We start from the raw sequence: 72,089 nt of genomic DNA on the forward strand, positions 1-72,089 counted from the left end.
GATCGGGTTGAAGACCGTAGAAACCAATCCTATGTGCGCATGGCAGCGTATAAGCAGCGGATTGCCTCTTATCATGACAAAAATGTCAAGCTTGTGGATTTGAAGATGGGGGATCTGGTGCTTCGTAAAGCTGATAAAATCCAATCTCGAGAAGGCAAAGGCAAGTTAGGGATCAATTGGGTAGGTCCATACCAGATAGTGGAGAAGGTTGGACCAGCCACATTCAAAATACAAGATACGGAGGGCAATACGCTACCACGCACATGGAATCTCCAAAATCTCCGCAAATACTTCGTCAGAAAATGAAGCACGCTCACGGTCTTGAGTACTCTTTTTTCCTTTAGCAAGCTTTTTTTTTCCCATGTGGGTTTTCTTGTTAAACGGTTATCAAATGAAGCTCCTTTATAAAAGACCTATTCGCTGTAATAAGGTGTCTTTTCCATCAATAAACATGGTTGATCAACTTTATATCCTTTACTGTTGCAATTTCAGTATGTTACAAAGAGAACATCCCGAGTTCTCTACATTCACAATAGATCCGCCACTAGGCGGATCATGGTCACCGATAGAGTTAAAACGATCCTTGGACGCAAGGTCTCTACACTCTCATATCCTTCCCAGAGAAGGATTTATAAGTCCTGCAGGCGGATCATTTCACCTCAAAGATAGGTAACAAATTGAACCCTTGGGCAGCTTTACTTCCTCCAAGAAGGAATAGAACAACTTCAAAACCTTCACAAAGGTTCATATAATGGAGTATGGCTGGCCACCTACTCCAATCTTTAAGTAGAAACGGAAAAATAGGGTTATCCCCTTTCTTCTTCGCCCTCACTACTTGAGGATCCTCCTCCGCATTCATAGATTCGCCACCAGTAAAGATACCACCTAAGGGACAAAATCTAACGAACAGACAAAATCAAATCATTCGTCACAACTATGATGTCACTATACGTGTCGGCCATAAAAGAGTATCGAACAAAATGCTCACCGAAGCATAGAACGGCGCGCAGAAGTCCAAAAGCCCTGAAGGACTTTAAAAGCCTTTTGAGGGGGCTTCTGATAACATCGGGATATTATCGCAAGGACCAAAAGAGATAATCGCCTCAAGTATGCCACGTGGCATAGGAAGCCGCCCGGTGGATCCCCCTGGGTTAGCTCTAAGAGATCCGCTGGCGGATCTCTATGGCGAATCTCTCCATTTACCTAAGTAACGGCTAACCGTCAACTCGGCCATAATGATCATTAAATGAATCATTAATAGTCTTAACCCGCCAGGTTAAGAGTAACTTGTAACCGCCATTAAATGAGCATTAATGGAGACTCTCTAGTTACCTAGAAGTTACAAATCCATCAAACTATAAATAGCCTACGTCTAGGCTATCGAGGTATATATATTCTTACTCTTCGCTAAGCTTTGTCCATACAGTTTATTCTCCATATTTGTTACTGACTTTAGCATCGGAGTGTCCCCGGCCGATCCCAACGGCGCCTCACAGGGACGTGATCCGATCAGAAATTTCTCCAGTGTTATCAATCCTCCTCAAGTGCTTTTCTGCTCAAGCTTGTCTCGTCCATAGTCAACATCAGTGTATCCAACGAGTGTGAAATCGTTCGTGTTGGGATACCATAAACCTGCATTCACTGAGCTTTGGAAATATCTAAGGATCCTTTTTACAGCTATGTAATGAGATTCCTTAGGGTCAGCTTGATATCTTGTGCAGTAACATACTGAGTACTGTATATCTGGCCTACTTGCCGTTAGATAGAGTAGAGAGCCTATCATACCTTGATATAACTTGCTGTCTACTGACTTACCTTTTTCATCAGCACAAAGTACAGTGTCAGTACCCATTGGGGTAGATATTGGCTTACAATTTTCCATATCAAATTTCTTCAATATCTCATTGGCATACTTAGTCTGACTAATGAAGATGCCATTCTTGCCTTGTTTGATTTGAAGTCCAAGGAAGAAGTTGAGTTCTCCCATCATTGACATTTCAAACTCAGTTTGCATTTGTTTGCTAAATTCCTTACACATAGACTCATTAGTAGCACCAAAAATAATATCATCTACATATATTTGTGCCAACGGGGTATCTTTACCCTTTTTCTTAATAATAAGGTTGTGTCAGCTTTTCCTCTAACATAGTTTCTGGTCAGCAGAAAGCTGGTCAGCCTTTCGTACCAAGCACGTGGTGCTTGCTTCAGGCCGTACAGAGCCTTTTTGAGTTTATAAACATGGTTTGGAAATTTTGGATCCTCAAACCCTGGAGGCTGACTAACATAAACCTCTTCGTTTATAACTCCATTAAAAAATGCACTTTTAACATCCATTTGGAACAATTTAAAGTTCATAAAGCTAGCATACGCACACAATATTCTTATAGCCTCTAATCTAGCTACGGGTGCAAAAGTCTCACCATAGTCAATACCTTCCTGCTGACTGTAACCTTGAGCTACAAGTCTGCAGGATAGGTGTTTCAACATTTTCTGCAGGATTGTATTGGTCAGCAAAGATAATTTCAGGTTCGTTCTTACCTTTGGTCAGCCCTTGAGGTTGTGACTCAATGGCTCCATTTTGGTCAGCGGAAGCTGAGCATGTGTCATCTTCGGTGGGCTGACTTGTTTTCCCTGCAGGGTCAGTTTCATTGAACTCAACATGTACAGACTCTTCTAAAACCTGAGTTCGTTTATTAAACACCCTATATGCTTTGCTGTTTGTTGAGTACCCTAAGAAGATAGCTTCATCAGCTTTAGAATCAAACTTTAGCAAGGTTGCCTTTAGTATTTAAAATAAAACACTTGCAACCAAAGGCACGAAAATATCCAATATTTGGTTTTCGTCCTTTCCAAAGTTCATAGGGGGTTTTCTTAAGTATAGGTCTGACTAGAGCCCTATTGAGTATATAGCAAGCTGTGTTGACAGCTTCACCCAGAAATACTTTGGAAGCCTATTCTCACTCAGCATTGTCCTAGCTATTTTAACTAAGGTTCTGTTCTTCCTTTCAACTACCCCATTTTGTTGAGGAGTTCTAGGAGCAGAAAAATTATGGTCAATGCCGCTGACTTCATAGAATTCATCAAATTGTTGATTTTTGAATTCTCCGCCATTATCACTTCGGATGTGAGCTAATTTTAGGTCTTTGTCATTTTCAAGTTTTCTAATCAGTGTTGAGAACATCTCAAAGGCTTCATCCTTGCTACTCAGCAGGATGACCCAAATATACCGAGATAAGTCATCTACAATGACCAAGGAAAATCTCTTACCACCCAAGCTCAGCGGCTGGACTGGTCCGAAAAGATCCAAGTGTAGTAACTCTAATGAGCGCTTGGTTGAGACTAAATTTTTACTTTGAAAAGACTTTTTGGTTTGTTTACCTTGCTGACAAGCATTACACAGTTGATCCTTCTCAAACATGAGTTTGGGTAATCCCTCAACTAATTGCTTTCTTGCTAGTTTGGCTAGGAGGTCCATGCTTACATGACCAAGTCACCTATGCCATAGCCAGGAATTATTTTCCTTTGACACTAAACATATAATTTTTGAAAACTTCTTTTCTAGGTTTAGCATGAAAACGTTTTCAACATGAGGGGCGGTTAAAATTAATTCATTTGTTTTTCCCTCGAGTATCCTACACTCAGTGGCATCAAATAGAACCTTTCTACCGCTGTCACACCCAAGCTACGCTCAATAGGTTATATTTAAGACCCCTGACTAAGGCGACTGACTCAATAGTAGGATTACCACCAATGGTACCTGAGCCTACTATCTTACCCTTTTTGTTGTCTCCAAAACTTACACTCCTCCTCATTTATGCATAAGTGTGATGAACTGAGTTTCATCACCAGCCATATGCCTTGAGCATGCGCTGTCAATGTACCATAGCTTTGACTTCTCAACACATCTCAGGCTCACCTGCAATGTAACTAGTTATTTTTAAGTACCCAATTCTTTTTGGGTCCTCGTTTGTTAGAGTCAACAGGTGATGCATCATATTTAATTTTGTGACGGCATACATTTATAGTGTGGCCATCTTTCCCACAAAAGTCACAATAAACTACCCTTTGGGGGTATTTCCACTTTTGGTTAGAACGATTGTGCTAAGCATACCAGCATACCTTTGTGGTATGTCCTTTCTTTCCGCAGAAGTCACATTGGACATTCTGCTGAGTATTCCACCTTCACTGACTGGTACCCGAGTACTCAGCTTTTGGATGGAACCTCTTCTTAGCCGATGTATTCAGCTGGTTCTGTATTGATGTGATATCCTTCCTCAGTTTCTTAGAATCTGATTGGACTTCAGAGACAAATCTATGCATGATTTTTAGATTTTCATCTTGCCTAGTGTTGTCCTAAAGGAGATGTCGAAGGTCACTGAGTTTGACCTCCTCAATCTCATCACATCGCCTGCTGAGTGCTCTTACTTTTTTATTACACTTTTTTTTATCAGTGTATAGAGATCACTCAGGGCATTAATCATTTCATTTCCGAGCAAGGGTAGAGATATTACCTCAGCTGTATGTTCCTCATGATCAGATTCATTAGAGAGGTCAGCTTGCTTAGAGAGACAGTGGTCAGCAGATTCGTCAGCCATGAAACAGATGTTAGTTGACTCAGTGGCATCAGCTTCTGACGAGGTTGACTCATCACTATCACTCCACATGTGGCCACCATTGCCTTTCTGCTTCCTTTCTTGTCCCTCTTTAAGGTAGGACAACTTGATTTGATGTGCCCGACTTGATGGCATTCAAAGCAAGTAACCTGCTTTGAGCTGTCCTTCTTGTGTCTGCTATCGCTAGACTCAGCTTTGTATTTATCGCTTCTTTTGAATGGACTTTTGCTGTTCTTATCATTTTTCCTGAACAGCTTCTTCATATTCCTAGTAAACGTGGCCATCTCCTCATCATCTGATGAGTCAGCTTCAGTTGAGTCGGCTTTCATGACAAGAGATTTTTGATTCTTGTCCTCGGTTTTTTCTTTAGCCTCAAAGTTTTTCATGGAAATCTCATGGGTCAATAGAGATCCGATGAGCTCATCATATTTGTATGTGGTCAGGTCCTGAGCTTCTTCAACAACTGTCTTCTTAGCTTGCCAGCTTTTGGGGAGACTTCTCAAGATTTTCTTCACCTGTTCTTCTTTTGTGAAGTTCTTGCCGAGTATCTTAAGCTCATTTATGATGTTAGTGAATCTTGCATTCATCTCGGAGATGTCTTCATTATCATTCATCTCGAACAGCTCGTATAGCCGCATATGCTGATTCACTTTGGACTCATTGACCTTGCTAGTTCCTTCATAGGTCACTTCTAGCTTCTTCCAGATTTCTTGTGCTGACTCACAACCTGAAATCTTATTGTACTCTGCAGGATCTAACGCACAGTGAAGCATATTGATAGCCGAAGCATTATTTTGTAATTTCTTAAGGTCATCTTCTGACCACTTAGCCTCACTTTTGATAGTTTTTACACCATCAATGGTTTCATAGGGAACAAAGGGCCTTGGACTATAGCTAGCCATGCACTCATATTTGTTGCCTGAATGAAGTTTTTCATTCTGTTCTTCTAAAATGTATAATTAAATCCAAAGAACAGAGGAGGCCGACTAATAGATAATCCCTCAGGGAGTATCTGGGTTCTCTGATTTCCTGGAAGGAAACGAGTGCTGTTCTCAGCCATTACAGGGATCAGCTCAAGATAGTTTTATCTTGAATAGTGAGCTACTGAGCTCTGATACCACTTGTTGGTCCCGTGTAACGTAGTAGGATTAGTTCCAATGGGGGGGGGGGGTTAGGAACTAATATAACTTTTTGCTTAATAATGCTGACTTAATTAAATGTTAGATATTTTAACTCAGCTTTAGGTCAGCAAGGCTGAGTGAGATGTAAGACAGCTTTAATCAGATACTGACTAGAGCTGTTTTAATATTGAGTTGGGAAATAACACTTTAAGTTAGTTTCCAACTCAGCACTCTGGTTACTCAGCGTTGACTTTTACAGATTATTTACTAAGAAATTTTAAGCAAGCAACACATGCATATATATATATATATATATATATATATATATATATATATATATATATATATATATATCAAGAGAAAGGGTTAGAGATTACTCAGCAGACTTATCCTGGTTCGGCCTCACCGCCTACGTCCAGTCCCCAGAATTCTTTCGAGCTTTTTCAATCCTCTACTGAGCTCTTTAAAGGTAGAGCACAAACCTTTTACAATAGCAACTGAGTATGCAAGAGTACCGTCCTCTATTTGTCTACTCAATCCTATCTACCACTGAACACTATAACCGAGTATTCAGATTTTCTCTACCACTGAGTACTATAACCGAGTACTCAGCTTCACTCTTCTAACCTTTTACAAATGATAAGAAATTGTTCTTAATACAACAAAGAATACTTTAGATGATAGAGTCAATCTAGACTTCTACACAATCATTGGAATTGGGTGTAAGAGCTTGCTTTTTTTTCCAGACGGCTTCTATTTTGGATTATCACTTAGTAAAGATTTCGTTTGTCTGTATATCTCTTGTATTTTTTTCGTGTAAGATCCAAGTGATGATTTGGCCTATTTATAACAATCTTTGTGTCTTCAATCATTTGAATTCTGATATAGCCATTGTATGATAAACGGTCTTCTTCGTCATCACGTGGTCAGCTTCAGAGCTGCAAGCCAATCCTGTCTTCTGTTTTTACCAGACGCCAGGTTCGCCAGTTTCATCTTCTTGCGCCAGGTTTGTCTTCTTGCGCCAGGTTTGTCTTTTTGCCAAAAGTCAGACGGTCCATGCATCTCGAAAAGGTCTTTAAAACGGATTTCCAAGACTTCTAATTTGTGTCAGACCTTGTCTGTCAAGTTGACGGATCATTGACACTGACTTGATTGTTACTCAGCTTGACTCAACGGCTTCGCCTTCAAGCTTTTCTGAAGAAGCCATTTCTTTCGTAAAACTGAGTTGCATTCCACTCAGCTTCCGCTGTGTGACTTCTTATGCTGACTTTGTTCTGTCTTTCTTTTATGGACTTTCAGTTCCTGTTCTCGTTAGTTAACTTACTCAACATTGAACAAACACATTAGTATAATTAAATCAAAGCACTTAAATTTAATTGTTTTAATCATGGGAATAATTTTGTCAAATCAAAATCATGTGGAAAGGTGTTTCAACATGCCATAAATAGATCACTAATGGGTCAGGCCCGTTTACTCCATTTATTCCTACATCTCCCACTCACATGTAACAGAAACATATTCTATCACTAAATCTCATTCATACTCACAAATAGTTCGTTGATAGGGGTAAAAACCCCTATATTTAGGTACGGTTTAGTTTAAGTTTTTCTTCAATAAGCGAGCAATTCTCACATTTATATGTATGTGTGTGTGTTAATTAGATTTTGTATATGCTTTATTTACTTTTGTGGTTTAAGTTCGTTTTCTGATTGTTTTTGGGCAAATATTGCCAAACTAACACGTATGTTAGCTTTCAATTATTTATTATGGCTAAATGATCCACCAAAAGTCGCACCAAACAGAGTTTTTACTCAAATCAAGCGATTGGTGGGCCAATTTAGCCTCGAAACTAATGTCATTTGGAGTTTACATGCGTGTGCAGGTCAAAACAGGAACAAGTTTGGGCGAAAATCGCGTCTCAAGGACACCTAGTAGTCACGCGGAGCGTTTGGGCACATGTTGGTCGCCAAACTGGCCATTTTAGGCCAACTCGGCGAGCTGGCACTGCTAGTGCGGTGATCTGACACTTCGGCGAGCTGGCTCACCCAGCTCGGTGAGCTGGCGCTCAGGAATTAGTCTTTTGACTGATTCCTGGCCCCACGACACCACGACCGCGTCCCCATTTTCCCACCTGCAAAAGGAAATGAATTCAATCAGATTTGGGACTCAAAACCGCAACTATAAATAGAACCTTTTCAATGTAAATTAGATATCTTTCTCTTTTGTAAAAATCCTAGCTTCCCCCTTGAAGAATCCTCTTCATCCTCTCCATCTCCTCCATCATCCATTGAAGAACATTTGAAGCTCCACTCCCCGAGGATTATTCAAGGTTCGCTCCTTAAGTCCTAGGAAGACGCCTGCAGTGGTAGACAGGTTCCCTGAAAGGGATTTTCTTACTCTTTTACATATTGTTTATCTATTGATCCAGTCTATGAATCCTAGGCTTATTGTATCTCCGTGACAATTTTCTCCATCTTTAATGTTAATACAATTCTTGTTTTGTTCAATTGATTCATCTATGTTAATCTTTGTCTTACGCTTTGTTTGATTGGTTTAACTCATTCATAAATCCAAATATTTTGTTGGCACATATTGCGAGCTGAATCTGACCTAGTCAGAGCCTATAAAATTGATGACTTTATAGAAGATTAAGCCCAAATTTATGAGCCTTAGAGCTAGTTTTGGCCTTACAAGGGAATCACGAACTAGGAACCATAGAAGGATAAGTAGGGTTAATCGCCTCAAACATAAGTGACTTAGATTATGTTATTAATTGGTTGTCTAAACAGATTATATTCATCATTATCGTATCATTCCATATCCCTTCGGGTAATTACATTATTGAAAGATCACTTAGGAGTAGAATAACTTAGATAGGAGTAGTTTAACTTAATCAAAACCAAGCTTAAACCCCCCAAAGCCTAGATAACACTAGAAACCGAGTAGCTCGATACTTGCAGGAGTAAATCCTATGGATTCGATACTTGGACTTGTCCAGATTATTACTTGATAACGACGGGGTACACTTATCCCATAGTGAGTCTACTGGACCAACATCTGTAGGCGCATCAAGTTTTTGGCGCCGTTGCTGGGGATTTATTTTCTCTGCAATATCGAACCAAAGGTCGAAGTTGTTAGTTTAGGCATTCATTCTGTTCATAATTTTTGCTTTTATACCTTTTATACTTGTTCATATACAATTCTTTTATACATTATAAAAGTTGTAATATTGTGAATTCTGTACCTCTTACATTAGTAAATTTTATTTTTCATCACTATCATGGATAACAGAATTCTAGAACCATCCATGACTGACTTTAACAAGAAAATGGATTTCCTTGTGGATTCTCTTAGCCGTAAAAACCCAACAAGGATGCCATTTTGTACACGATGTGGCCAGAATCACCACGGTGAGGTATGCCATGTTAACCAATTTATGCCTAGAGGTGAGAATGTAAGTTATTTGGGTAATCGTCAAAGGTATAATTTTGAACCCACAACTTACAACCATTACGATTGCGAAAACACTCAGTATCCGTTAGGGCCATGCATGTCACCCACGGATAATCTCTCTTACTTCCAGCCTAACTTTGATTTTCATGGCAGGCAAACAGGGTATTCAGAGGAAATAATGGTTCTCTTAGAGGACATATCTACCCGACTTGCAGCCAATGAGGCGGTCTGCAGGGCCCAGAGTGAGCAAATTGCCATAATTAGACATGAAGAAAGGGAGTACCAGGAGGCGATCACCTCACAGGAGGAAATGGTTCAAGCCATCGCCTTGAGAAGTGGTAAGGAAGTTGACACACCCGTGCCACCCCAGTCACAAGTACAATTGTCACCTCAGGTAAGTAAGGAACCAGAAGTGGTAAGCAACCCCAGTCCTGTGTCTGAAAACTCAGCTCCTAAAGTAGCTGTACAAAAATTGGTTAGACCTTACATTCCAAAACTGCCATTCCCACAGAAACAGAAAAAGACTAACCTAGATAAGAAATTTGCTAGATTTTTAGAAATCTTCAGTAGGCTAGAAATTAACATTCATTAATAGAAGCATTGGAGGAAATGCCGAATTATGTAAAATTTCTTAAAGACATGTTGTCCAAGAAAAAGAAGTTCGGGAAAAATGAAATAGTGGCATTGACAGAGCAATGCTCGGCCATAATCACTCACAAGTTACCCTCCAAACTGAACCCCAACAACAACAACCGATAAAGGGAGAAAGAACAAACTGCTACAAATAAAGAAGAAACTACCAAATCTACCATAATAGATTAATAAAAAAATGTATTCAATAAAGAAAAAGTAAAACAAAGCAAATAAGGGTTTTATGTTCCGGCTAAAAGCTAGAAGAAAACATCAAAACCTAGAAGAAGAGAGTTTCTTAACTAGTAAAATCGAATTAGTTAGTAAAATACAAGTCATTATGTACAGTAAAATCTCTATATAGGAATATACTTGGGACCGAGCTATTTGTATAACAATTGAGATGTTATTACTAAATAGAGTTTGGTAATAGAGGTTATTACCAAGTTGGGACCGAGTTTTTTTTATAACAAAATAAATGTTATTCCTATATAGATTATTCCTATACAGAGGTTTTACTGTACTAAGTTTTTTAAAAAGGTGTTGATATTCAACGAATATAACTCGCCACATGGCACTTAAGAGACCTGAATCAATTCGGGGGAAAAAAGATGTGATGCCTTCTCAGTAAAGTAGAGCAGTACAACTACATATTAGGAACTTTGATTCAGAAAGTCTCACTAGACCTATCCAATTGTTACTATGATCACGCCCGATCATGAGAATCATATACGATGCACTTCATCCTATCAACAGTAGACACATGGCCCACCTCACTCATAAACTCATGATGTTTTTTATAGCCCGACATTAGTATAATAGAGTAAGCTCAACTCAAGGTACACAAGTTCATTGATTCTATTAAATTTACGTTACAACTTACATCATCCTTCAATCTTTTTATAAACTGACTTTGGAACAATGGTCCCTTTTACAATTTTGTTATGGTAATCACATGTTTATAGATGTACTATCAAGATTGAAACACATGAATGTTTTAAAGTTTAGGGTTGTCCCTCCCCCTCCAACCAAACGCTCCGATTTACCATAAACCCACGTAATTTTCTTCTGAACTCCGAAAACCCTCTGTATTTCTCTAGACTCCTCTTTGTCACTGTATGTAGGGTTCCCATTTCTTATTCTCAAGATCCTGCCTTTCATATTCTCTTTTTCCTTTCACTCCTACAAACTTCTAAATCCCTCATTTGGGTTAGGGTTTCTTCTCCAACTCTGCACTTATCAATGGCGGCGCTGGCAGTCCCCCAACCTAGATCCTCTAAAACGGAGTCCTACGTTGACAACAAACGGAAGGAGGACATACGCCACGCCAACATCGTCGCTGCCCGTGCAGTGGCCGACGCTGTTCGTACCAGCCTTGGCCCAAAAGGTATGGACAAGATGATTTCAACGGCTAGTGGCGAGGTTATCATCACTAATGATGGCGCTACCATTCTTAATAAAATGGAGGTTCTTCAGCCCGCCGCAAAGATGCTCGTCGAACTCTCCAAGTCTCAGGACGCCGCCGCAGGTGACGGTACTACCACCGTCGTGGTCATTGCTGGGGCGCTTTTGAAACAATGTCTTTCCCTCCTGTCCAGTGGAATCCACCCTACGGTAATCTCTGATTCTCTTCATAAGACATCTATTAAGGCTGTCGATGTGTTAACTGCCATGGCTGTACCTGTTGAGCTATCGGACCGTGAATCCCTAATTAAATCTGCGAGTACTTCGTTGAACAGCAAAGTGGTAAGTCAGTATTCTACGTTGCTCGCTCCATTGGCTGTTGATGCGGTTCTCTCTGTAGTTGATCCTGCTAAGCCAGATTTAGTGGATCTTAGGGATATTAAAATAGTGAAGAAGCTAGGCGGAACTGTTGATGATACTGAGATGGTTAAAGGGTTGGTTTTTGATAAGAAAGTTAGTCATGCCGCAGGCGGTCCAACAAGAGTGGAGAATGCCAAGATTGCAGTGATTCAGTTCCAGATTTCACCTCCAAAGACTGATATAGAGCAGAGCATAGTGGTTTCTGATTACACTCAAATGGACAGGATTTTGAAGGAGGAAAGGAACTACATTTTGAGTATGATTAAGAAGATCAAAGCAACTGGGTGCAATGTATTGTTGATTCAGAAGAGCATCCTGAGAGATGCAGTGACTGACTTGTCCCTGCATTATTTGGCAAAAGCCAAGATTTTGGTGGTTAAGGATGTGGAGAGAGATGAGATTGAGTTCATTACCAAGACTTTGAATTGCTTGCCTATTTCAAATATTGAACATTTCAGAGAGGAGAAGCTGGGTCATGCTGATCTAGTGGAGGAGGTTTCTCTTGGAGATGGCAAGATTGTTAAGATAACTGGGATTAAGAATATGGGGAGGACTACTACTGTGCTTGTGCGTGGGTCGAATCAGTTGGTCCTTGATGAAGCGGATCGAAGCTTGCACGATGCGTTGTGTGTAGTTAGATGCTTAGTGAATAAAAGATTTTTGATTGCTGGAGGTGGGGCTCCAGAGATTGAACTTTCAAGGCAGCTTGGGGCATGGGCAAAGGTGCTACATGGGATGGAAGCGTACTGTGTGAAGTCCTTTGCTGAAGCGCTAGAGGTGATACCGTATACGTTGGCAGAGAATGCAGGTTTGAATCCGATTGGAATTGTGACTGAGCTGAGGAAGATGCATGGCGAAGGGGAAATCAACGCTGGCATCAATGTGAGGAAGGGACAGATTACAAATATCTTGGAGGAGAATGTGGTGCAGCCATTGCTTGTGAGTACAAGTGCAATAACACTTGCAACTGAGTGCGTGCGGATGATATTGAAGATTGATGACATTGTCACTGTCAGGTAGTTTCAAATAGGAGAAGACATTTTTTTTTGTCTAAATGTGCTCTATGTCTGATAATCAGAACTGATATTTTATTTTCTTAGTAGTGGCTTATTGTTGAAGAATTTTTGCTGTGTCTTTGTTGCCCAATGTTTGTTTTGTGTGTGTAAACTTTGCCATTTATGGGAGATTTTCTTGCTTCCTCTTCTGTATTTTTTACAGATGATGACTATGTTTCAAGGCTAATGGAGTTTCATTTGCTAGTTTCATTTGGTATGATGCAGAAAGGAACTGAAATACTCAATTTATATTGAAATGATCATAATCTCAAGAGTAGTTCTGTTGAAATTATGCTGAAATTAGAATAAGTTTTATCTAGTATTCCAACAATAAGGAGAAGTCTGGATTGACACCTTTAGCAGGATGATTAGTTTGACATGAATAGGCTAACGTCTTTCAATTCAATTATCAGACTGGTTGATTTTCTCATTGAATGGTGATAATTCTGCTCATTAGGGTTAATTAGAGCTTGTTACTGATTATCAGGAGTTCATTAAAACGTTGTGATACCTACAACAGCAATTGTCTAGCATCCTTTGTCAACCTTATTGAAATACGTTTTTGTTAACTTGCACCATTAATCTGATATCAATCTATATATGATTTACTAAACTTTGCATTACCTTCTGCTGTATATGACATTTTGAAGCTTTTAAGAGTGTAAATTTGTTGTCGTGTGGCGCAACGGTAAAACGTTGTTGTCGTGTGACCAGAGGTCACGGGTTCGAGTCTTAGGAGCGGTCTCTTGCCAATTAAATTGGCAAGGGAAGGCTTGCCCCCAATACACCCTTGTGGTGGGACCCCTCCCCGGACCCTTGCTCAGCGGGGACGCGTAATGCGACCGGGCCGCCCTTTAAGAGTGTAAATTTGTATCGAAATTTGATGATTTTATGTGAGATACTATTAGCATCTTGATGACTACTCTAAGGGCATCTCCATGTCTTGACTGTGGTCTAATATACTTCTGCTGAGTTCATTATTTTCCTGTTAATTGTCCGTAGTTCTATCTTTGATGTATACATTTATATATGTGAAAATTTCATATGTTGTCCCAGACACACTTGATAACTGTTAGAGAAAATTTCTTCGATGTATATATTTATAAATTATATGTGTGCATTTAGTGTGCAGAGTCAAATGTATTGGAAATTGCTTTTGCTTCTCTAGGCCCTTGATGAATGAGGACTCTTTGTTTTGTGTAGATTGTGAAATCCCTAGTTTTGATTCTAACCTTTTGGGCCAGGCACTTTTATTAGTTGAAATGCAAATGCAGCTACTTTGGTTACTTCTTAGCTAAAAGTGGCTTGGAATCTTGACTTGTGGAGAATGGGATCGTTTCTGTGTCTCAGTATGTCACATTCTGCGCGTTTGATTTTTGTTTCTCTTGAGCTTTTCATGAAGCCAATATACTAATATCCTATCTGGGACTTGGTCTCCCAATAAATTATTTTATTGATTATCCTTACTTTTTAATTGAAGGTTAATTGTTCTGTTCTGTTCTGGGGGATTCCTTTGTGTCTGGAGATCCTGCATTTCTAAGTAGGGAGTGGTACTCTGTAGAATTCGTAAGGATATAGTATAGTGTGCATCAATTTTGTAATTTAAAAAAGATGTTATGTAGAGATAGATAATATTCTCTCTGAATTATAATTGGTTGGAGACTCAAGTCTTAAAATCAATCAGAGGAGGAAGGTTTTGAATAAATGAGTTTCTACTTTAAGCATTGTATGATATTATTGTAATTGTGGAATTAGTTGTCTAGTGTTTTCTTTAGAAGAAATGGTTGTCTCCAGTATTTAATTAGTTGTCCTATTGTCTAAAATCGGATTTTGGAAATTACTATGCCCTATTGTCAGTCATTGTTAGCCTTCAAAGATGTTGGAGATATATAATTGGCATGAATGAATTACTTCATTACCATAACAGCAACTACAGGAGGACCTCCTTTCTGTTTGGAGCCACACCAAGCTAAGGTGCTTAGTCCTTTCTATCTAACCTATGATTTAATTTTGACTTATCCCTAACCAACTGAAGCCTTTTCCTTTCTGAAAATATTAAATAGACTTGTACAATCATATATTATTGATCTGCACCTCCTAAAAATTCATTTATAGAATCACCATTGCATTATTTATTTAGCAATTTAATTTGCAAAAATTAATATTGAAACGACAATGTTTTAACTATCCCTCTCTCTCTCAGTGACAACAGTTAATGTAACCTAACCTCCAATTAATAGAGTAAGTCACACCCATCATCCATCAACTATAGAAAATGATGATCTCAATAAATTTTACTACATTGATTTTTGTTTTTTTGTTTTTTTTTAATCCATGTCACTATAAACTATGGACACATACATAATTTCTTCACACATCATTTCGTTATTTTAATGGAAGTATAATATACAATTCAAGTATTTTGATGTCATGAAATGAAGTTTAATTAAGAAACATGATGTTAGTAGCGTAATAATTCAGGACAATGATATAAGATCAAATTATTATTTCCTTTTGTTCTTTCTTTAACCATAGGAGAGCAAAGCATAACAATATAATGTGTTACTTACTTATTACCCAACACATTACGTTTATTTTATCTCTTTTCTTTTATATTTTCTTTCAATTACTTGAAGGCCAACTATTATTCTTATAATTCTTCGTAACTTAGTTAATTGTGTATAGTATCTCGTGTGCATTTATCTCATTTAATCATAAAAATTGTTTTGTTTGTAATCACCAAAATCCTTAGATTATCAGAACCGACATCAAAGGACAAAAGAGAGTTTTCTTCTCTAAATTCCTCTTGGAATCCTACCGGAAGAAGTGTAAAATGGAGTGGAAATAAAAGCCACATTTTATAACAAAAGTAAAGGAAAGACGGAACATCCAAATATATAGCCTCTTCAATATTTTCTATGCTTTGTATTATCTCCTAAAGATGCTCTTTCCCATTTGTTTATCTTCAGAATTGACTTCACACTTTCTGCTATTGTTTTTGTGTTTTCAATATGTATCTTTGCATCTCCTTCCGACTCTATAAACAAAATAAACATAAAAGGTCTTTATAGTTTTTGTATTTTTTAGTTTCAAAATACAAACCTTGAATTCAGAGTGAACAACTTCTGTAACCCTCATCCCGGTCACACTAAAAAAACACACAAATTCAAGTATTTATCATTATTAATCACAAACATCTAAGTAACTGATAAAGTCCCTTCATTTATTTTTGTCTATCAACAGTCATAATCAATGAACCAAGCCAACACTATTTAATCAATAACATTGAATTCAATCTAACCAATTCGTCCAACCACTAGTAAAATAAAATCCTAAATATGTTTATGAAAACGTGAATGGGAATGATATGCGGTGCTGACCAATCTGAATGCAGGATAAAACTAGAAATCTAGCAAGTAGGAGAACCTCTGAACCTAGCCTGAAAAATGTGGCAAAGCGTGAGTTGCCTACTCAATAAACATAATTACATGTATATATATATATATATATATATATATATATATATATATATATATATATATATATATAATTATAGTCTCCTACCCAGTAAACGTAATTTAATCAATCAATCATTAATAAATATAACCACAATAACTCAAACATGACACAATTTATTACCGATGATAACTCTAAGACTTATTACAGAGTTCTTTTTTTAGGGCCCAGTTGAACTTAAGTTAAATATGTCCAATGGTCTCATGGTTAAACAATTCATCAAAATAGCTATGCGTTATCGTCTACTCTTACAAGACATAGTACCAAGCTCGTCCCAAAATTAAATACCACCCTATCGTCTCATCTTTCAAGACAGGTGCTCGTGATCACAGTATTAATAAACCTTCAGACCATTGTACATATTCACTCAAGCTAGCAATTTACATTTTATGCTAACGGAATATCGTTTTCTCACCGTCTACCCAAAACACAGGCATAAGACAAAGTACTCCTTGAAGGAAAATAGACTAACGTTTGGCAGCAGAAATATAAATTTTTTAACCTTTTTCCATTAAACCAAGATCCATTAATCGTTATTTCATATAAAGAGGGGTAGAAGGAAATACCTTTTGATGAACTATCTACCGTTGCAAACGAAGTGCCCTCAACTCTTACTCCGAGTTCACGAGCACAAAACAAAACACAAGATAAAATCAAGTTAGAACTCAACCGTATAAAAGCAATCAAGAATAGATTGCCTCTAATTAATCAACACAAGATCAAGGAATAAGAGAAAAAGATGAAAATCAATTGAACGGAAGAAAGCGGTGGATGATCTCGTCCTCAACAAGGGGTGTCGAAATTCTCTCTCCAGGAATACTAGGGTTGGCTGAAATTTGCTAATAGGAGGGGTATAAATAACCTCTTGTATCTAAACCCTAGTTAGATAGAATTAGGTTACTTAATAAGAGTTATATTCTGAATAATACTCTTGTTATTATTATCTATAACTATATCTAAATATAAAGATAATATTAACTTATTTTAATAGGATAACAATTAGAAGTAATTTAATCATAATAAACCTTCTAATTGAATTATCCTATAATTAATTTAATCCACAATTATAATCTAATTAAAATTGTTAAAATCAAATTAATTATTTATGTATTTTATATACATAAAATCGCCTCCTATATACTGGGCCTTAGTGGACTCAATTGGGATTCCATCAATTAATTAACATCTGTTTCTCTTTTGGGCTCCAAGTCTTATGTGTGACCCATTATGTTCTTATTGCTTCTAGCCGTATACAACTATTAAATTAATTTTCTCAGAATTATATTTAATCTTTGTATAACGAAATGAGTACGCGAACTGTGATTGGCAGATCCGAAACATTCCCCCAGAGCTATAAGAAGACATGTTGATTCCGTCGTTGACCTTTCCGTATTAGTTACAGTATAATTCGATCCTTCATCAACTACAACCTTGAACAGAATCTTATGACTATGGATAATGTCAAGTCACATATAGCGAGACGTTCGTTTTACTTGTACAGACCGAGTTAACTCCAATTAGATAGGTTAAGTGAAATCTGCATTTCAATTCTTAAGCTATCACCTTGCAAGGATTTAGAGTTAAGTCTTCCACAAGCGATCCTTGGACGTATCTCCCATTTATCAGGAGTGACAAATGCTCAATCCTATGTATAACTATCATGTAATTACTTCATGTGACACCCAACGTCTGCCGTTCACGCCCCAGAGTCATCTCTGTTATGGATCGTGTTACAACAGGATCAAAGCATCACATTCCATAATCCAGAATCACTAATTAACATTCCTTTGAGTCTTAGGATTACTTATACCTATTAATACCAATGAGATGAACAAGTGACAAGGATAAATCTACCCATCCTGTTATCTCAAGTCGGGTCCCCAATCCTATGTATAACTATCTGCATTTCAATTCTTAAGCTATCACCTTGCAAGGATTTAGAGTTAAGTCTTCCACAAGCGATCCTTGGACGTATCTCCCATTTATCAGGAGTGACAAATGCTCAATCCTATGTATAACTATCATGTAATTACTTCATGTGACACCCAACGTCTGCCGTTCACGCCCCAGAGTCATCTCTGTTATGGATCGTGTTACAACAGGATCAAAGCATCACATTCCATAATCCAAAATCACTAATTAACATTCCTTTGAGTCTTAGGATTACTTATACCTATTAATACCAATGAGATGAACAAGTGACAAGGATAAATCTACCCATCCTGTTATCTCAAGTCGGGTCCCCAATCCTAATGAACCCCTTTCATTGGATCCATGTAACTGTCCAGATATCTGCATATCTGAAGCTTGTGAGATCAGCTCTCTATCTTGACAGAAGACATTGTTACATGCAAGTCTCAATAGTGATATGTCAATCCCTATTCAAAACATATTACTTGACTTGGGGTGATTTTAAGTTTATTAGTTTATTATAATGTTTCATCTGACTTCATGCTTGTATGAACACTTTATAATCACTTTAAATAAACTTAGGGATTTCCTTTTATTAGACTTATTTAGTTCTTTAAAAGAGGTTGCCTTTATATATAGTTATAAAACCATATCTTATTAAAACAAATGACATAAAGAACAATTCATTTATATTAGGTTTATATCCTGGAACAATTGTCTATAGGACACTAAACCCCAACATACTCCCACTTGGACTAAAGCCAATTGTTTCTACAACTTATCCCAATAGAACTTAAATGACGATCATATACTTTCTGGGCTAAGGGCTTTGTCAACGGATCTGCAACGTTGTCCTCTGTAGGTACTCTTTCTATTCTCACATCTCCTCTTACAATAATCTCTCTTACAAGGTGGTATCGCTTTAGGTAATGCTTGGATGCATTATGAGACCGTGGTTCCTTTTCTTGTGCAATGGCTCCATTGTTATCACAGTATAGAGTAATGGGATTCACAATGTCAGGCACCACACCAAGTTTGGTAATGAACTTCTTAATCCAAACTGCTTCCTTTGCTGCCTCCGCAGTAGCGATGTACTCAGACTCGGTTGTAGAGAAAGCCACGCTTCCCTGCTTGGAACTCTTCCAACTGACTGCGCCCCCATTCAAGATAAACAGGTATCCTGATTGGGATCTAAAATCGTTCTCATTTGTGAGATGACTGGCATCTGAAAATCCTTCTATTTTCAGATCCCCTTCTCCGTACACTAGGAACATATCCTTAGTCCTTCTCAAGTACTTAAGAATGTTCTTGACGTCATTCCAATGCTCGTCACCCGGATTACCTTGATAAAGACTCGTTATGCTTAACGTGAACGCTACGTCAGGTCTAGTGCAAAGCATAGTATACATAATCGAACCGATTGCGCTGGCATACAGAATTACAGCCATGCGTTTCTTATCATCTTCGGTTTTAGGACACTGATGATTGCTTAACTTTACCCCATGTACCATGGGTAAGTTACCTCATTTCGATTCAAGCATGCTAAACCGCTTTAGCACCTTTTCAATGTATGTAGCCTGTGAAAGACCAAGCATTCTTCTTAATCTATCTCTGTAGATCTTTATACCAAGTATATAAGCTGCTTCACCAAGGTATTTCATGGAGAAGTTACCTGATAACCATACTTTCACCGACTGTAGTAGAGCTATGTCATTTCCCATTAGTATTACATCGTCCACATATAATATGAGAAATGCAACTGAGCTCCCACTTGCTTTCTTGTAAATACAAGCTTCTTCGCAATTTTGTTCGAAACCAAACTGTTTTATGGTTTTGTCAAAATGCTTGTTCCAGCTTCTAGATGATTGCTTGAGTCCATAAATGGATCTCTAAAGTTTGCAAACCTTGGTTGCATCCTTCGATGTGAAACCTTCAGGTTGCATCATATATACATCCTCAAGCAGGTTTCCGTTTAGGAAAGCTGTTTTCACATCCATTTGCTAAATCTCGTAATCGTAGTGAGCGATAATAGCGAGCATTATTCTGATTGATTTGGACATGGCTACATGAGAGAAAGTTTCGTCATAATCAATTCATTGCTTCTGACGATATCCTTTCGCTACTAACCTAGCTTTGTAGGTGCTAACCTTTCCATCCATGTCGGTCTTATTCTTGAAGATCCACCTGCACCCAATGGGTTTTATCCCTTCGGGTGGATCAACCAAAGTCCACACTTGGTTAGTGTACATGGAATCCATTTCAGAATTCATGGCCTCAAGCCATGCTTTAGAATCTAGACTGGTGAGAGCCTCTTCGTAGTTTTCAGGTTCGTCGTCTAACACGGGAACCTCATCATCATCTCCCACTAGAAAACCGTATCTAACTGGGAGTTCACGAACTCTTTATGATCTACGAGTAGGTGGTGGCACTTCAGTCTAATCTAATGGGACTGCTTCGGGTTCCTCAACCGCCTCTTTGTTTCAGCTGGTGTTTCTTCTTCTTGAACTTCATCAAGTTCAATCATGCTTCCCTTTTCTGTTTCTTCGAGAAACTCTTTCTCCAAGAAGGTTGCGTGCTTGGATACTATTACTTTCTGATCATCTGGATGATAGAAGTAATATCCCATAGTTTCCTTAGGGTATCCAATGAAGAAACATTTATCAGATTTAGAATCTAGTTTATCTGACGCTACGCATTTGACAAATGCTGAACAACCCCATATTCTCATGAATGAGAAAGTAGGTTTCCTACCAATGAACAATTCATATGGTGTGGAACTGGCGGATTTAGTTGGTACTCGATTTAGGGTAAAGAGGGCAGTTTCTAAGGCATAGCCCCAGAATGCCTTTGGAAGTAATGCTATGCTCATCATAGATCGCACCATATCTAGTAAGGTACGGTTCCTCCTTTCGGATACACCATTGTGTTGTGGTGTATAAGGAGGTGTCCATTTTAAGCATATCCCACATTCAGTTAGATAATTCAGAAAATCATCTGAAAGATATTCACCACCTCGATCGGATCGAAGTATATTTATTTTCTTTCCTGTTTGATTTTCTACTTCATTATTGAAGCATTTGAATTTCTCAAAAGCTTCAGACTTGTGCTTCATCATATCTGGTATGGTCGTCTATGAAGCTTATGAAGTATCTGAATCCTCCTCTTGCTTGGACTGATATAGGACCACATACATCTGAATGTATTAATCCTAGAGTGTCTGATACACGCTCACCTTTATTGCTAAAGGGTGTCTTTGTCATTTTACCTTTTAAACAGGCTTCACATGTTTCCAATGATTCACAATCAATTGAATCTATAAGCCCATCTTGATGTAGCTTAAGCATGCGTATTTTGTTTATATGGCCTAAACGACAATGCCACAAGTAAGTTGAATTATCTAGCTTATGTCTTTTGGTATCAATTGCGAATACAGAAATTTTATCGTCTAACACATAAATCCCATTTAATGATATTCCTGAAAAATAGAAAATCCCATCTCTATAAAACTCGCAATGTTTGTTCTTTATTGAAATATGAAAGCCATCATCAACAAGACAGCTAATAGAAATAATGTTTCTAGACATCTCTGGAACATACCCAGAGGGAAAACTCAAAGCATAATCTCCAATCGCGAGGGCGACAACTCTTGCTCCATTTCCTACTCGCAAGTTTGTGCTTCCCTTCTTCAAATCCTTAGTCCGTCTGAGTCCCTGAATATTCATACAAATATGAGATCCACATCCGGTATCTAATACCCAAGATTCAGACTGTGAAATTGTATTTATTTCAATATAGAACATACTAGATGTTGAAGTCTTGGATTTTCCCGTCTTCACCACAAAAGTGACACTCTCCTTTGGACTTCTTCACTTCCATCCCCTTTGTTTCGGTGGGCGTGGCCCCCTTGCCCCTCTTGAGATAGATAGGATTGGGAGGGTTCCCTTTCCTCTTCTTTGATCCCTCAATAGCAAGGGCCAGTATTCCCTCGTTTTCCTTTATATTGGGCTCAACTATCTCGAGCATATTTGCAAGCTCTTCAAGAGAGGTTTGCAAGCCATTCACTTGGTAGTTCATGATGAACTGTGAATAACTCTTGGGGAGGGATTGAAGAAGTAAGTCTACACTTAGTTCATGATCCATCGCATCTCCAATACTAGAAATCTTGGTAATAAGGCCAATCATCTTGACACAATGTGTCATTACAGATGTGCCCTCCTGCATCCTGCATCGATATAATTGCTTCGATATCTCGTAGCGTTCGCACCGAGTTTGATTCCCAAACAACTCTTTCAGGTGCACGACCATGGAATAGACATCCATCTCCTCATGTTGCCTTTTCAATTCTGGTGTCATCGATGCAAGTATGATGCATCCCACGTGATCATCATCAGCCTTATGCTTCCAGTAAGCATTGATCTTTTCGATGGGTGCATCACCAGCCGGGGTAGGGGGTATCGATGTATCAAGTACATATCCTATCTTATCGAACTTCAAAACGATTTTGAGGTTGCGATACCAGTCGGTGAAGTTTGAACCGTTCAACTTGTTATCGGTAAGTATATTTTGCAGATTGGTTTTAGTCATGATTTTAAGAGTGTTTTAATTTAACCTGAGAGTGAGAAAGAGTAAACATATGTTATTCATTTACCTTAACGTGTATCAATCTAAAATTATAGGTCTTTAATTTATTTTAAATTGCTCCCACTATTTTGCCAAATTAATAGCCCTCCATATTAATTCGAAGAATTTCACAAATCCTTTAGTGAGCTAGGATCCTAACTCCTGGAATTTCACCTTGAGTTTACTCAACAAGCTAGTCTCATTTGTTAGGTAGATTCATACAATCAATCACATCAACAATGTGATTCCTAGGTTATTGGGTTACTAACCACATTAATAACTAATATGCTATTCATATTAATCTCAACCATATTGCCCATTAGTTTATGACAACATGAGTTTACCCATCCAATTATCATAATCTAATTTAAGTATTACCCCATATTCATGAAAATGATTTTCGATAATTCAGGTGTTACCATAAGACCCCGAACTTGAGTTTACTCAACAACCCAAAGGCCCCCAGTACTTCCGGCTGAATTATAATATTAGGGAGGGGCAACCGATTTTAATAACTTGCTTATTTACTTAACTTTTAATTAGTGAGGGATTTTTATTTTAAGTCTCATAATCTAACATAGTCTTGATTTGCTTTAGCATACATCAGACACATACATTAGCGTTATGGACATATTATCTAAATTATTCCGTTGAGCCAGAAACGGAATAAAAGGCCAAACCTAGGGAAATACTAACTATTACATATTTCTCTTTAGGTCATCCGTCTTCTCCATGGCGCCTCGAAATTACATCAATATTAATTTCTATACTACTAAAGAAATTTTCAATTGACTTGAAGGGAATTAGATGAGATGAGAAATTACAATAGATAGTAGATGGGCAGGACACGCATGCCATATTTCAAAAATACCAAAAGACTAAATAGAGGGTCAAAATATGTCCATAACTCCAAACATACATAGACTCAATTAAATAAATTTAATTGGTTGATTACATAAAATATTTATGTAATATTTAGGTTAATCACATTAACTTTCATCCAATTTTAATTCTATCAATTTCGTATCTTCTATATTTAATCTAATTAAAATGTAACAATTACATATTAGATTAATACAACTATACAAAAGCCTTTTGTTATACATATCCTTGTTATTTTGTTTTAATTCATTTAACATCTTTGATTTACAAATAAGTAAAACAAATTTCCAAATAAATTCTTTTTTTCGATAATCAAAACAGAAAACTATTTATTTCTGAAACCTATATATATATATATATATAAATATATTTAAAACTGATTTTATTTTAAAAACAATTTTTAAAACAAATAGACACAACCTAGGCCGGACCCGTGAGGCCCGACCTAAATTGCTGCTGCCGTTTGGCAGCAGTTGCTGTCGCGAGGCATCAACCACGGACAATAGTTCGGGTTGCTGCCTCGCGGCGCAACCCGGACTGCTGTTCGGTATATTTTTTTTAAATATAAATATAAATATATATATATATATATATGTTTTAAACGGTTTTAAAACGATTTTCAGAAAATAAGAAAACCTTTTAAAGATTTTCTGTTTTATCTTTAGAATTAATAAAACTAACTTTTATCAATCTAATTATAAAACTAATAGATTTTGTTATAATGATTATCAACCAAAATAGTTAGGAATATATGAATAATTAATTTTAATTAATAATTAATTAAAACTTATTTATCTTTAGAATTAATTAATTACTACCCTTCCTGTTTCCCCTAGTTTCATCTCTCATCTTCTCTTAGAAGATAGGATTGGGGTTAGCTTCCCTAGGCTAATTCCTGGGTAGTTTGTTGTTTTTCGTTTTTCTTTTCCTTTTCTACCAAAAAAATTAATCAAAACAGTTTTGTTAATTAACCTAACAATAAATATTTATTCAATCTGATTGAAAAACCTTTTAATTTTCATATATGAAATAACGGATTTAACGCAGGCTCTGATACCACTGAAGGAAAATAGGCTAACGTTTGGCAGCGGAAATATAAAAATTTTAATCTTTTTCCATTAAACCAAGATCCGTTAATCGTTATTTCATATAAAGAGGGATAGAAGGAAACACCTTTTGATGAACTATCTGCCGTTGCAAGCGAAGTGCCCTCAACTCTTACTCCGAGTTCACGAGCACAAAACAAAACATAAGATCAAATCAAGTTAGAACTCAACCGTATAAAAGCAATCAAGAATAGATTGCCTTTAATTAATCAACACAAGATCAAGGAATAAGAGAAAGAGATGAAAATCAATTGAACGGAAGGAAGCGGTGGATGATCTCGTCCTCAATAAGAGGTGTCGAAATTCTCTCTCCAGGAATACTAGGGCTGGCTGAAATTTGCTAATAGGAGGGGTATAAATAACCTCTTGTATCTAAACCCTAGTTAGATAAAATTAGGTTACTTAATAAGAGTTATATTCTGAATAATACTCTTGTTATTATTATCTATAACTATATCTAAATATAAAGATAATATTAACTTATTTTAATAGGATAACAATTAGAAGTAATTTAATCATAATAAACCTTCTAATTGAATTATCCTATAATTAATTTAATCCACAATTATAATCTAATTAAAATTGTTAAAATCAAATTAATTATTTATGTATTTTATATACATAAAATCCCCCTATATACTGGGCCTTAGTGGACTCAGTTGGACTTCCATAAATTAATTAACATCTGTTTCTCTTTTGGGCTCCAAGTCTTATGTGTGACCCATTAGGTTCTTATTGCTTCTAGCCGTATACAACTATTAAATTAATTTTCTCAGAATTATATTTAATCTTTGTATAACGGAATGAGTACACGAACTGTGATTGGCAGATCCGAAACATTCCCCCAGAGCTATAAGAAGACAGGTTGATTCCGTCGTTGACCTTTCCGTATTAGTTACAGTATAATTCGATCATTCATCAACTACATCTTTGAACAGAATCTTATGACTACGGATAATGTCAAGTCACATATAGCGAGACGTTCGCTTTACTTGTACAGGCCGAGTTAACTCCAATTAGATAGGTTAAGTGAAATCTGCATTTCAAGTCTTAAGCTATCACCTTGCAAGGATTTAGAGTTAAGTCTTCCACAAGCGATCCTTGGACGTATCTCCCATTTATCAGGAGTGACAAATGCTCAATCCTATGTATAACTATCCTGCAATTACTTCCTGTGACACCTAACGTCTGCCGTTCACACCCTAGAGTCATCTCTGTTATGGATCGTGTTACAACAGGATCAAAGCATCACATTCCATAATCCAAAATCACTAATTAACATTCCTTTGAGTCTTAGGATTACTTATACCTATTAATACCAATGAGATGAACAGGTGACAAGGATAAATCTACCCATCCTGTTATCTCAAGTCGGGTCCCCAATCCTAATGAACCCCTTTCATTGGATCCATATAACTGTCCAGATATCTGCATATCTGAAGCTTGTGAGATCAGCTCTCTGTCTTGACAGAAGACATTATTACATGCAAGTCTCAACAGTGATATGTCAATCCCTATTCAAAACATATTACTTGACTTGGGGTGGTTTTAAGTTTATTAGTTTATTATAATGTTTCGTCTCACTTCATGCTTGTATGAACACTTTATAATCACTTTAAATAAACTTAGGGATTTCCTTTTATTAGACTTATTTAGTTCTTTAAAAGAGGTTGCCTTTATATATAGTTATAAAACCATATCTTATTAAAACAAATGATATAAAGAACAATTCATTTATATTAGGTTTATATCATGGAACAATTGTCTATAGGACACTAAACCCCAACACTCCTAATTTATAAAAAGGACCCATCTGCTTAATTCCCTTTTCACTCCAAGCAAGTCACTTTTAAAGTCAAAACTTGAATCAAACATAGTATACAAGTATTTCAATTAAAGCTAATAATACCAATAGACTCATGGTGAAATATTTGGAAAATAAACATACAATGCAGCACATGCCAACACAGTATTACACCAATTGCAATATATAACTAATTAGGTTGAATAGATATATAAATACAAATAATCACGTTTAGCTTTCGTCCAAGGAGCTAATTAAATTATTCGGGTTCTAATTGAACATTCGCTGGCTCCCTAGAGTTTCACCGGAGCACGGTGGTCGACCGTCGGAAGTTCACCGGAGATGCCGGAATCGTGAACCGAGACTATCACGAGATAGCCAATGATTAGGGGAGTCCAAAAGTACACCCATTTCACAACTAAAACTGCCTAAAATATCGAGATCTAACACTTTTCTGGTGAAAAATACATACTCCGGCCACCACGCTTTTTGGTCAGAAAAATATCAATAGTGGTTTTAAAATCTTTCTCCCGAAACAAATAATTTAATGGTATGATTTTCGTTTCAAGACGTGGTCGAAGTAAGAAGTTACGAAAGAAATTGGATTAAAAGAGTAAAAGAAATCAAAACTGCAGACTCTCGAAAACGTTTGCTGCATAACTATATTTAAAAAAAAAAGAATGACTCCTCCGATATCAAAACTTATAATAATAATAATAATAATAAATATAAAATATAAAATAATGAAATAGGTTTAACTTAATAAAACAATTGAATAAATTTAATTTGTTTTAATATTATAACTAAAATTTTATTTTACAAAATAAACTTTATAAAACTACGAATGTTACAACTTCAATTTTGTGGGCACATTCCCTTGATAGGTTTCCAATTTTCAAAATTTTCTTTCCATGGATGGAACAACTTGATTGATCCGAAATTGATACCAAAGAGAAGGTTAATATGAAAATCATAAGCAAAAACTAACATTTTAAATGGGTCCTGAACAAAAACCAACATTTTAGATTGATGAAAAAGCCAATGATATATAAAGCAATCTTATATTTGTTTCATAAATGATAGAATCCTTAATTGAATTTATTGTGATGTTATTGTAATTCCATCGTTTAAAGTCTTGGATCTTTAAGAATCAACTAGAAGATACCCTCGCTCCGCTTTGGGGTTTTAAGAATTTCTCGAGATTAAGAGTTTATAGTAATAACTAAACAATACAAAATATTAGGACTGAATAAATTACAAAGTGCGAGGATTATTAGTTAATAATAATACAATACAAAAACATTAGGAACGAATAAACTACAAAGTGCAAATGTGCAATGATAGCATAGGTTAAGAGGGATAATAATGTTTGAGTTGTAAATATGACATTACATAAATATGAGTAGTAATACTATCAGCATAGGAAAAGCAAATGATTGCAAGAAGTTTAAAGGAATGCCAAGATGTTATTTCGACGATGAAGAAGTGCTCCTGTATACAAACCAAAGTTGGAAAATATAGTTAATTTAGTAAGCTAAAATTTGCAATAACATTTTTTTACGATAAATGAACAATACTTACTCAGTGCGATGTTTCTTAGTTGTTCTTTCTCCAGATTTGTTTTCCATCACTGGAGGGTGCACTTCGAAATCCAGAACTTGTTTAGCAGACGGGGTAACGATATGGCGACTAATAGGTGACGTTAAATGAGTTGATTGCTTCGAAACAGTGCTTGGTATTTCTTTTTTGGGAGTGAGTAAGGTGTCTGTGAAAATATACACAACTTTAAATGTTATGTTCGACGGATCATCAAATATGTTGCTTATTTGGACCTGAAAGACATGTTCAGTCCCATAAATCTTTGTCATAGCAGGAGGAATTTCATGTCTTTCCTTGAAACTATTGGACAATGAGTTAGCTGGTATCCCAATTAAATCTGCAGCCATGTGTCCAAAAACCACAAAACTTGCAGAACCTGTGGCATCTTCAACAATCAATCGGACTCTATACCTGAAATTATGTAAATGGCTAGTGTGTTATAATCTTAAGCATAGACATAATAGTGAACAAAGGTATAACTGAAAAATAGTTAAGTATTGTACCATGGTTGGGGGAGCTCTTCAATGAATGCACAACTTTTGCACCAAAGCTTGTCTTCAAAATTTTGGATGCTACTTTTACATCGTGGACATGCGCGGTACCACCAACCTTCGCTCGAATCAACTTCTTTAATTTTAGCCTTGCATGTGAATTTTATCCCCTAAAAAATGGTTAAATAATTTCATTTGCAAGGCGCACAATATAGCATGTGTTGAAAGTCTTAAAATTCATGCCTTGTCTGTATGTATATCAACTTCCAGTAATTCTGAAATTGTCCGCCTGTTTGATTCCTTCTCAGCTTCAATGTTAACTATTTGGGAGGAGGCTGGAGTAGTCTTATGCAAGACAAGATATGGTTTCCTAAGACTGGAACATACGATAAATAGTAAGAAAATGGTGAAAAAATGCTTAAGATAATGTAGTAGGCCCATAAAGTTATAATTTAATGGACTAACCTTGAAGTAAATGAACTTATTTCAGGAATGGTCGGGTTGACCTAGACTTTAGTGGCAGCCGAACTATTTAGTGCAATGTTGTCTGCATGGCATTTATTTATTTTTTAATAATCATCAAGGTGTACCACATTTGCAAAATGAATATAAAATACATACTATTAAAAGGTTTAGCTGTCATTGATAAAACTGCAATGGCAACTGGTTTATCATGAGCCAGAGATAGTATGTGATCTTCAGGGAATGTGGTCGCTGCTTGTTGCCATAAAGTAACTTGCATTTCGACGCCACTGTTATTAAAAATGAAATATTTATAGAGCGAGGGAAAAAGTAAAAACATTAAACTTTGTGATAAGTTTGAATGTAAAAGACATACCTCGAGTTCTGTAGAAACACATCTCGTTTATCCTTGATCTGATCAAGTGCACGAATCTTTTCGAGGTTCCCAATCTTTGTAACTAAGCCGTACACGTCTAACATAAGGTGATAAATTTAAAAATGTTAAGACCCAAAATTAACAACGTATGAGACCATATTTACCAAATTGGAGCAAGAGGCGCGACATGTTAATGTTTCAAACTCACCAATGACATAGTCAATCAACCCACTGCGTTCACTTACTTCATCAAAAGTAAGGAAGTTGAACGTGTCATATGGAATTTCGATAGCTACATCTTCATCTTTTTTAATATATGTATTGTAAGGAAACCGAAGACGAAAAGAGTGAGTTGAAACACGATAAGTAGCTTGTGCTGACGCTATTGTAAACCCAAATATATAATAGACAGAACCTTCAACTAACTGCTTCCTAAACTTATCAGAAATCTCATTTGGAATGGTTGCTTGAATTGTAGTGCCCTAAAAAAGGCAGAGCATTGTTAAACACATATAATTTATATTGCTAGAGTTAAGAACCTTACGTCTTTGTCAATTAGGAGCAAGTCAAAGTTGAATATTTGTCTAGCTTTCCTTGGATTGATGAAATCCCAGCTTCTTGCTACACGAACTTGGATACGGATGTTCTTACTGTCCCTACCGATGTCTTTCAATGGGGTAAACGCCATTGCCTTTGCTGGAAATAGAAAACATAAAGTGAAGTACCAATTGAGGAAATGATTCAATTTGGAAGCACTTTATACAATAAACAAATAATAACAATTTGATCAATATCATTGTTAATGTTTCGCTTAATAAAGAACACTAAAAAAACTACATATTCACTTAATAAAGGACAATGAAAAGGGCTACCATTTACTTGGTTAGTTAGTGTAAATGTACAATAAAGTTTATGATTAAAACAAAGATCTAAATATTTCATTGTATACTACATTTTTTGTTAAACATGATACATTTACATTGTCAATGTCTAGAGTACGTCCAATAGTTTCATACGACGTATGATGAACAACCACTTTAACATTTTCACTATTGGTTACCCGAGATAGAGCAACATATAATTGCCCATAAGTGAATACAGGTTCATTCAAAAACAAACCTATACATTTCAAAGTTTGCCCCTGACATTTATTAATTGTCATGCTATAACAAAGTTTTACCGGGAATTGTCTGCGTTGTAAAACAAAAGGGAGTTTTCTCTCAGAGTGATTTAGTGTTATGCGCGGTATGTAAACTCTATTCCCAACAAAAGATCCTATCAAGATACTTGCCTCTATAACTCGATCACCTAGTTGTACAATAAATAATCTAGTTCCATTACAAAGACCAATTGCTGGATTGAGATTCCGCATTAGCATTATCGGAGTGTTTATTTTTAAAGAAAGTTCATGATGTGGGAAACTGTGAGGGTTGATTGAATTTAAAAATTCAACATGATATAAAGTCTCAAGTTCTTCTAAATTGATTGTTGTTTTGCACAGTGAGTCACAACTATAAAACGTGCGTGTAGTACCTGGTACCAACTGTAGCATATAGTCATTTATTTGTTTTGAAGTTTCATTCCTCGGTGTTACTATTGCCCTTTCTTGTAAATAGATAGGTAATGTATATTTATTTTCAAAATCGTTGTATGTTTCTGAAACAACATTCGAGACTGGATCACCGACTAACTGGGAAATAATTTTTTTGGGCAAGGTAATCCAATTGATTTCTGTGTCTATTGCACTGTTTGGAAGGCATTTGACTTGTCCGTCCCCCAAAGCCAATAACCACTGGCCAAAGGACTCATAATGTTCATGTTCAAAAATATTGTTGGTTTCATTTAACCTCATGTTTGTTTCTAAAGTGAAAACATTAAAATGCTTCCATAAATATGAATATGTTATAGATGCGTCAAGTATGTCCTCTTTCGAGCCATTTGGTATAACAGGTAAAATTTGTCGGAAGTCCCCACCCAAAACAATAGGTTTCCCACCGAAAGGCAGATCATTTACTTGAGCACCGGGTTCTTGTAATATGTCACGTAATGACCTGTCTAAAGACTCAAAACAAAAGCGGTGGCACATCAGGGCCTCATCCCAAATGATAAGAGAACATTCTTTGATTAAATAAGCAAGATTTGTTCCCTTTTTAATATTGCACGTGGAGCAGGATGACAGTTTGAGGGGAATTTTAAAGCGTGAATGAGCAGTACGTCCACCGGGTAGGAGGAGGGCAGCGAATCTAGAAGATGCAACGACTAACACTATTTTATCTTCTGATCGTAGGCGTGATATGATGGTCTCGTATACATAGGTCTTTCCTGTTCCCCCATGACCATAAATAAAAAACAATTTAGGTAGGTTATGCAAAACAGTTTCAATTACAGCATCGTAAACATGCCTCTGTTTTCTATTCAGAGAACTAACCATGGACTAGTATTTTAAGTTCAATTGCAACACATCATAAGCCAACTCTTCCCGAATTAAATGATTAGTAGACATTGTGTCATTTGATGTTGAAGGCATGGGTAAGTTGTAGTCTGCAAGTGAGAAACCGTTGCGGTTGAAAATTTTCTCAAGCTCTATTAGAACAAAGTTTTTGACATGGGCAGCAACATGAAACATTGGAGGGAGATTTAGTTTTTTGCGAATATCATGTTGAATGTCTTCTGAAAAACTTGGCAAAAAGGCTTCAAGCAGTTTGTTTGGCTCTGTAACATTGCAGAAAATTATAATAACAACAAAGGGATTGCGCAATTGTTGCGAGGAACCTGTTATAGTCGCCTCTTTAAGTGCATCATGCCACTCTTTGTCATTTCCTAATAAGCCGTATGAATTGCAAGTTGCTTGGAAAGTTCGATGGACCACACCATTTATGGTTCTAATGTCTTCGAAGCTCCGAACTCCTTTAACGAAATTTAGCAACATGTGTAAGTAATATAGTTCTCCTGAGCTTGGGTGTACGTATGCAATTCTACCCAAAGACATGCCTTTCTTTCATTCTAACCATTCCTTATTTTTTTGATCCCAAACCCACTGTGTAGGAAATTGCACATAGGTCAAGGCATGGGCACGCACATTACGATTATTCGTAGTCATCCATTCGGTTAGCATTGTTTTATGTGCTTGAGAGGCATTAAGTATATTATTCAAACTATTGTTCTCATGATAAAGGACTACATTTTGATGTGGCAAATGAATGGTTAACCTTTCAATCGAAGGTTCTCTATGATGAATAGGAAATTCAAATAAGCGCCAACATGCTTCGGATGGGGAGATGTAGTGACAATCTAAATAGTTTCGTATTTCATCTCTTATAGCGTTAGTCTCCTCATTTGTGTTTGCCGCATTACATTGTTGTTTTTCAATCACCGCACGTACTCGGTCAGTTCCTTTTGTGATGTATTTGAATAGATATTTAACCATAGTTGAATAACAGCATGCCTCTATGTTTAAATGGGCTTGGTATCTGACTATTAAATCTCGATTGTGGGGAACAACATATCTATTATCTAAGTGCAAACCATTTTTTTCAAAGTGCACATCGTTGTCTCGTCTCTTGTACGTAATGAACCCATGATCGTCAATAGAAGTCTGGGGCACAAATTGCTTCGGAAAATATTTGGAACATCTGTTATTTTTCATGCAAGGACACTTAGGGTTGAGGACACCGCAAGGACCGTGAATCATGTACTTTGTAACCAATTTGAAACCGACTGGGTCTGCTTTTGGGCAGGGTATTTCCGCACTTATGAAGGAATCAATTTCTTGTGGCGTTAATTTTGTATGCTCGCGATTAAGCCAAATCAGACAATGTATATGCGGGAGGCCTCTTTTTTAAAATTCAACGGTATACAGAATATCATTTGTTTTCCCAAAAAAATGTTTATTCTTTAAGTCGTTGATAAGACTGTCAACTTTCATTTTAAAAACGCGAGAAATAATATCTGGTCTATTTTCAGTTTTTAGATTGGGTGTTAATTTTAGAGTCTCAGATATTTCAGCCCATAACGGGTTACACGTGAATGTTATGAAGAAATTGGGATTTCCATAAAAACGACAAATGGTCATAGCATCCTGGTAATGTTCTAACATATAGCGAGGACCTTCAGTATATGTTGAGGGTAGAATTATTTTTTTACCAATTTCAGCACCATCATGGTCACCTTGAAAAAAAAGCGTCTTTAAGTCCAAAATATATTTCAGAACGTAAAGTTGTTTGATTACGTCGTAGGAAATCTAGACGTGCTTGTTCAACGCAAGAGTACACATCAACTATGTACTGTTGAAATAAACGACCTGATTTGAAGAGTGTACTCTTTCCAACATTGCTAGTATATAATTGATAAGCATAATATTCATGCATAGTCATAAAGTTTCTTTTTAATTTTTTTCCTGAAGGTGAATCAGAATACGGTATATTCTCCATGTATCCATCTTCTCCACGGGGAAACAAAAGTGGATATTGTAAGGCCATCAAACTGGGATGCAGAATGTGTATTCTTTTTAAGTTATTGCTTTTTGTCTCAACAATTAGGTCTCTTGTTATATCATAATGTTCGAAGTCACCAACTACTAAACTTGCAATTTCACTCACTAACGGAAGTTCATATTGCTTTGTATCTGTCCCTCGTATTCCAAGCAAACACAGTTTTAAAGGTGTTATTTCATTTTCACGATATCGGTCACGAACCATGCGAAATGCCTTCGCTAGAGCATTATGTTCGTCAAACATTTTTATTAGATTACCAACTATGTTTGCATCAATCACTGTTTCAGACGTTGGATTAGAAAAATGGGCAAGCCTGTGTTGTAATTCATGGGCACAATCGTAGACGTATAACTGAGCAAACTTAGGGGTTTCATTTAGAGATGGGAGTAGAGAACCAATCAAATGGTGATTCTGGCCGCATACTCTAAAAACATATGGTCCATTTGTTTTATTAATGGCATTATCTACCTTAGCTCCAATTGAGGTAAACGAAAATGTGGAATTGTAGATACGTATGTTGTCCATAAATTTTGCATATTTTGAATTAGAGAAATTATTTAAAAGTGATTCAAGGTACGGGGGAGGGGGAAGTCGAGGGCTTAATTTAATTAAGCCTTTTTTGCAGCATCTGTTGAAATCTGGAACTGGGCGTGTTGCTGTGAATTTTATTGCTTCTTCCCTCCAAAAAGGAGCACCACAAAAAGGACATAGGCATGAAGCACTCCCCATATTTGATATCTCTATATCTGAATTGTAATAAAGATAGATATGTATTAGTTTTTTTTAGGGTGTAAGGGCTAAGAAATAGGCAATCTTAATAACAGTATGGAGGACTAACATTTAATGTAATCTGTACTTGTGTATAGATGGTAGATGGAAGGATCAATTTCGATCGGGACAGATATTGGCTGGTGTTGAAAAGCATATGCTGAAGATGTCGCTACATCGAGTATTGGGGAAGAATTCATTAAGCATGTATTTGTAGTTGTACGATAAAAATCTCTCTCTGTTAAACAAATCCTTTTGGATGGGCTAGCTTTGAAACGTGTGTTGTTTAAGGATCGTTTGTTGTTGTAATCCTCTGCCAAATTATAACGATTTAATCTAAAAAGTACTAAAAAAATATAGAGTTCAAACTCACGATGAGGTGAAAAAATACCAAAGTTGATTTGGATAGGAACATCGCTTAAAGTTCCATCTTCGAGTGAGGAATTGGAGATTGACGACATTTGCGGGCACTAAAAGCGATATTTGTTAAGAAAGATATAAAAGCCAAAAAAATATATTTTTATATATAAATTGCATATGAAAAAGACATACTATATAAAAGGCGGTTAAGCTTTAGATTAAGTAGTTAACCAAAATAATAAGCTAAACATAAAAACATTCTAGTAGGTGGTTTAAAATAAAGCATTTATCCTATCCACTATGAGACGAATACGCGACATAAGATGCAAAGCTTCAATAATTTTTTCCATGAGTGAAGAGCAGGCTGTTAGGATTTCTCCATATGGGATTAAAATGCTTGACTGGTAAGCATGAAATTGTTGTTGATATTCAACCCGTGCTTTTTCCGCTTCATTGTAATTTAAATCAACAATAACTATACCATGTAGTCGTTGTAAGGACCTCAGAGCTGCACAACATGCCTCTTTTTTTGCATCCTTTAGGTCGACATCACTAATTCCGCAGATATTTAATGGGTGTTCATGATGTCTTTCATCTCGATACGTGTAATAGACGCGGCAAGTATAAAGTCCAGGTTGATTCATTTCATATTCAATCCTTGGCTCAGAAGAACCTAATTGGGAAAGGGTGTAACGAAGGACAACTTCGTACGAAATAACGATGGTTGGCATCTATAAAAAGAATGGACACCCATTACAATTGATTATTAAAAAAATTCTATAAAATTGTAAGCAATGTTGATTATCTTAACAAACTATTCAAGTTTAAGATATAAATAGTATAATATTGGTTGTTTTAAGTTTTTAATTAGTGTCACAATATTTTCCCCAAAACAAACATGACCTTATATTGTAAAAAAAAATATTTTGTTTATAAACTAAAACATTTTCAAGGATATTATTGTATAAAGTCAAGCTTTTCTTGAAAATTTAATTTTGTCAACTATTTACTTATACTATATTACAATATACATGATTGAAATTCATTTGATAGATGATTGGAGTAAAGGTGATTTGTGTCTGCTTTGTTTCAGGAACCAAATGTCTTGCATCTTTTATATTGTTAAAAAAATTATTTATTTATAAAAATTACAGCATTTTCAATGGCTTTGTATAAATCTAAACTTTTCTCCAAAATTTAATTTTATCAACTACTTACCTATATTATATCACAATATACATGATTGAAATTCATTTGATCGATGCTTGGAGTAAATGTGATTTGTCTACTTTGTTTCAAAAATCAAATCACAGTTTTCTTATCTTCAGTTATCAATGATGAATATGAAATCTTTTATTGATAAGGTACCAAAATAGGTCTAAGGTTTTTGAGAAAGTACCAATTTAGGCTCAATGTTCAAAATAGCACCAATATAGGCTTAACGTTTACAACATAGCATCAATTTAGGCCTCACATACAAAATAGCACCAATATAGTTTTAACGTTTACAAAATAATACGAATTTAAGCTTAACGTTTTACAAAATATATACAATTTAAGCTAAACGTCATCATTAAATTAATCATATTATATTCTTTCCCTATTAATGTTATATGTTATCTTTTTATTTAGTTCTATATTCTTATTTATTATAATACAATTAATTAGTTTTCTTGCCCATTAAAACATTATATTTGTTTTTCATCAACCATTCCATGACTCCTAAATTCTATGACTTATGTAATATATTCAAACTAAAAGTAATTGAACATCCACAATATTTTGAACACTAATCATTTATGAAAAACGAATATAAGGTTTTAATGGGCAAGAAAACTAATTAATTTTATTATAATAAATAAGAAAGTAGAACTAAATAAAAAGATAACATATAAAGTTAATAGGAAAAGAATATAATATGGTTAATTTAATTGTGACGTTTAGCTTAAATTTGATATATTTTGTAAACGTTAAGCTTAAATTCGTATTATTTTATAAACGTTAAGCGTATATTGGTGCTATTTTGTACGTGATGCCTAAATTGATGTTATATTGTAAACGTTAAGCCTAAATTGATATTATGCTGTAAACGTTAAGCCTATATTGGTGCTATTTTGAACGTTGAGCCTAAATTGGTACTTTCCCAAAAACCTTACACCTATTTTGGTACCTTATCCCTTTATTTTATTCATAGATTTTTAATGGTTAAATAGTCAATTGATTATGAGAAATTGCTTTAACAACAGAAAAAAAAGAGTATGAGAAGAAAAAATAATAATTACAAAAGAAGATTAATGTTCATAGTTTATTTTTGTAAAAAAAACTTGAGAACTAAAAAAAATATTTATAGGAAAAAGATGAAATTCGGAAAAAAAATAGTAATATTTTTAAAAAAAATATTAGTGTATTTTTTACATTATAAAATTGTGTATATTTTAATTTCTGCATGTTTAGTTTTAATTTTTTTTTGTTAATATAGAACCAAAACCATGTATAAAATTAAATGTTTTACTTTTAGTAGATATCTTTTCTTCAAAACTTTAGTGTAACATATTTAACCTTTGAGTATTTATTTTTTTATTTTATTAAATATTTGCTTATCAAATAAGTTAAAATTACTTTTGAAGTATATAATATAAATTTAGAATATAGATAAAATTAATAATGATTCATTAACCAAATATTATGTTAAAAGATATGTTGACTTAAAAGATAAAGATTTATTTAAGACAAAAACATTAAAAAAAACCAAACACAGAAACAATAAACGTTAAATCAATTTTCTATAGAATATTATTTTTTCTATAAATTGTAAAATCAGTTAATTATGAATTAAATCATTCGAGTAGTGGTAAAGTTCTCTTCACTGGACTTCAAGAGATTTTTTTTTATTTTACTTGCTTATTTGGATTTTTGTGAAAGATTAAAAATATGTTCCATCTAACTTAGGTTTGAATTACTTACTTTACCAAAAAAATATATATTTGGTTGATTTTTTCTAACGTACCATTAAATCTTAAATGAATATATAATGGAGGAGCTTTCATAGTTAACTATTATAAAAAATTAATATTTAATTAATATGGAGAGATGCCAATGTTGTAGGCAATTTAGAAGGAATATCTGTGTTATGTATATATATATATATATAAATTTAAACAATGATTTTAATCAAACTTGATAGGGGAAAGGAATGGCTAAGAAATTGATAAATTATAATTAATTTGTCCAATAAAATGGTGAAGCTTTTTAGCGGTGAAAGATTTATATAAAAATGGATTCTATAAAAATACTAAAAAGCGAGCAAATGGAAGTTGTTTTGATGTTTAGTGGATTTATCTAATCACATCTATGTTATATGCAAATAATTTAGTGAACACAAAACATAATTATTCACTATTTTCCTAAAAGCTTAGTACAGTAGTGGACGGAGGTTAGTAGAAAACAATTACAAACTAAATAATATTATTTATTCTACTAACTATTTTCTCTATGCGAGACATTAGACGAACAATAAAGTCAATTTTTTTCTTGAGAGATGTACAGGCGGATAACAAAGTCACATGAGGATCTAGGACAGATGTTTTGTACTCACGCAGTTGTTCACGATATGTTAAACGAAGGGTTTCCAGTTTGTTATGATTGAAGTCAATTATTTCAATACCATATAATTGTTGGAGAGATTTCAGAATAGCGTAGCATGCTTTTTTTTTTTTGCTTCATTTGAGCTTTCAGAATTCGAGCAAAAAAAAATCAAAAATATGTTCATCGTTTTTCTTATCTCGATAGACATAGAAAACACGACAACAGTAATGATTTGGATGATTATGTTCAGTTTCAATCCTTGGCGGAGGTAGTTCAAGTTGTATAAGAGTGAAGCGTAATAAAGCCTCAAAGGAAATAACGATTGATGGCATCTCGTTTGTAAAACTACATTAAAACAAAATTAGTTAGTTAATTTATATAGAAATATGCAAAGGTGACAAAACAAGTCTTCAGTTTTATATGGACGAAATATTCTTTATATAGAATAGCAAAAAATAAAATTTAAATTCAATATTTAATTGTCTGATGATCATTAGAATTTAAGCATTTTTTGTGTGTGTTTTAGGTGCAGGAGCATTTGAAGAAGGTAGTAGAGGATGATTATAGTCTTAGGAATATAAAACTCAGGGAATGCAACTTCTTAATTTTATATACATTTGTTTCCTATATAATAAAGGTTGTGATAAAATACTAATGCATAAGACATGAGTTTTAGTGATTGTCTTGTGTATAAGTCAAAATTAAAGTCTCTAAAAAAAGAGATTCAGTCAAATATGTAGTAAAATAAATCAAATGCGCAGTTGCAACTGTGTACTAAATTAATCAACATTCTTATTCCATAAAAAAAAGACATAATACATGCGACAATAGATTTTTTTAAAATTGACGGGATACAAAGCTATAGATCAGTAGAAAACTCATCCAAATCAAAACCACCAAATAGTGAACTTATAGAATGGAGGACTTGTAAAACGCGTTCATATATATGTTTTAACATCGTGTATTTACGATCAAGCACGGCTATTGACTCAGCCCCTGTCACTTGGGCCAAGGCGAGCATTTTTTTCTTTTCTTCAATTTCTATGATTTCTTCAGAGCTGAAGTCATTAAATTTATATCGTATAAAGGCATCAAATATTCAAATGCACGCTGAACAGCCGAGTTTCTAGCATCGTCAGAAACCGGCGAGCTACATCCGTAAATATCTACGGATGCATTATCAGAATGGTCATTTTTTGAAGAAGGAATCGTAATGCAACAGCAATAGTAACCGGTATCGATTTCACGATTCATTTTCTCTTTATAAGGAGGCAATTCCATGTGGGAAAAAAAATTCCCGGAGCAAAGCATGGAGAGGTATCTTTATAAGAACCATCTGTAAATGTTATTTAGAAAGTGTAGTTACCTAGTTAGGAAGGATTCAAATTTAATAAGGTAGAAGAAACAATTTATATTTTTTCATTTAATGTTTTATGAAAATTGTATTATGTTACTAAAAGCAAGATTTAACCAAAAGTGTACCTTACAATCGTGATCCCGGTGGAATAGAAGCTGAAAACACACGATGAAGTAAATTAGCCAAAATACAAATTTAAATGCATATAAAAAATTATACTACATAAGTACAAATCTAGTAGAGAATTAATAGAAACTTACAATTGGACATGAGACAAATTACAACACACAATCACTTTGATTGAATAGATGTAGAAATGGTGAAAAAGGTGGTAAAAGGTTTATGTTTGGTGTTTTCACTCTTAATTGAATATAGAAAACAAAACATAGAAAAGAAGTGTGTTTATGTAAGATTTGGTGATAATGGCATATATTTATAGGAAAAAAAATTGTAACACAAAGTGTATATAAAAAGAACTTTGAAGTGGAAATGTGGTTTTAGTTTTAATTAAGTTATGGAAAAGTGGGAAAAGTGGTTTATGTTTTAATTAAGAAATGTGTATGCACAAACAATTTAAAGTGGAAAAGTGGTTTTAGTTTTAATTAAGTGGAAAAGTGGTTTAGAAAACAAATTTATGAAATGTCTATGCACAAAGAATTAGAAGTGGAAAAGTGGTTTTAGTTTGAAATATGAAAGTGAAAAAATGGAGAAAATGGTGTCTAAAACTAATTGATTTCATTTTTAATGGAATGACTAAGGTATTAGAAAGTGAGAAAGTTGTTTTAATTGGAATTATGTTTAAGTGTTATAGTGTATGCATGAGGTAAAAATGGAATATGTTTAAGTGTTATATTGTATGGGTGGGGTATGAAAAGTATTTAGTAAACTAATAATGTTGAATATCATTACCAAAATGTCACATTTTATATATAAGGAGTACTAATTTTTATAACTAATAGTATTGAATAGGAATAAAATGGATTATAACTAAATTGCATATATTAATAGGAGCTTTACAAAATGGTAAAAATATTTTGAGTTTCTATGTAATTTAAAGAAAGTAATACAAAGTTTACATTTTTTATATTTTATTTAATTTCTTACTTGATATAATGTATAATAGGAGAAATAAATTTAAGAATTTGATTTTTTGGATAGACTACAAAAAGAATGGAAAAGTAATTTCAATTGAGATTACAATGGTTTGAGTTTTGTTATATAGAAACAAAGATAAAGAAAAAAACATGATATTTGGTTTACAAATATATTTTTCTTTACTGGATAGATAAAGGGTTAAAGCATCTCCAAGAGACTCTTAGTGAGCTCTCTAAAAATAATATAAATAATTGACTCTTAGTGATTTAAGAGTGGTTAAGATATATCATCTCCAACAATGCTCCTTATATTCACTTCTTATTTATTATTTTATTATTAAGATTATTCTTTATTGTTACTTTACCAATAGTGTGAGGAGAGAGACACAACAATAATAAATTATTGATAAAAAAATGAAGCAAATTCATAAAATAAAATTAAATTTTCTAATAAGATAAAGTGAGCATAATTAAATGTTATATTGTAGGCTTAAATCACTATGTGACACTCAAACTATCTAAAAGAAAATTGATTTGGCTCATAATCTATTATTTGGTCATATTTTGCCAGTATTATGTTTTTTTTGTGAAATTTCACACAATTTGGCTGGGGACTTAATAAAATTGTTAGCATGTAAAAGATAAATTTTCATTTTGCTCATGATCTATTACTTAGTCACATTTGGCCCGTAACCAATTTTAACTGGTGAAATTCCGCATGATTCAGATAAGAACTTAATAAAATTGTTATCATACAAACATGTGATGATATTTTGACACTTAAAATCCATAAATTTTAATTTAGAGATTTGTTTTCTATTTTTTTTTCTTTTTTAATCTACTTAGATATGGATAAGAGGTAAAAAAAATAGTAAAGGTTGTTTGAATTTAAAATAAAACTAAAATGTACAGCCAAAGAGCTAAAAATGACAAAAGTGGAATAAGTTGTTATTCATAATAAATGTAAATTGAAAATTTTGATTATTAGATATAATATAAATTATTTTTAATTTATGTATCACTTTTAGTACACCTAAATGTAAAAGTAATTTAAAAATTATTAGTAAATGGTTAATGTATATATAAGAAGTTGAACAGAGTATAACTTTATACTACGATCTAAATAAATATAGTGTTTTAAAAAAACTTGTAATGAATTAATAGAAAAGACTAATTTTAGTTTATGTTTGTTAAAATACAAAGATTAATTATAGTTTAAGTAAAAATAAAAGATTAATAAATTATTCATCCAAAATCGCAGGTGACTTTAAGCACAAAATCATAGTTTAATTGAATTATGTTATGATATAAAATTCATTTGTTAGAAGAAAAAAAATATTTTATTTTTTCATTTGAAATATCAATTTAATAAAAAAAATTGATTTGTAAATGTGAATTTGATTAAAATAAAATTGAATTAGAATCTATTGAAAAGCTTAAAAGATGAAAGGATTTAAAATGTTGGTTGTCTAAACAATCAGTATGTATTTTTAGATATATTTTTAGTATGTATTTTTAGATATATTTTTTGATAGAATTTAATTGGTATATAAAACTGTTAGTTGTCTAAATAATCAGTATGTATTTTTGGATAGAATTCAATTGGTGTTTTTCATTGTCTTTGACCTGTAGCAGTTTTATTCTTAATTTATATGGTGCCTCCTAACAAAATATCTAATTTTAAACAATACGTGTTAATATACATCTTGATTTATTGTTACATAAACAAACAATAATAGGTTAGTAGTGGATCATTTTAATCACTCCATATTTCTTGCATTTCTATCACTTTATCTGCTAACATTAAAATAAAAACACCAAAATCAACAAACTTTTAATAGATTAATCCAACAATTACACAATATGTCTCCCCAATTATGGACTCTACTGAAGCCACATAATCAAACATATTCTATTCAAAGAATAGACCATGCTGAACTTGTAGAAAGTAAAAGAACTATAACAATAGTTGGACAGGAATATGGTGAACATGTGCACAAACCCAAAACAAATATCAGAAGCACAAAATTAGAATAAAAAGCAGCAGTTGTCTACTCCATGCCAAAGTCACTGGTCACCTACACATAGCAATGGGCGCTTTCGCTTACGCGGTTTCCTACGGAGGAAAGAAACATGTATTAGCTTAACAAAACCAGGAAAAATGAAAAAGAACAATTACAAATTAATAGACAACGTACCAACGCAGTAATAGATCCTCTGTAGATAGGCGTTTGTAAGCATTGCTAAAGGTATTCGAAATCCTAACCAATTTAGTCTTGCTACATTGGATTTTAAGTAATTTATGCTTCAGACATGAAATCTGTGACTTCAGTTTTACTGTTTCTCCACTATCAGTAAGCATATTTCCCTTTTTCGACTTCACATGTCCCTTACTCGTGGAAGAGCATGCGCCCAAAGGAGGCACATGTTAAAACACCTTTCCAACATGATTTTGATTTGACAAAATTATTTAAGTTAATCCATGATTAAGACAATTAAATTTAAGTGCTTTGATTTAATTGTACTAATGCGTTTGTTCAATGTTAAGTATAAAAATATTTATAAGAACAGGAATCAAATTAAGACAGAACGTAGTCAGCATGATAACATAGCACGGGCTGAGTAAAGAATGACTCAGTACAAAAGAAGGAAAGTCTTCTTTAGGACCAAAGCTTACAGAACGAAGCTGACCGCAGAAGCTGAGTGAAAAGCAACTCAGCATAAAAGAAGAAAAGTCTTCTTTGGAACTATATCTTGCAGAACGAAGCTGACCGTGGAAGCTGAGTGAAAGGCAACTCAGTATCGGAATTGGCAACAATCAAAGACAACGGCTATCAAAGTCACGTTGAATGATTTTAAGACAGCACCAATGATCCGTTTGCTAAAAGACAAGATCCGACAACTGTCTGCACTAATAATAGAAACCTTGGAATTACGCAAAGGTTTAATTTCGAGATGCATGGGTCAAATGTCCGCTGACTAAATGACGAAACCTGCACTACAAGACAAACCTGCGAGAAGAAGACAAGCCTGGCGCCTGCCGAATTCAGACGACAGGATTGGCCTACAAATCTGAAGCTGACCAGAACATGTCGCAAGAAAAAGCCGTTTGAATCCAATGGAAAATTCCGGATTCAAATCATTGTATCTTCAGATTACAATTATAAAAGGACAAGTACACTTCTTGGATCCTTAGCCGAAATACAAGTGAAAAAGAGCATACATACAAAGCACATCAAAACAAGAAAAAGATCTTACACCAAATTTCTATCTCTGTGGAAAAGCTAGTTTGATTTTGTAATCATCTAAAGTCTTCTTTGTCTGAAAAAGAACAAGTTTGTATCAATTGTAAAATTGAGAGAGTGGTGCTGAGTACTCGGTTTTAAGTACTCAGCGGTAGAGAAATCTAGGTGTTTGGTTATAGCACTTAGTAGGAGTTGAGTAGACGAATAGAGAAAGGTACTCTTGTATATTCAACTGTTTTGTAAACGGGTTGTGCTCTACCTTTAAAGAGCTCAGTATTGGATTGAAAAAGCCCGGAGGGATTCTAAGGACTGGACGTAGACGGAGAGGCCGAACCAAGATAAGTCGTGCTGAGTAATTTCTAACTCTCTCTCAATATATATTTGTATGTGTTACTTGCTATATTTACTCAGTATATAAATTGTTTAAACTGACACTGAGTAAATCAGAGTGCTGAGTTGGAAGCTGACCACAAAAGTGTCATTTCCCAACTCGCAAGTAAAACAGTTCTAGTCAGTATCTGACTAAAGCCGTCTTACGCCTCACTCGGCCGTGCTGACCAAAACTGAGTTGTGAAACTTAAAGAATTATATTAAGTCAACATAATTAAAATGAAAAAGTTATATTAGTTCCTAACCCCCCCTTGGAACTAATCACACGGGACCAACAGCACATCTATCAACTTGAGATTTCCCTTAGTTGTAGAAGATCCTGCACCCGAGAGAGGTGTATCTGCATGACCTTCTAAAAGGAGTAAAGGATCCAAATCACTTTCAATGGACTTTGCTGCTTGAGATTGGATGGCCCACCAAGCATGTACATCTCGAAAAGGGCAACTGTTTGGGCCATTTGAACCATATGTGGATCATCTTCTAAGGGGTTAAAGCCAGAGGTAGGGGCAACTTCAGGTTCAGGAATTGGATCAAAACAAAACATATCTTGGACATCAAAAGGTTCCTCAGGAGGTTCTGGATCAGCCAGTTGTAATGTGGGTAGAGCATTAGCTTGCCAAGATTTATACTGGCATAACTCATGGTAGTTCACATCTACAACCGTCAAATTATTAACAACAATAAGATGACGGATCAGATCCAATGCAGCTAAGTGTTTTGCTGTTGCAGCGTTAGTTGAACTCATAGCAGTGAATCTTCGTACAACGTCATTACCATTTGAGTCCAATGTAGTCAATGTCAATGTGAGTGTGCAGATAAACTCATTTGCTACAGGATCAGAAGTTTCAGTGCAGCGTGGAAGCGGCAAGCCAAGCGGGAACAGAAACACTGGAAGCAAGTCAGCAAAAGGTAGGGTAATAGTAAACATTTTCCTGCAAGACAAAAAAAAAACAAAAATTTTAAGTTAAAACACCACCATGTATAATATAGGAAAAAAGTTAACCAAAAAAACATTAGTAAAAAAATGCATAAACAAAAAAGGACACCATCAGAAAAAGAAAAGAAAAAAGAAGTTAAAAACCAATTGTTTGATTATTAATCTAGAAAAGAGAAAGCACAAAAATGTTTAAAAGATGACAGACTTTGAGGAAAACAGGAACAATAACCTGTAAAAAAGATAAAGAACCAGGCTAAAAGTAGAAGAAAGTGAAAAAGTACAGAACCAGTTTAACAAATAAACTGAAAAAAGAACTGCAATCTAACCTTCTAGGGAAAACAAAGTATAAAGTACCTTGTAAGTTATCAGAGAAAAGCCTTTAAATGTAACAGATGAAAGTGGCTTGTGAAAGGTAATATGCATTTCTTTGCAGGAAGAGTGGTGCAAAAGTAAAACAAATTAACATTTATAGGCAGTAAAAGGTGGCTATTAAAGTGACTACATTAAATACCTGACAGGCATTAAAAATGGTAGATAAATATTTGTTTACTGTTTCAGATAAGGGGGGGGGTCAAAAATTGGCTAAAAAAGACTTAAAGAGCCAAGTATTATATGCAAATTCCATTAAAAGTGGAAGTTGCATTTATTGAAGTAAGGATAAAGAAAGATTGGCTAATAAATAATGACCTCATGTGGCGGCTGTACAGACCTGTAAAGAATAATGTGTCAGTACAGAAAATCCATTGTGTAGTCTCCAACTATATAAAATACAATCTAACAAATTAATATCATTTATTATATTAATCATATATATCCAAAAGAGATATTCTAATAGGGAAAATTCCAAAACCTCCAAATCATTTGCTAACTCAAATTAAAAGTGAGAATCTGGAAAAATAAACAAAAATTGAAACCCCAAAAATTGAAAAAAAAAAAAAAAAAAAAAACATAAAATGCATTAAAAAGTCATATGTTACATGTAGATTTAGTATTAGGAGTATACGCATAACAAAAGAATGTCCAACATATGCTAACATAAGAAATTAACTAACCAATTTCTGTTCATTAGAATAATTGCTGACGTCCAATGTTTTTTTACATGGAAAATCACTAAACTGTTAAGTAATGGATTTGCTCTTCTCATGAACAAAAATATAACTATGCCAATAAAAAAATTAAATAAAATAAATAGCCAATAATAAGTCATAGCTTATAAGGTACCAAAATAAGCTTATGATTGTTAGGGAAAAATCAATTTAGGTTCCACATACAAAAGGGCATCAATATAGGTCTAGTTTCAATTTAGACCTCAATAATGGATTGGACATGTTAATCCTATTACTCTGTTATTTCTCCCTCCACGGACAATTGACAGAACTTAATGGAGTAATATCATTGACGTGTCTCGTTCCGATGGCGAGGCCTAAATTGTTACTTTTTTTAATCGTCAAGTCTATATTGGTACTATTTTGTATGTAGAGCCTAAATTGATACTTTCTCAAAAAACATAAGCCTATTTTAATCCCTTATCCCTTCAATATTTAGAAAACAAAATTAAAATCAAATTCAATCTTCCATCAATCTCATCCCAATAAAAACATACCTAGTTAAAGAATTGAGTGGCCAATTGTGCCAGGTATGTGGGGATGAGATTAAGATTTGATATATAGCCACTTATTAATCAATAAAAATTGACTTCAATTAGCACAAATCCAATTCAAAATTCAACTTCTTCAAAAAGGACAAAACAAATCGATGCGATGTACAGGTTTTTGACCATTTTTCCTTCAATGAAGAATGAAAAAATATATGATGCTCACTGTCCAGTTTATACTAAACATAAATAAAATGTATGTCAGAACATGTAAAAAGGACACCAGATTAATGATACTGATTTTTTTCCTCAGAAATTACAAAATGAAAGTCTAAAGAATTCAAAACAAATTTATGAAGGTAAGAGAAGCCAAGATACCTTTACATGGGTACTTGGGAAGGCAGAGGTACGGAGAGTTTCCCGAGTTTCATCAACCATTTTACATTTTGGTATGCTTAATATGAAGGCTGCTTGATCAGCAGTGGCAGCCATAGATATTACCATCGCAGATATAGTTAAAATCACTGATTTATAAACCATAGAGGTACGGAGAGTTTCCTGAGTTTCGCTCAATTAGTAGACTGTTCTCCCGTAACATATCGATGCGATGTACATGTTTTTTGACCACTTTTCCTGCAATGAAGAATGAAAAAAATATATGATGATCACTGTCCAGTTTATACTAAAAATAAATAAAATGCATGTCAGAACATGTAAAAAGGACACCAGATTAATGATACTAATTTTTTCTTCAGAAATTACAAAATGAAAGTCTAAAGAATTCAAAACAAATTTATGAAGGTGAGAGAAGCCAAGATACCTTTACATGGGTACTTGGGAAGGCAGAGGTACAGAGAGTTTCCTGAGTTTCATCAACCATTTTACGTTTTGCTATGCTTAATATGAAGGCTGCTTGATCAGCAGTGGCAGCCGTAGATGTTACCATCACAGATACAGTTAAAATCAATGATTTACAAACCATAACACTGTTTTCTTCTGCTTGACCATCAGTAAGACCATCATACAATTCTGATATCAAGCTCAAAAATTCTGCACATAATTCATAGTTCTTCTCCTTCCCACGTTTTGTCCCCAAATTGTTTAGTTCTACAGTTTACATACCTGATAACAAAAATAGAGGGGAAAAAATGATCTTCAAAGGAAAGAGAGTGTTACATCATTAAGTAATCAACCCAAAAGACTAAAATGATTAATACTACATCAATTGAATAATCATGAATTAAAACATTGTACTTGACAAATTTCAAATTGAGCATCTATAGGCAAGCACGGGTTGAGTAGAGCTCCGATTCTCAAAACCAATATTAGAACTGTTTGCCTTTCTTTACTTCTTTTCAGTTTCACTCTATACAAACTTAATATTTTCTAGATATAACCAGTGAAACAGAGAAGAAGGGGGAACAAATTCAGGATTTTTGACCTAATTCAAAAGCAAAGAGAAAAGGAAATGGAAGATCTGAATAATACCAGATATTTCAATAACGAAGCAACCAACTCACAGATCTGTGTATTTCAGTCCTAGAAAATGGTTCGAGTTTTACAATCAATGAGGAAAGACCTGCGAAATAGCATAAATTAAAAAGTTGATCAACATATTTGTAAAAAAAGAGGGAAGAGGTACTGAAAATGAGCGAGGAGCAACTGAAAATGAAATCTGAAAAAAAAAATCATACTTGAACATAGATCAACGTTCTTCTGCCAGGGAAAGAGGAATGAGAGAATGCAATCGGGAATCATCGAACAGGTTGATAGGTTGGCTTCTGAAACTAAAACTATAGTAGGACACAACTTAGACCCTACTCCATGGCACATTTTTCCACCCAAACCCTTCAACGAACAAGCACGCCATGGTCGAGCTTACACGATTATTCAATGTTCATATCTTACGTGTACCACCTCCTCCCAGCAACTTCCTTCTCGTATATCCTCCCAAAACTCTCAAACCAATGCTCATTGCCTCGATTTTTTCTGGTTCATCCATCGCGATCTAAAACCCTAGGCCCAATCTAGTGTAACCATGGAGCATTTAATGGAGGCGAAGAATTTTGCTGCTTTTCGTGTTGTTTGTTCCGACCGGTAGATCGCAGTTTGAAGTTGAGAGAGTAGATGATAGAGGAGATGGGAAATACAGCGGTGGAAGATGAATAGGTAGGCAGAAGATGACAAAGGGAACCCTATGGGAAAACCGCAATGACCAAAATAACCCCATGTGAAAAGACTAAAAGCAGCTTTGTAGTACGACGCCGTTTTGGAGTGAGGTGTAAGGAGCTGAAAGGTGTACAGGAGAGAATGGCGGAAAGACCATAAAGGGCCTCAAGGGTATGATGAAAAGACCGAAAAAACCAGAAAAAGATGAAGGAATAAAATAAAAGAGGGGTGTAATTGGAAAAATTTGGAAAAGTATACCAATTTTACTGTTGGATTGCTTCACTTTTAAAGTCTTTAAATAAATTTTAGTTAAAGAAAAGAATGAATGAAGTGAGAATCTTACAATCAGAAATCTCAAAGACAACTACGACAGTATGTGTTGGTCTCTTATGAGGTAGGATTAGTTCCAAAGAGGTGAATGAAATTATTGGTTAATTTTAACTTTTTTTCAAATTTGCTCACTTGACGTGTTTCTATTTGCTAAGCACAGAGGAAAAATTCAAAGTCAGAATCAAGTTCAGATTAGTGACAAATATAGTCTACTGAGCTTGGTTCTGATTTGGAAGAGTGCGTTCCAACATGTTATTGATTGGACAGAGCTTTTGATGAAACAATGTTTAGTGTTCATGTGATAAACAGTCAGAACCTATATATATGTGTGTGTGTGTGTGTGTGTGTGTGTGTGTTATGTATAATATAAGTGTTAGAGCATAAATAATCAGAAACAGTAAAGACAGAGTTAGAGAATAGTTACTCAGTAGATTTATACTGGTTCAGCATCTAGCCTACGTCTAGTCCTCAGAATACCTTCTTATGAGCTTTAATCCACTAACGCACTCTTTCACGGGTAGAGCACAAACCTTTACATAATAGCCAGAGCCTTTGTAAAGTACATTCCTTTATAGATGGCAAAGGTCTTCTGGTCCAAGGTTTCTATGGTAGTTCTGTTGATTGTCAAAAGCCGAATGGATTCAGTAAGTTGATCAACAACATAAGTTGGTGCTGTCCCAATTTACCGATGGACCTTAATCAGCTCAGAGTTCATCTGCTGGAATTGAGAAGATAGTCTTTCAGAGAAGTCTTCAACAGATGGCACATTGGTTGGAAGAGCTCGAATTTTGGCTTCAAGAAGATCCATGTGCTGAATAATCATGAGTTGGATTGCTGCCATTCAATTAGCAAAGCTGTGAGAGCATTGTTGAGAGACCAAAGCAGCTATTGTGTTGAGGAGAGATTTGATGCTGGACATCTTATTCAACAACTGCATTGTCTCGCTGACAGAATTTGACTCAACAGAAGGAGCAGAGGTTGAGGAGGCAGAAGCATGCGACTTAGCCATATTAGCTACGAAAGCAAAGGTAGCTTCCAATATCTTCTTCCCTTCAGAAGTTCATTCAGAAATGAAGGAGAAGAGGCTTGCTGTTGGAGGTTGGCAGCAGTTGGTGGGATCTGGATTGGGCCAGCGCCCGTCTCAGAGGCTGGTGCCGTAGCCTGTTTTGTCGGTATGGATGAGGAAGGTAGTGGAATTTGAGGAGTGGTATCCAAACCAGAAACATGAGCCTCATTTTTGTCAGAAGCTTGCTCAGAAGGATGAGAAGTATTTTGAGCAGAGGTAGGGATTTTAGAGTTTGTGCCCAAGTTGGGTTCATAGTAGGCTTGTTCCCCAGAGTTAGGAATAGAGGCTTGATTTTCCATGTGTGGCTCATCAGCCAGGTTGTCATCATTTTGGCAAGAGGGGAAAAGTATTTCTATAGAATCAGGATCAAGTGCAGAGTCTTGATCGGAGGAGGTTTCCTTAGCAAAGCTGACCTTGAGCTTGTCACTCTTCTTTTTAAACCTCATTGTGGGCTTAGCCTTTTTGGGTTCGGAAGGTGGATTTTGGGCTAGCTCAGAGGTATTAAGAGTAGATGATGTCGGAGGAGGAGGAGTTGTCTGCCTTGTGCCGCAAAATGAAGGTACGTTATGCAATTATGAAGGGAAAATGATATCGACCCAATTGAGCTGGTTGTTTGGCCTAGAAGTGTCACCGATAAAGGCATTAGGAAGTTTAGCCTTGCTTAAATTGAGCATCTTTTTCAGAGCTGCAGCCTCTTCTGTAGGTATTTCTCCCTCAGTAGGAGTTTCAGCATGCTTCTTCCCATTCCCTTTGTCCTTAGAGTTTGCTGGAGTTGCTTCAGGAACAATAATTCTCAAAAGGGCAGCACTGAGGGGCTTGAGCCTGACTGTTGTGGGTTTCTTGTTGAGGGGATATTCCTCAGATGAGATCTCAGAGCCAGTTCTTTTGGAGGGCTTTAGAGATTTGGAAGTTCTGGTCGACTTTTGCTCAGCAGCCTTGTGTTTGACTGTAGTGGGTTTCTTGTTGAGTGGCTGTTCCTCAGATGAAATCTCAGAGGCAGTTCTTTTGGAGGGCATTGGATATTTGGAATTTTTGGTCGACTTTTGTTCAGTAGCCTTGCGTTTTCTCCCTTTTCCTTTCTGCTTGTGTACAACAAAATCTTCTTCTTCTATAGCACATTCAACAGGTTTTTGTACCTTGCTATCTATTAAGCCATTTAGCACATCTATAGTAATTTCACTTCCAGAAACTGAATCCTTTACACCAAATTTGATTTCGTAATTTCTAAGGATTTACGTGATGAGGGAAGGGAGCCAAGAACGTACTGCACAGAGCACCTTTGAAGAGCTCCAATCAAGAAGACTGGAAGATTCAGAGGCTTATTTTCTGGCATTAATGTAGTGATTGCGCATGTGTTTTAGCCAATATTAATGATGAAGGTGACATCATCCTAGTCACTAAGTTAACTACGCGTGCTAACCCTAGATGATGTGGTATGTTATTTAGAGGAGACACATATCATATAGGCAAGTTATCATTTAGAGGTATGCATATAACTCAGAGCTATTGAAGAGGATTGAACATACTTATCGATTCTCTCAGAGCACAAAATTGTTCTCGTGCCAGAGGCTTAGTGAAGATATCAGCAAGTTGTTCTTCAAAGGGTATATAGATCAATTTAATTTCTCCCTTAAGTATATGCTCCTTGATGAAGTGATGTCTTATTTGACATGTTTCATCTTGCTATGCTAGATTGGATACTAGGATAGATCAATAGCAATTTTGTTGTCACACATGACATCAATAGTCTTTGTCTTTAATCCAAAATCTTCTAGCTGCTGCTTGATCTAGAGGACTTGGGCAACACAGCTTCCAGCAGTAATGTACTCAGCTTCTGTGGTTGACAATGCTATAGAGGATTGCTTCTTGCTGAACCAAGATACTAAGCTGCTTCTGAGAAAGTGACATCCTCCATAAGTACTTTTTCTTTCAAGCTTATCTCATCCGTAGTCAGCATCCATGTATCCCAGAAGAGTGAACTCAGATGTATTGGGATACCATAAACATGTATTCACAGAACCTTGTTGGTCCCTTATAACGTAACAAATTAGTTCCAAGGGGGGATAGGAACTATTTAAAATTTTAGTACGTTAAGGCTGACTTCTTTTTCTTTGAAAAAGGATAACACAGCGCGCTGAGTAAATTAAGACACTAGCTTAGTCAACTGGTGACTAAGTCAGCTTCTTCCTTTGAGTCAGGAGATAGCACTTGAGTCTATTCCTGAACTCAGATACTCAATGTATACAACTCAGCGTGACCTCTTTACTTGGTCAGTTTTGTTTAAGCAAGCAATATATATATTAAGGAGTTTAAGGTTAGAAAGATGTTACTCAACAGATTTATCCAGGTTCGGCCTCTAAGCCTACGTCCTGTCCCCGGAACACGTTCCGAGCTTTCGAATTCTCTACTGAGCTCTTTAACGGTAGAGCATCAAACCTTTTACAACTTAGAAGCTGAGTATAACAAGAGTACCTTCCTCTATACCTCTACCCACTCCTAATCTCTCGCTGAGTACTATAACCGAGTACTCAGCCTCTCCTTTCTATTCTTTAGAAATGATAAAGATTTGTCCTAAACAACAATTGCTAAGACACCTTAGATGATTGAATAATCACTCTAGACTTTTACACAAAAGATATAGAATTTGGTGTAAGTATTTGCTTTGCTTTTTCTCGCAGAACTTTGAGTAGAATTTTGGTCAGCGTAATGGCTTGATAAAGTTCTGTTGTAGAATGAAGCAACTGAAGGGCTCTATTTATAGAGACGTCTGAGACATCAGTCATTTCAAATTTCAAAATAACCGTTGGAGGGAAACGGCTTCCTGTCATTGTCACTCAGTCTTGCTCAGAGCTCTCGGCCAATCAGATTTGAGTATCTTCTGTCTTCGGTCAGTGCTAAGCAGCTTTAAGTCAGTCCGGCAGAATGTCTCTCCATTTATGGTAAGGTCAACTAGACAACTTTCTGTGTCCTCTGAACTTTATCCAAAGTGGAAATACTTTGTCTGGAAGTTGTTCTTGCTCAGCTGCTGTCTTGTACACTTTGTCGATACAACTCAGCAGCTTCGTTCCGAAGTTGTTCAACGAAGGTCTTCTCGATCCTTCTTCCGCTGAGCTGCGTTTTGTACATAACGACAGCGTTTTGCATACGCGGGCTGAGTGGTCTTGATCTGTTTGACTTGGGCTTTGACTTCCGTATTAGGCTTTAAGCCTTTTAGTCTTTTATGTCTTATAAACAATTATAACTCAACATTGAACAAACACATTAGTGTAATAAATCAAAGCATTTAAACTTAGTGTGTTTAGAATATATTTAATTTTACTTAAAATAATTTTGTCAAATCAAAATCATGTGGAAAGGTGTTTCAACAAACTCCCCCATTTTGATGTTGGCAAAACTATTCAGCGAAGAACTCAGTGTTGAGCTCCCCCATGATAGTTGACCTCATATTACTTAGCAGACTCCCCCGTAAGGGTTGAGCTACTGACTAAACATGTTAAGGTTTAATTGAGTAAGTCTAAGGTCAGTTTTCAGATATAGGTCAGCTCATGGAATATATTCAATTTTACTCAGTGTTAAGCGGAAGATTTAACATTCAAAGAGCGCTGAGTATTTTATTGTTCAATGGGTCTTATGAGACAGTGTTTAATAAACATACAAGATAATGTCAAACATTTTATCATCATATCATCAACAAGTATTATAAACAGTAAACACAGTTGATGTATTTGAAGATACATAATAACATAATACTCAGCATCATATAAAATAACTCAAGTTGGATAAAAGATGCAAGTATTGTATTGAAACAAAGTAGTCAGCATATACAACCAAAATTCTAAGCAAAAAGAAACATAGAAACTACAAGTAAAGAACAATACTGAGTTAGCCTATTTCTATTTCTTCTTCTTATGCTTAGACTGACTACTTCTAGCAGCCTCCTGCTGAGTTCTAGCTTGTGCTTTCTCCCCCGTTTTGTCAGCATCGGGAGGAGGAGGAATTCTAAAGGAGTCGGTTAAGACCGCGTTGGTCAGTGTGGCGGACAACTCCTTAAGCTTGTCGGCGCTTTCATTGATGCCGTCGAAGACAACAACGCCTTCATCCAAGACCTCTTTAGGTATACCGAGTTCAGCTGCGCTGAGCATGCTCAGTATGTAGGCTTGAGATTTACCCACCCAAGTAATTGTATCAGATAGTGCAGCAAAAACTTGATGAAATATTTTCAGCAAGGTGGAGTCATAATATTGACGCTGGATATTGTTATGACACACATGGGTGAAAGTCTTTTGGGTAGTGACTAGTATCTCATTTTGCTTCATTTGGTCAGTGTCCATTTCTTGCTTATTCAGGTTCAGCAACCGAACTGCTTCGCTAATTTGCTCCACCGAGCATTGAGAGTAAGAAGCCAGCTGATCATTGGTCTTGTGTTGCTCAGTGTGAAGCTGGGCAAATAGCATCTTAACTTCAGCAGAAGTGGCATATTGAGTGTTCGAAGTTGACAAGGTCTGGAATTGCTCTTGAAGAGTGTTGAGATGTTGAGCCATTGTCAGTTGAATCTCAGCCAGCTTCGTTATTGAGTCCTGCTTGGGCTGTTGTGTTTGAATGGAGATCATAACACTTAGCAGATCCTTCAGTCCTTTAACTTCATTTAAAAGCTGAGTGACTTGGGACAGCTGAGTTGACTCATTGTTGGTAGACCCAGCAGTAGGTTCAGCATTTTGATGAAGATCCTTGATTAATGACTGCACCGAGTTGATGAGTTGACTACCAAACTCGGTGGCATGAAGATAGCTGAGGGATCCTTCATCAGGTTGCCGAGTTTCCTCAGTGTGACTAGTGGATGGAGGAGTAGGATTTTTCTCAGGGATGACATGGTCAGTGACTGGAATGGGGTTGTCAATCTGCATTTGGTTCTCTTGTAGAGATGATTGATCGGCAGAAATGATTATTGATGTAGAGGTAGGCTGAATGGGTTCAGTGCTGACAGGGGCAGGAATTTCCTTAGTCAGCACAGTGCTTGGAGCATTAGCATGAGCGAGAACTTGCTCGGTTTGGCTTGAAGGGTTGGTAGAAGCATTCAAGTCGGCTTGTTCCTTTAGTGAAGAAACAGAGGCTTGCTTTTCAAGAGAAGCTGGTCGAGAAGAAGGAGTTTGTTTACTGTAGAGGGATCTTTGGTCGGCTTCGGAACAGGAAGGTCAATGACGGTTGTCTGACTTGCCTTTACCAGTCTTCTTCTTCGAGGAGGTGTAGGGTCAGCTGGGATAGACTCTACTGAGTGAGGAGGAGAAGTCTCTTCTTGTTCAGCATTGAGCTGATCAGCTTGTTCTTGTTCTTCATCTGCAGCCAACTCAATATTAGTTGGGTCAGCAGTTTCCTCTTCACTGACTGTCTCCTCAGTGTCATCCTGACCACTTTCTTCTTCTTCTTCTGCTTCCTCATCATCTTGATCTTCGTTATCTAATTCTTCTTCCACCTGAGTGATGAAGTGATCATCCAGTTGCACATCGTCTTCTTGATGCTCAGCTTCAGTTCCTTCACATTGTGTGAAGTGAGAATCACTAGGATTAATGAAGTCAGTGGGGATAGCATCAATAGGGGTCAGCTCTGAAGACTTCTTCTTCTTCAGAGGTTGCTCATCATCATCCATTCTCTCTTCTATATCAGGCTTATCTTGCCTGCTTCTCTTCTCAGCCGACTTAGGTCTCTCTTGACCTTTTTGAGCGACTGACTTCAGCTTCTTGGCCGGAGACTCAGCATCTTTTGAGGGAGTCCCAACAGCTTTCCTTTTGCGGGCAGCTGGAGCCTTTGTTCTTACGCCCTTCTTTGGGACAGTCTCCTCATCAGGCTGATCACCACCTTTGGCTTTCTTAATTGGTTGGTTAAACTTCAAGGCACGCAGCGCAGCAGCTGTGATCTCAGAGCCTTGGGCCTCAGTTTCCTCGAATAAGTCAATTTGATGGTCTTTGAGGATTCTGGTTATGAGTGAGCCCAGCCTTAAAGTTCCAGTCCTCCTTTGGAAACCGGCTATTAAGAAAAATGGCATATTGATGGGCTTATAAGTCAGCATGTGCCATATGAAGCACTGCTCGAAGTTTGTCGCTGAGCTGGTGCAATTAATCTTAGGGTAGATGTAATTGGTCAGCAGATAGTGTGCCATCTTTTGGTGCTGACCCATTGAAGAACTGGAGATTTCTCCAGAGTGGCCAGCGGGCTTGCAGAAGGTGGCTACGTACCCAGTTCCTTCATGATCACCCTTCTCAGTTTTGTTCCTTCATTTTTCAGTTTGAGCAAGTTGGCAAGGTAGGTAGGGTTGACGAAGATTGTTTTCTCTTTTACCACGGTTACTAGGTAGTCCTGGTTATCGTCAGCAACTCGCAGATTGTGATAGAATTCCCTTACTAAGTCAGGGTAAGTTGGGTCTCTGATTGAGAACAGCTCGGTCCAACCATTCTTCGATATCCATTCACAGAATGGTTGCTCGGTTGTTATGAAAGCCTCAGAGAACCATCTTGAGAAGTCTATCTTGTACTCTCTAACGTCTTCGTAGACCTTTGTATAGGTTCTGACTTTGGTCGGTTTTCCTTTAGAGGAGGTGGCTTGGCCAGCTTTTCCTTTTCTCGGTGTAGTGGCCTTAGTCATTTCAGGCGGAGTAGTATGCTTGGAAGGTTCATCGGAACTGGTCTTAGGGTGACCGGCACCGGAGATGTTCACTAAAATCTTAGTCATAGTTTCAGAGAGGGATTTGGAAGTTTTATGAGTTTTTAGAGAGAGAGAGCTTATGCCAGAGAATTCGGTAAGTGTAAAGAGATAACAATGGGGATTTACCTATTATTTATAGCGGTGAAAGGTGGATCTTATCGAATCCATGTGTCAGTTTTGCCTTGGGATTGTCAACCGACAATGATTCAGGCTTTTATGACACATTCGGCGCATACGTCATCCTAGGTGGCTATTCGCGTGTTTTAGCATTAAATGCAACGGATCTTGTACTCAGCGTTTAGAATTCTAAACGTTCAATATTCTGAGTAGTCAGTTTTATACAAACGGATGGTTTAAGTAGTTGGTTGCTCAGTTTGAGATAACTACTCAGTGCGCATATTTGCTCAGTATGTAATATTCGTTCATTTAGCATTAAATACTCAGCATACATCTATTCACTCAGCATAAGTCATTCAGCATGGTAATTCACTCAGCATGAATCTATATTAAGAGCTGGAATTTACTAAAGAGGATTAAACATACCAATGGCTTCTCTCAGTATGCTGAACTGCTCACGAGCCAGTGGCTTTGTGAAGATATCCGCAAGCTGCTCATTCGTTGGGACATAGGTCAGCTTTATCTCACCCTTCAGTACATGGTCTCTAATGAAGTGATGTCTTATGTTGACATGCTTCATCCTGCTGTGCTGAATTGGGTTCTTTGATAGATCAATTGCACTTTTGTTGTCACATTTGACCTTAATTGTCTTTGTTTGAACACCATAGTCTTCAAGCTGTTGCTTAATCCATAGGACTTGAGCAACACAGTGTCCAGCAGCAATGTACTCAGCTTCAGTGGTAGACAAGGCTACTGACGCCTGCTTCTTGCTGAACCAGGATACAAGACAGCTTCCTAAGAAGTGACATCCTCTAGAGGTGCTTTTTCGTTCAAGCTTGTCTCGTCCGTAGTCAGCGTCAGTGTATCCAACGAGTGTGAAACCATGAGTTTTGGGATACCATAAACCTGCGTTCACTGAGCTTTGCAAATATCTAAGGATTCTTTTTACAGCTATGTAATGAGATTCCTTAGGGTTAGATTGATATCTAGCACAGTAGCATACTGAGAACTGAATGTCCGGTCTACTTGCTGTTAAGTAAAGTAGAGAGCCTATCATACCTCGATACAATTTGCTGTCTACTGACTTACCATTCTCGTCAGCACAAAGGACAGTGTCAGTGCCCATAGGAGTAGATATTGGCTTGCAATTTTCAAGATCATATTTCTTCAATATCTCCTTGGCATATTTAACTTGACTGATGAAGATGCCATTTTTCCCTTGTTTGATTTGAAGTCCAAGGAAGAAGTTGAGTTCTCCCATCATTGACAGTTCAAACTCAGTCTGCATTTGCTTCCTAAATTCCTTGCACATTGACTCATTAGTAGCACCGAAAATAATATCATCAACATATATTTGAGTCAGCAGGGTATCTTTACCCTTTCTCTTAATGAATAAGGTTGTATCAGCTTTGCCTCTGACATAATTTCTAGTCAGCAAGAAACTGGTCAGCCTCTTATACCAAGCACGTGGTGCTTGCTTGAGGCCGTACAGAGCCTTTTTGAGTTTATAAACGTGGTTTGGGAATTTAGGATCCTCAAACCCTGGAGGTTGATTAACATAAACTTCCTCGTTTATAACTCCATTAAGGAATGCACTCTTAACATCCATTTGAAACAGTTTAAAGTTCATATAACTTGTGATGACAAGTAGAGAAATTCTGATCAACTTCCGTCCCTGTGGGGGCGTCGTTGGGTTCGACGGGGGGAAGCTCCGATGCCAAAGTTAGTAAGGAATATCAAGAAAGCAAACTGAATCGACAGGAGGTAAGGGAATGTGTACCTGAATAGCCTGAGACGTAGGCTATATATAGCTAGAAAGTTGTAACCTTCGGTAACTAGAAAGTCTCCATTAATATTCCATTAATGGCGGTTACAAGTTATCCTTAAGCTGGCGGTTAGCTAATTGATAGCTCATTAATGGTCTTTATGGCCAGGTCGGCCCGGCCGTTATAATGGCGAATGAGTTGTTCAAGGAGATTCGCCTCATGGGTTCGTCGGCGGGTTTCCTTTGATGGATCTTTGGAGATCCGGTGATCCGCCAGGCGGATCTTGTCAATACGCGGCGCTTCCTTAGGTGAATATCCTCCTTAGTCTTCGGGATAATATCTCAATGTTATCAGAAGCCCCCCCTAAGTTCCCTTAAAGTCCTTTAGGGCTTTTGAGCTTCTGCGCGCCGTCATCACTACCCACATTAATGAGCACTCTGTTCGATGCCAATCGCAGAGTGACACGTGTAATAGGTGCACTGTCCAAGGTAAGAGAAGACATCTTCTTCTCCCTCCTCTTTCTTTTCCTTTTACTTTTTCATTTCGTATTCGTTTTCTTTCTCGCTGCTCGAAGCTTTTTACTGGGTATTTTCAGAGTTCCATTGAAGCTTTTCGCTTACATGTAAGTCCATCTTCCCCATTCTACTTTTCTGGATGTTTAGAAGTTCTTCATCATCCTCTAGATCATCCTCTGAGCGTTTTAATTTAAACTCTTCTCCTGAAATTGAAGTTAGTTTTAGTTGGACTACGTCGTCATCGGAAAACTCCTCTTCCCCAGAAGATACAGCTTGTTCTGATTTAGCCGAGTTGCGTAACTCGGCGTGTAATCGCTATCAAACTCATTCCACTAGAAGTCACATTCTCTCGGCCACTGGTGCCACACCGGCCGTAGATTCTAGGCATTTCTGGGGAACAATGGCCTCTTCCTCTTCCTGACCTAGGAAAAAGAATCCTCGAGCGGAATCCGTTTCGTCTCGCATGAGTGCCGCGGATCTGGCGGATTTAGCGATTCGCTTCCCCTGGATCAATAATTATGAGACTCAATTAGCGGCGGCTCATCAACGTCCCTCCTGTCCGCCAAGTGGCTTTTTAACCGTGTATTGTAGTCACGTGGAGAGAGGGTTCCGCCTTCCTCTTCCCAAGATGATGGCGGACATCCTTTCCTATTTTGATATCACCGCCTGCCAACTACACCCCAATGGCTGGTTGGATATTGCTTTAGATTGCTATCTAGCTTCGAACTTAGGGGTGGTATACACTAGGCGGATCTTTAGAGCTTTTCATAAACCGTCAAAGCGAAAGTCAGAGTCGTTCCTTACTTTTGCAAAATTTGGAGTGTATTCGCCATTCAGTGGCAAAATGTCCAACGTCCACAGTTGGGATGAGAAATTCTTCTATGTGAAGATAAACGAGGGTGAATCCCTGGGTTTCCCAACATTCTGGAATCCCAAACCTCTGCATATGGCGGGTGATATGCGAATATTGACGGCGAGTGATGAGGTAGTGGCGGACCTCATGAAGAGTGTCAAGGCGGATGCCTGGACATATGCGGATGCATTAGCCTTCATGATGAGCGATATTCCTCTAATTCACAAAGAGGGGGACAAGTTCATTTACTTGAAGATTACACAGTTTGATCAAGGTAACTTAGTTTCCTTCTTGAACCTTGATTACTTTATTGTTTTCTCTAGCAGGGGTTTATCTAAGGCCAATCACGCTCTTGTAGAGAAGCGTAGGAAGTTTTTGGAGGATGAGGCCCGCAAGAAAGCTCAAGTGGCGAATCCCCAAAAGGATACAGGGAAACGTCTGGCGGATGCAATGGTCGATCCGCCTCTGAAAAGGAGGAAGCCTGCAGCTTCTGGTGGTTCCAAGTTTATGGCGGATGCCATGAGATCCGCCATGCCTGCGGGGGAGATGGAACAAGTAGGTCCCTTTTTTGTCCGTTCGTTATGTTAGGAATTTAAGTTTTGATCCTTACTTCCCTGTGCAGACGGCGAAGCCTGACCTAGGCAAATACTGGTCCGCTAAATATGGGGCTGAGGGATCCCTAGAGAATGAGTCGGTTATCAATGACTTGGATGAGGCTCTAGGCCAATTGGGCGAAGTGCAGAGGAATCAGAATCAGATTCCCGGATCAATTCATGCGCAAAGGGGAAAGACGGAGCTTCTTACGGTAGGTCCCCTTGTTAGAAAAGAACTGTTTCAGAAAAAGCTATACTCGTGTTTTTCATTCTTGACGAAAGGGTTTACCCTTTGACAGATGTATACTCGCATACGTGCTATGGAGGCGGAGCTCCTTCAAGGTGTGGCGGATAAGGCTACCATAGATAGGCTGGAGAAGGAAATAGCCGATGCCAGGGCGAATATAGCATCCGCCACAACTGCCTTGGCCCTTAAGGATGCTGAGATAAAGAAGCTGAAGGAGAAAGTCGAGGCTAACGCCAAGGAGCTCGAGAACGCTGTAGGGGAAGCTGAGTACATGGCTGGCGAGCAGGCTTTCTTTTACGGCGAACTGATCATGGCGTATGTCTCGCTGGCGCATCCTGAGATCGATTTCACAGATCCGCAGTTCGCCGTTCCAGAGCCAGAAGATGTTCTTAAATTTAACAAAATGCCTGACGCCAAGGAATACCTCCGAGACTATGTTCGGAAATGGATGAAGGGGCCCATTGAAGAAAGCAAATCTGCCACCACTGTCCAGATAGTGGAGCATGAAGAGGTGCCCCCGAAGTCTGGCGAGGAGCCGATAACCGATGGCACCGTTCTCCCTAGGGAAATACTTTCCTTGGAAAAGGAAGTCCCCTTGGCGAGCGTATCTGAGGCTGTGGAGAAGGAGGCTTCTCAAGCAAGTGTCGTAGGCGAGAAGAGTGCAAAGGAGGATGCTCCTATTATTACATAGTCGTTTACTTTTGATTTGTAAAAAATCTTTAAGTACAATTTGTTTAATCCTTTATGGCAGCTATTTATTTTACTGTTACGTTTGCGTAAGTAAATATATAGGCATCTAGGATTTATTTTGGAGTAGGTGGCCAGCCATACTCCATTGCAGGAACCTTTGTGAAGGTTAGAAGCTGTTTTATTCCATTGAAGGAAGTAAAGCTGCCTAGGGGATCAATTTGCTACCTGTCTTTGAGGTGAAGAGATCCGCTCGTAGGACTTGTGAATCCTTTTTTGGGAAGGATGTAGGAGAGTGTAAAGACCTTGCATCCAAGGATCATTTTAACTCTATCCTATGTTTGAGGAGAAAAGGCAGCTATGAGATAGCAATACTTGTTTAATGCGGAGAGCGTTGGATGCCCCCCTTCTTTTTAAGACTGGAATATTAATATTGCTGCAAGAAAAACTTTAAAAAGAACATAGAGAATGGAACAATTACTGTTTATTGATAGGAGAAATGCTTTATTACAGCAAGCAGGTCTTACATGTGAGCCTCGTTAAAACCTTTAATAAGAAAAACCACATGGGAAAAAAGCTTACTAAAGGAAAAAGAGTACTCAAGACCGTATGTACATCCTAGGTTCTGATAAAGTATTTGCGGAGATTTTGGAGGTTCCACATGCGTGGTAATGTGTTCCCCTCCATGTCTTGAATCTTAAATGTGGCGAACCCAATTTTGTCCACTATTTGATATGGTCCCGTCCAGGTGAGCCCTAGCTTGCCCTTCCCTTCTCGAGACTGGATCTTGTCCGCCTTGCGGAGCACGAGGTCTCCCATATTCAGGTCCACAGGTTTGGCATTTTTGTCATGGTAAGCGGCGATCCGCTGCTTGTATGCCGCCATACGTACATAAGCCTTGTCTCTTCGCTCCTCCACTTGATCAAGACTCTCTGTTAATCCGTGGTTGTTGTCTTCCTCGCAATAGAATGCAACTCTATCACTTGGGACCAGTATTTCAACTGGGATTACAGCTTCTACACCATGAGAGAGGGCAAATGGTGTTTCTCCTGTGGCCGTTCTAGGAGTGGTGCGATACGCCCATAAGACGCTTGTCAACTGATCCGCCCACTTCTTATCATGTTCCCCCAGTCTTTTCTTTATTCCTTTTACGATCGTTCAATTCGTAACTTCAGTCATACCGTTGGATTGAGGATAATAAACGGAGGCGAATCTGTTCAAAATGCCTAATTTCTCACAGAAAGTTTTGAACTCGTCACAGTTGAACTGTGTTCCATTATCAGTGATGATGGTGTGAGGTACGCCATATCTTCCCACGATATTGTCCTTAACAAATTCCACCATTCGTTCGGCCGTGATGGAGGAGACAGCTTCGGCTTCTACCCACTTGGTGAAGTGATCTACTGCCACTACCACATACTTCCTCTGTCTACGAGTAGGAGGAAACGGTCCAATGATGTCAATTCCCCAGATGGCAAAGGGTCGCCCTTCAATGATAGGCGTCTGGAGATGTTTGGCTGTGTGTGATTCATTTGCATGAATCTGACAATTATGGCATGATTCCACCAATTTTTGTGCATCAAGCTCGGCAGTAGGCCAATAAAATCCTGCTAACCTGGATTTCTTTAAGATAGTGGCGGATGCCTCATGGGCCCCACATGATCTCTCGTGCAGCTCCTTGAGGACTTGTTGTCCTTCTTCTGGCAGAATACATTTTAACCAAGGATGGCTAAATGACTTTCTATAGAGGCAATCATTGATCATGGAGAAATAGGCCGCTTTCCTGACGATCCGCCGAGCCTCCTCCTTATCGATGGGTAGAGCTCCATCTGACAAATACTGGCGAAGGTCTGTCCGCCAATCATCCTCTACCGTGGTGAGTATGGATACTTCTTCGGAGGTGAATGCCGGAGCCGCTTTAACCTCGAAGGGGCATTGTGGATCTGTCTAGCTCTCTTCACTGGAAGCCATTTTTGCTAGGTGATCGGCTTCAGTGTTTGATTCTCGGGGCACATGGACCAATTCCCATTTGGTTTCTTTAGCTTCGAGGTGATCCAACAACTTTTTGACCTCGGCAACGTATTTGGCCAAAACGTCATCCTTCACCTCGTAATTTTTGATCACTTGATTGACCATCAACTTGGAGTCACTATAGATCACGATCCGCTCGGGAGTGATTTCTTTAAGCAGGCGTAACCCTAATATTAGAGCCTCATATTCGGCGGCATTGTTGGTGGCATGGAAATCCAACTTTGCTACGTACCGTAATCTTATGTACTGGGGCCCTTGATCACGATACCTATGCCAGCTCCCTCTGCAGAGGAAGCCCCATCCGTGTACATCGTCCACTCCTCTACTTGATATTTAGGGAGATTGACCCCTTCTTCCGTGAATTCATTCACAAAGTCTGCCAAGACTTGACTCTTCAAGGCGGTCCGACTCTCATATCGCACATCAAACTCTCCGAGGCGAATTGCCCATTCCATCAACCTCCCTGAAGTGTCTGGCTTTTGCAATACTTTTCTCATGGGTATATTCGTGCGAACTATGACAGTGTGAGCCTGGAAGTATGGTCTAAGGCGGATTGCCGTGGTGACAACGGCCAGAGCCATTTTATCAAGCTTAGAATACTTGGTTTCAGCATCCTTCAATACTTTGCTCACATAATAGATAGGATACTGTTGGCCATCCTCTTCTTTTATCATGACGGTGCACACAGCTTTCTCCGTAACCGAGACATACATGTAGAGATTCTCACCTTTTAGGGGTCGGCTCATCATGGACGGTTCCGTGAGAAACCGTTTGATCCCCTCGAAAGCCTTTTCACAATCCTCATTCCACTCGAATGCCTTTTGCTTCTTGATGACCTCATAAAAGGGTTGACACCTACGAGCGGAACAGGAGATAAACCTGCCCAAGGCCACGATCCGCCCGTTGAGGCGTTGCACTTCTCTGATGTTTCGTGGTGCCTGCATTTCTAGAACAGCCTTAATCTTGTCAGGATTTGGGTTCACTCCTTTTTCACTAATCATGAATCCTAGAAACTTTCCGTATGTCGCACCAAAAGTACATTTCTCTAGATTCAACTTAATATTATGGCGTCGAAGTACGGCCAGTACCTCCCTTACATCATCCGCATGCTTCTCCACGGTGGTGCTTTTGATGATCATGTCATCTACATAGACAGAGTAGTTATCACCTTTGCTTTCTGCGAATATCTTGTTCATCATCCGCTGATAGGTGGCTCCTGCGTTCTTTAGCCCAAAGGGCATGACTTTGAAGCAATAAGTGGCTTGGTGAGTCACGAACGAGGTTTTGATTCTATCGGAAGGCTCCATGGGGATTTGATGATAACTCGACTTTACGTCTGTAAAGGAGTACATAGCATGTCCGACGGTTCCATCTACGAGTATGTCAATACACGGCAAATGATAGTTGTCTTTGGGACAAGCTTTGTTGAGATCCGTAAAGTCAATACACATGCGGTAGGATCCGCCCGCCTTTTTCACCAGAACGACGTTCGCCAACCATTGCGTATAAAGGACCTCTTCAATGGCGTCCGCCCGTTGGAGCTTAGCGATCTCTTCCTCTATCACCTTATGCCTTTCAAGCCCATGGTTTCTCCGTTTCTAAGCCACGGGGACCGCATCCTTGTCAGTGTTAAGTTTGTGAGTGATCACGTCTGGGCTGATCCCTAGGAGAATTTCATCTTTCCACGCAAAGACGTCTTCCGCTTCATGGAGAACCTTGGTGATTGCTTCTTTGACTTCACCCTTGAGTCCTTTAGCCATTCGCACCTGCTTTTCATCCGCCATAAGGTACATTTCTGTCTCTCCCAAAGCCATAGTGACGAGTTCCTCTTCATCTTCATCTTTAGATTGGGGGCGAATCATTAGCGATGCCGAATATGTCTCTTGGGCCACCTTTCGGCTCCCTCTGATCATTACACCTCCCTTGGCCATGGGGATGTAAAGAGCTAAGTGGCGTAATAAGGGCAGCTGCTTCGGAGATAAAGGGCCGTCCGAGGATAATATTATAGGCTAACTGACCATCCAAGATAGAAAATTCTAGATCACCTCTCCAGACATGATCTTCATCTGCTAACTCACAATCCAACGTCACTTGGCCTTTTGTCTGAATGGTATGTCCTGTTACTCCCAGGATATCTACTACAGTTGGTTCCACCTGGACTGGATCGACCATGAGTTTGTCGAAAGCTCCTCTTGTGATGACATTACACGAGCTCCCAGTATCGATCATTACCCTTTTCATCTCCCAGCCTTCCATCATCATAGTAATGACCAGGGCATCTGCATGAGGAGAGATCTCTGGTCCTGCGTCTGCAAATGGGCGATTCAGCGATGTCCTGTCAAGAGCAGTGGTTTTTGCCTTTTTTAGTACTGGTTGGTATCCAGGTCCTCCTGCTATGACATTGATGGTTCCTTTTCCTTTCTTTTTTGGGTCCTCCTTGGATCTATCACCATCGCCTTTTTTGCCATCATTTTGGATGAACCGATCCAACTTGCCCCTCTCAATGAGACGCTCAATTTCTCGAGCTAACTCCCAGCATGCATCGGTGTCATGGCCATTTTTCCTGTGATATTTACAATAATTTTTAGGATTTTTACCAGTATTGGTGTACTCCCCCCCTTTTGGTTCGGGGTATGAAATTCTCCGCTTGTGTTGACTGTTCTCAATCCACATAAGCACTTCACTTTTGGAAGCATTGAGAGGTGTGAAGGAGGTGACAAATGCCGATTTGTTTTTAGAACCTCGTCGCCTACCTCGAGAGGAGGAATCCTGATGTTTGTCCTTTTCCCTATCTTGATGACAAGATTCGCTTTTGTCCCTCCTAGGCGGAGATGCTAATTCCCAACGAATGTCATCTACCTCCATAAAGTCCTTGCAACGCTCTATTAGTTCTGCCATCCTGGTAGGCTTCTTGCGAATTAGATCCTCTTGTAAACTCTTACAAGTGGTATTTTTTACCAGAGATTCCACTGCCATGGAGATATCTACATCCACAATTTGTATACACAATTTGTTGAAGGAGTTTATATAATCTCGAAGGGATTCATTCGCCTTCTGCTTTAATTCGAAGAGCTTCCTGGATTTAACAACTGGAGGGATATAGCCAGCGAATTTAGCACAAAACTCCATGCTTAGTTGGTCCCAACTATCTATCGATCCAGGTGGTAGTGATTGGAACCAGCCATAAGCGGGACCTCCTAACGTGGTGATAAACATTTTGCAAAGCACTGGCTCGGTTGCACGATTGAGGCGAAGCAATATTCGGTATTTTCTAACATGGGCCTCCGGGTTGTCAACACCCGTATATATGGCGAGATTTGGTATTTTAAAATGTCTATCTGTTTCCTCTGCCTCAATCCAAGCCGTGAAGGGAGAATCTCGATTGGCGAACGGATTATTCCTGGCATTCTCCTCATTCATGTGAAGCACTGCAGCTCGAACTCTGTCATCAAAATTCTCCGGATCCGCCCTTGGGCGACCCCTCCGTGGAGATCTGCTTGGAGAAGATGATGAACTAGATCCCGAAGATGGATTTGAGGGTGATTGTCCACCACGTCCGCCTCTGTTTCCATGTCCGCCACCTCCTCCATCTCCACCTCCTCCGCCCGGGGGAGCCTGACCGTTACCCCCCTCCAGAGCCTCCTGAAGGAATATGCACCTCATCCCTGTGGTGTGGTGGTGGTGGTGGCCCGCTTGGATGCGGCGTATCTTCTGGCCTCTTGCTCCGTCTACGTCCAGTAGGTGGGGGTGATCGGCCCTTACGGGAGGATCTCGGTCTTCGGGGCGAGGGCGATTCGGACCGCCTACTTTTCTCTTTTCTACGCTTTTTGTGTTTTCGCCCCTCCGATCCACCCAAGGAGAGATTTGACCGTGGTCGCCTTGGGATACCCGATCCGCCCAGATTGATCCCATGGCTAGTAGATCCGCCCGCTAGAGTTTGATTGTTCCTTTGACTTCCTCCTGCGGCTGCAGGGAATAACTCTCGATTGATCGGTCGTTCTCCCAACGCCGCCGTGGTAGTTACTATAGATTCTGTATTGTGGGCTTGGAGAAACGAAGAATTATGGGCGTTTGGTCCCAGATTCATCTGGGGCCAAGAAGATATCGTAGATGAAGGCGCTAAGCTCCAAACTGGAGGAATGATCATGAACGACCGTAGGCGATCGCCTGTTTCAGAGCCAAATCTTTCCCTTATAGCCTCCGCACACATGTTGATGAATGCGTCCAAGGGCATACTATTTTCAGCTTGTGTTGTGGGAACATTCGAATCAGTGCGACCAGCACTCGTTATTGGCGGTGTTTCAACCCCTGAGGAGGGGTTATGATCTCCATTTGTCATATTTCTTATAACCGTGAATGAAAACTCTTTATTTATTTAAGGTTTTCACGTTCACCGCACCAATTGATGACAAGTAGAGAAATTTTGATCAACTTCCGTCCCTGTGGGGGCGTCGTTGGGTTCGACGGGGGGAAGCTCCGATGCCAAAGTCAGTAAGGAATATCAAGAAAGCAAACTGAATCGACAGGAGGTAAGGGAATATGTACCTGAATAGCCTGAGACGTAGGCTATATATAGCTAGAAAGTTGTAACCTTCGGTAACTAGAAAGTCTCCATTAATGTTCCATTAATGGCGGTTACAAGTTATCCTTAAGCTGACGGTTAGCTAATTGATAGCTCATTAATGGTCTTTATGGCCAGGTCGGCCCGGCCGTTATAATGGCGAATGAGTTGTTCAAGGAGATTCGCCTCATGGGTTCGCCGGCGGGTTTCCTTTGATGGATCTTTGGAGATCTGGTGATCCGCCAGGCGGATCTTGTCAATACGCGGCGCTTCCTTAGGTGAATATCCTCCTTAGTCCTCGGGATAATATCTCAATGTTATCAACTTGCATAAGCGCATAAAATTCTAATAGCCTCTAGCCTTGCCACTGGGGCAAAGGTCTCACCGTAGTCAATACCTTCTTGCTGACTGTAGCCCTGAGCTACAAACCTTGCTTTGTTCCTGACTACATTTCCTTGTTCATCCAGCTTGTTGCGGAAGACCCATCTTGTTCCAATGGTCTTCTGACTTCTTGGATGTGGCACTAACTCCCATACATCGTTTCTTCTGAATTGGTCAAGTTCCTCTTGCATTGCGCTCATCCAGAATTCATCTTCCTCAGCATCAGCGAAGTTCTTTGGTTCCTGAACTGAGACGAAGTCTACGTTGCTGAGGTATCTCCTGAGTTGGTTTCTTGTCATCAGGGTATTCTCAGCGGCATCAAGAATGGCACTCTCTGAGTGTCCTCTTGGTATCCTTATCTCCTTTGGTAGATTGATGTCTTGTGCTGTCTGTGTTTCAACAATCTCTGCAGGTGTAGACTGGTCAGTGAAAACAATTTGAGATTCACTTTTACCTTTGGTCAGCCCTTGAGGGAATGACTCAGCGGCTGTATCTTGATCAGCGGGTACTGAGTGTGGATCATCCTCGGTCAGCGGCAGATATCTTCCTGCAGGGTTAGTTTCGTCGAACTCAACATGTACTGACTCTTCTAAAACTTGAGTTCGTTTATTGAAAACTCTGTATGCTTTGCTGTTTGTTGAGTAGCCTAAAAAGATAGCTTCATCAGCTTTTGAGTCAAACTTAGCTAGGCTATCTTTGGTGTTTAAAATAAAACATTTACAACCAAAGGCACGAAAGTATCCAATGTTGGGCTTTCGTCCTTTCCAAAGTTCATAGGGGGTTTTCTTTAGTATAGGTCTAACAAGAGCCCTATTAAGAATATAGCACGCTGTGTTAACAGCTTCTCCCCAAAAGTACTTTGGAAGCCTATGCTCACGCAGCATTGTCCTGGCTATTTCAACCAAGGTTCCGTTCTTCCTTTCAACAACCCCATTTTGTTGAGGCGTCCTAGGAGCAGAAAAATTATGGTCAATGCCACTGGCTTCACAGAATTCAACAAACTGTTGATTTTTGAATTCTCCACCATTATCACTTTGGATGTGAGCCAATTTTAGGTCTTTATCATTTTCAAGTTTTCTAACCAAATTTGAAAATGTCTCAAAGGTCTCATCCTTGCTACTCAGCAAGATGACCCAAGTGTACCGAGAAAAGTCATCTACAATGACCAAGGAAAATCTTCTTCCACCCAGACTCAGCGGCTGGATTGGACCGAAGAGATCCAAGTGTAGTAACTCTAACGGACGCTTAGTTGAGACAATATTTTTGCTATGAAAAGATTGTTTGGTTTGTTTTCCAGTTTGGCAAGCGTGGCATAGTTGATCTTTTTCAAATTTAAGTTCTGGCAGTCCCTCAACCAATTGCTTTCTTGCTAATTTGGCCAGGAGGTCCATGCTTACATGACCAAGTCTCCTGTGCCATAGCTAGGAATTTTCTTCATTTGAAACTAAGCATACAGTTTTTGAAAACTTTTTCTCTAAGTTCAGCATGAAGACATTATCAATGCGAGGGGCAGTTAAAATTAACTCATTAGTTTTACCCTCGAATATTTTACATCCAGTGTCATCAAATATAACTTTTCTCCCATTGTCACATAGCTGAGCTACGCTGAGTAAGTTATATTTGAGTCCGCTGACTAGGGAGACTGACTCAATAGTAGGATTACCTCCAATGGTTCCTGACCCTACTATCTTACCATTTTTGTTGTCTCCAAAACTTACGCTTCCTCCTTGTTTACGCTCGAATGTGATGAACTGAGTTTCATCACCAGTCATATGCCTTGAGCATGCGCTGTCAATATACCACATCTTTGACTTCTCAGCACATCTCAGTCTTACCTGCAATGTAACTAGTTAATTTTAGGTACCCAATTCTTTTTGGGTCCTTGCTTGTTAGGTTCAACAGGTAAAACATCATATTTTATTTTATGGCGGCATACTTGGACAGTATGGCCATTCTTTCCACAGAAGTCACAGCTGACCTTCCGTTTAGGATTTCTCACTGACTGGTCAGCACCCCAGTGCTGAGCGTGCCAGCACACCTTTGTGGTGTGTCCTTTCTTCCCACAGAAGTCACACTGGACATTCCGCTGAGGATTCCATCTCTGCTAACCAGTACCTCGGTACTGAGTATTCAGAGGAATATTTCTTTTGTTTGGAACCTTTAGTTGGTTCTGGATAGTTGTGACGTCCTTTCTCAGTTTCTTTGAATCTGATTGGACTTCAGAGACAGACTTATGTATGATCTCCATGTTATCATGCAAAGTTGAGTTGTCCTGAAGAAGGAATCTGAGGTCACTCAGATTGACCTCTTCAACCTCGTCACAACGCCTGCTGAGTGCTCTAACTTTCTTATTACACTTTTTGACAAGTGTGTAGAGGTCACTCAGGGCATTAACCATTTCATTTCTGAGCTGGGGAAGTGATATTACCTCATTTGATTGCTCCTCATCGTCAGATGCAATGGAGGGGTCAGCATGCTCAGAGACGCACAGCTCAGCAAGTTCGTCAGCCATAAAACAGATCTTTGCTGACTCAGTGGCATCAGCTTCTGATGATGAAGACTCATCACTGTCGCTCCATGTTGCCACCATTGCCTTTTTACCGTTCTTCCTTTCTTTCCTCAGCGTGGGGCAACTTGACTTGATATGGCCAGTTTGATGGCATTCAAAGCATGTAATGGGCTTTGAGTTGTCCTTCTTGTATTTGCTGTCGCTGGATTCAGCTTTATACTTATCAAACTTTCTGTAAGTCTTCTTAGAATATTTGTCATTCTTTCTGAACAGCCTTTTCAT

The 72,089-nt window shown here is 37.6% G+C and overlaps 2 protein-coding genes across 6 annotated transcripts; one reads left to right on the top strand and one right to left on the bottom strand.

Annotated features, from left to right (window-relative positions):
* Positions 1-10,783: 10,783 nt before the first annotated feature.
* LOC136222273 (T-complex protein 1 subunit delta) lies at positions 10,784-12,906 on the top strand. Its single transcript, XM_066009856.1, has one exon. The coding sequence runs from the start codon at positions 11,060-11,062 to the stop codon at positions 12,659-12,661; it is 1,602 nt and encodes a 533-aa protein (XP_065865928.1). The 5' UTR covers positions 10,784-11,059; the 3' UTR covers positions 12,662-12,906.
* A 30,037-nt stretch (positions 12,907-42,943) lies between these two features.
* On the bottom strand, positions 42,944-49,463 carry LOC136221731 (uncharacterized). Of its 5 annotated transcripts, XR_010685288.1 has the most exons (7): positions 48,981-49,455; positions 48,775-48,865; positions 48,107-48,408; positions 47,665-47,919; positions 46,380-46,401; positions 43,319-45,687; positions 42,944-43,236 (listed from the first exon to the last, which is right to left on the bottom strand). XR_010685288.1 is itself a non-coding variant. In XM_066009167.1 (6 exons), exons 5-6 carry the CDS (start codon positions 46,382-46,384, stop codon positions 45,108-45,110), a joined length of 585 nt encoding a protein of 194 aa, XP_065865239.1. In that variant the 5' UTR covers positions 46,385-46,401; positions 47,665-47,919; positions 48,107-48,408; positions 48,775-48,865; positions 48,981-49,455; the 3' UTR covers positions 42,944-45,107. The 5 variants fall into 5 exon arrangements, 1 of the variants encoding a protein (XP_065865239.1); XR_010685290.1 differs by having other exon boundaries at positions 46,047-47,919; positions 48,981-49,463; XR_010685291.1 differs by lacking the exon at positions 46,380-46,401 and having other exon boundaries at positions 48,981-49,461.
* Positions 49,464-72,089: the final 22,626 nt, after the last annotated feature.

Source organism: Euphorbia lathyris, chromosome 3 (assembly GCF_963576675.1).
Source record: "Euphorbia lathyris chromosome 3, ddEupLath1.1, whole genome shotgun sequence".
In the NCBI taxonomy this organism is placed as follows: domain Eukaryota; kingdom Viridiplantae; phylum Streptophyta; class Magnoliopsida; order Malpighiales; family Euphorbiaceae; genus Euphorbia; species Euphorbia lathyris.

Coding starts and splice junctions, on each gene's coding strand:
- LOC136222273 (XM_066009856.1), top strand. CDS start 11,060: ATGGCGGCGCTGGCAGTCCCCCAACCTAGATCCTCTAAAACGGAGTCC.